Here is a 72089-nt window from a genome sequence, read left to right as displayed (position 1 = left end):
TGGCATCATGTTCAATTTTTTAGAGCACCAAGGAATCAAATTATGTATGCTGAAAATATATGCCTCTTTGGGTATAGTAGGCACAGAAGTGTTGTACACATCTTACTTTCCTGAAACTGAAAGTCCTAGGAATTTTGGGTGCCATCTTATGTACTGCAGTAAGTTATTATTATTATGTTTTTTTTTTAAAAAACTTAAAACATAGGCAAACATACATTAAGAGAAAAGAAAACAAACCATGTTAACATTTTTTTTTAATTTAAGATACAGATAACACCTGTTCCTCTTTACCAAGACACTAATTACAAAGCAGTGCATTCCTGGATGAGAAATGGCAAAAATGTTAGGACAAAATATTTTTTTAACTTTGCTTAAATAGTTGCATGAAACAATTATTTTAATCTGAAGCATCTCAATATGATACGAAATAAAAGAAACAACTCAAATTCTGAGAGAGTAAGCTATTATTTTGGCAAACAAGTGAAGTTCTATCCTTTATACTAGTTGTGGGTATGGTGTGTCCTGTAATATCTCACTTTTATGTATGAAAAATCACCCAACTTTGGACATTTGAAAAAGTGGTAACCTTACTTAGAAAATATTAAAACATGACAGGTGGCATATTAACATAGTATATGTTTTACAGTGTGACGATTATTATCGTGTTTTACCTCAGTTGCAATTGGAGACGTTTTTTTGTATTTTTTTTATAGACATTTTTACTGAAATTTGTTGAAAATGTCCACAATGGAGACTTATTTTGTCACATGCTAGTTTTACTGTCAGAGTTTTTCAGTGTAGAATTTAATCTATAAGACTTAACACATAACTCTGATAACAGCTAAAGCATAGCTGCAAATACTAGTTTACTTTGTGTTAATTTTATAGGGGGTACAGCAGCACTGGATGAGTTTGACATAATTTGAGCATTCTCTTTGTAACAGTGTAGTTATCAAGAATTTTTTTTCTCTGCCCTTTTGCAGAGAAAATGTTTAAAAACATATGGCCCAATTCCAAAAGACTTGCATTTAGTGTATATAAACATTTATATGGAGAGCATGCTGAGAGCAAGTATTTTAGAATCTGGTCCCCGTAGTAAGCCTGTTTATAGATAGGCCTTCCACCAGTGTAAGTCATTCATACTGAGTGAAGTTCTTTCAGAATAGGGGTAGACACACCAAAAGCAACTCTTTTGGAATCTGGCCCATTCTCTACGTTTATCAGTGAATGTGATTTAAAACACTCACACAACATTCTTGTCAAGCCTTTTATTAATTAGTATTAGGCTTATATAAAATAAAGTGAGGCGATGCATTTGTATCACACATTAATAGGTAGAAACATACACACACAAGCACACACACACACACACACACACACACACACACACACACACACACACACACACACACCTCACTATCTCTCTCTCACTATATATATATATATATATATATATATATATATATATATATATATATATGGATTCACTTTATAACCTCGAAATGCTGAAATATCGAATTTCAGTATCTCGACACTATAAAACCGAATCCACAAAACACCGACAAACTAAAACCGTGAAACCACATAACCAAAAACACCGCACACACTACACTAAACATACAACACAACACCCACATCACAACACAAACAAAAAAACAACACACATACACAACTCACACACACTTAAGCAGGGGGGCAAGCCCCCCTGCACCCCCTATGTGGGGGGCTGCACCCCACACACCTCCCACACCCCCCCTACTTATATATACTAACTCCGAGATCGCACAAACACAACACAAAAGCTCACTCACACACGCACATTCTCCAGTCCCTCACACACACTCTAACTTCCACACAAAACCCTTAAAAAACACTCACTTACCTGACATAACACCTACATCCAAACACGGCACCGCGCACCAACAAAACACAAACCCGGACATTACATAGCGCAACTTCATAACCGCGAATTCGACATATTTTCAACATACGTCAAATTCGCGATTATGAACGTTCGCTATTTTTAACATTCGACTTTATAGCTTTGAGATACTGAAATTCGACATTTCAGTATTTCGATGTTATAAAGTGAACCCATATATATATATATATATATATATATATATATATATATATATATATATATATATATATATATATATATATATATATATATATATATATATATATATTACATGGAATACCTTTTAATCAATGCTTGTTTTAATCAACTGGCAAAAAAGCCAGTACAGCTGCACTGCATTGGGGTTTCAAACACTTTTCAATTTTTGATGAGGCATATCGAGCGCGTGTCACAAACTGACAGAGTATACATACACAAACACACACATATATATATATATATATATATATATATATATATATATATATATATATATATATATATATATATATATATATATATATATATTTATACAGCCAAGGTAGAATATTATACTTAAATTAAAAAGTGTAGTGATCAAGTAATGGTACACTACTAGTTATCCTGTTTTCTATTGATGATTCATGATGGAATCAAGTGCTGTTGTTTGCTTAGAACAAAAAAACAAAGCTATGGTATCTCCAGGTATAAGATAGTCAGGTCTAGACTAAAGAAAGTGGAAACTGTGCTAGCAAGAACCAAGTGGTAGGGGAAGCAAGTCATCTGCATCCAGATATGACACAAGTGGTTGAAATAGGTGCATTTGATGTAGAAGTGATAGAACTCGTATAACTAGGAAATACTGCATAACATCATGATGATTAAAAAATATAGATGCTGCTGCTGTTTTGCTATGGTTCATGATCACATCTAGAGGTATATGTGATGCATATCTTTTTGCAATGAGACATAAAGTCAAGTTGCTTGGACAGATAGATTTTATATATTAAGTCCAAACATTTAGAAGATGGAGGACTTGTTTGGTTCATGTTACATGAATTATTCCTGACAGACCTACATTGATCTGTGTTTTTTTCTTTCTCCCCTACCTAGCCCTGCATAGTTCTCTGGTTATTTTTTGTGTTACTGTTTTCATGCAGTCTATTCATCACCAAACTATTCCTGACTGTTTTGCATTCAATGATATGTGATCCACAGAACGGGATTCTCTGATAGTTCCATCTCCTATTCATCATGAAGTCATTTCTCTTTCTATTTGTCTATATATATATATATATATATATATATATATATATATATATATAGATAGATATACATATATGTGTGTGTGTGTGTGTGTGTGTGTGTATATATATATATATATATATATATATATATATATATATATATATATATATATATATATATATATATATATATATATATATATATATATATATATATATATATATATATATATATATATATATATATATATATACATATATATATATTTATATATATATATGCGTGTATGTGATTTATTGCTGCATGCATTTCATCTCATGCAAGAGTTTTTCATCAGTGGTACAGCTGGTCAAACTGCATAATGGTCAAAGTTCATTAGATCAACAGTTACATAACACAATATTTTTTTCCTGTTATTCAAGTTTGTGCATCCCTGGAGTTAGAATATTTAATTTCTGGGGGTGTGGAGAAAAAATGATTTATTTATTTATTATTGTTTGTTAACCAGGTTAGTTCAGCTGAGCTTTTGGCCTATTTTCAGTGGAGACCCGAGGAGAAAAGCTCCGGTACATAGTATAAAATGCAGAAATTTGCAACATTACATATAAAGTACAGAAATCTGCAAGCTTACAAACATACAAAAAGCTCTGGTACTTAGTATAAAATGCAGACATTTTTAACATTACAAAATATAAAAAAGTACAGAAATTTTCAAAAACTAACAAACATGTAAAAGACTGGATTATAGAAGTTGACATATTACTGGTAGATGATGTGAGTTATATATGTCATAATTAGTCTGTACAGGAATAACAGTTTTACAATAGTATATACACTGTTTTGCAATGGAGATGATGTTAGTTGGGAATATGAGTAAGATAGGCCAGAGGCTCGCATGCAAAAAGTGTGAAGAGATGTACAGAGAAAGACTTATGATATTGTGTTAAGTTTGGTAAAGAAACGAAGATTTAGGTGTGCAGTTAGTGGTGTGGGTGGTTTTTTAGGTGGGAGCATGTGAAGGACATTCCCATTTGGAGGCGAGATGGGAGAGAAGTATGGATTTGAAGTTGGTGTTGTTTGGTGTTTTACGTAGTGGTAGAGGGACAGTGTTCCACTGTTTTGCTATGGTGTGGGACAGTAATAGTTAAGCAGGTGGATGTTGGGGTTTGTGTACATGTAGGAGGTTTTGGCCTTTCGATCTCAGGGTGCGGCTAGGTGTGTAGGGTGTTAGAGATTTGGCAAGAGAGGGGCATTCTGTTGGTTTGAAGATGAGTTTGTGAGCTGTTGTAAGTTGTATGTATTTTAGGTGGTTGTGAAGTTATAGCCAGTTAAGGGTGTGTAGGGAGTGGCAGTGATGGGAAGAGTTCATGGAGTTGGTAGCAAATTTGCAAATTTTGTTGTAACAAGATTCGAGTTTGGAACGGAGGACAAGTTGTAGGTTGGAAAATAGGGGAGCACCATACAAGAGAGAGGGGAGAAGGAAGGTAGATGCGAGGGTTTGACGAGAGGAGGGAGTAAGGCAGCAGGTATGTCTCTAGAGGAGACCGATTTTCTGGTGGGTTTTTTGATTGCTGAGAGGATGTGGGAGTCGAATTTTAGATTATCATCAATGGTAATGCCAAGTAGCTTGGTACTGGGAACGATTTCTAGAGGAGTGTTATTGTGGCTTTTGATGGAAAATTGGTCTCTCTTGAATTGCAAGGTTTTGGGGGAAGTGAAAATCATTAGTTTGGTTTTGATTGAATTTAGGGCTAGGTGATGGGATTGCATTCATGATTCGGTTTTGGAGAAGGTGATTTGGGTGTTGAGAAGAAGTTTGGAGGGGCAGGAGGCAGAACAGATAATGGTGGAGTCATCAGCATATTGATGAATATGTTAAAGAAGAGTGGGCCCAGTACTGATCCTTGAGGGACTTCTCTGGGTGTAGGTAAGAAAGGGGAGGTTGATTCTTTCCATTGCATAGCCTGCTTTTGCATAGAAAGGTAGTTGGAGAACCAGGCTAAGTTTGAGGGAGACAGGTGCAAATGAGAGACCTGGGATAGGAGTAGAGGATGGGAGATTGTGTCGAATGCTTTTGAGAGGTCAAGAAATAGGGAAGATACATATTTGCCACTATCACGTGCTAGGTTGATTGTTTCAAGGAAGGAGAGGAGGGCTGTCATGGTGTTGTGGCCAGGGCAGAAGCCATGCTGGGTGGGAGAGAGGAGTTTGTGCTGGGTTAGGTAGGGCATGAGCTGGGAGTGGATTTTTTTAGAATTTTAGAGAGGGTGAGAGTATAGCTATGGGTCTGAAGTTGGTAGTGTCAGTGTTTTTACCGCCTTTGTGCAGAGGGATTATGAATGCATGTCGCCAGATGGTTGGTACATCGGATTCCTGAAAGGATCTATTTATGAGAATGGATATGGGATAGGCTATTGATTCAGCTGATAGTTGAAGGAAATTTGCAGGAAGGTTGTCAGGGGAAGTGTGGCATGGTTTTAGCTTTTGGAGTAGACTTTTTATAGTGTTGGTGGAGACAGGTTGAAGGGAGAATAGGGGGAGCGGAGGAGGGTGAGAGGGGGATTTGGGGGGTGGGGTGAGGGGGTTGCATTGGTGGGTGGGTTGGGGAAGGTGGAGGATAATTTAGCTATGCAATCAATGGAAAATGTGTTGAATTTAGTGGCTGTTTCAAGGCTTGAAAAGTTAGTATTGAGGCAGGGGTTGGTATTATTACCGGGGTTGAGTATTGAGGAGATGGAGTTCCAGAATTTCTTTGGGTTGTTTGAGTGTTTGGATTACAGATTGCAGTAGTAGTTTTTGCGATCTTTTGTTATTGATTTTTTGGCTAGGTTACGTAGATGTTTATATTCTTGGTGGGTGCTGGGTTTTTTTTGTTTTTGGTAGATTTTCCATTTTTTGTTTTGTTGAATCATTATCAATTTAGTTTGTTGGGATAGCCAGGGGAAGTTGTTAGTTTTGATGCGTTTGGTTTGGAAAGGGGCTAGTTTATCAAGTAATGTAAGGAAGGTATGGTTAAAATATGAGACAGCATTATCAAGTGGAAGGATTTTTACTGGAGATCAGTCAGTAATCTTAAGGCATTCAGAAAAGATTTTGGGGTTGAAGGAATTTAAGTTACGGGATTGCTTGTATAGGTGTTGTTTTTCTATGTGAGAGGGTAGGCGGTCTATAAAAGCTGGTAACTGGTCGCTTAGGGGGTCTGGTATTATACCGGCACTAGAGATATGGTTGGGGTGGGTTGTTAATATCCAATCTATGATGGTACCAGATGTACTGTCTTTATGCGGCCTGATTGGGAGGTTTATTAGTTGGGTGAAATTATAGAGGTTGATTGAGTGAGTTGGGGTATCTAAGAGGAAGGAGGCCCAGTTAATATTTATGTCACCTAGAATGTAGGTTTCATTTGTGATATTTGAGCTAAACCAGGAGAGGATGCCTTCTAGAGTATTGGTATTGTCTCCAGGTGGGATGTAGATGGAACAGATGCAGATGGATTTGTAGTTGTTTAGTTTTAAAAAGCCTACAGCCATTTCTGCATTGGCAAAGGTTGGGATGGGGTTGGTCAGTGGAGTAAAAATGAGAATGGAGGGGTAGATAATAGCTACACCACCTCCTTTTCTATGAGGCCTATCATTACATATGATGTGGTAGCCCAGGGGAAGGATTTCGTCATCTCTGATGGAGGGTTTGAGCCAGGTCTCAGAGACTGCAGTTATATCTGGCTGGTTATGAGAGAGCCAGGCATGTAGGTTGGGGATTTTATTACAGAGGCTTTGTGCATTTAGGGTTGTGAGGTGGATAGCCTTGAGTTTGTGTGGATTGGAATTTGTGTTAGGGTGGTTAATGCTGGGGTTTGGACCTGGGTTAGGGTGGATGTCACCTGAGAGTGAGAGTGAGATATGGGGGAGGAGTTGCCTCAGGAGGAGTAGAGCAGATAGAGAAATGTGATTTTGGTGGGGGAGGGTTTTTTTGAGAAAGCAGTAAGAATAGGGTGAGGTGATGGTAAGGTGGGGAGTATGGTGAGTTTGAAAAGGTGGGATGGGTTGGAGGAGCAGAGTTCTGGGGAGATTTGTGAATATGGGTTTGATGTATTTGGGAGGCCTGAGGTGTGGTATGTGTGGTTAGACGAGGGTGTGTGTTGGTGGGGAGGTTAATTTGGGTAATATAGGTTAGGGATAATAGAAGGGTAGCTAGTAGTAGAGTTTGTGGGGGGTAGGTAGGCATTGTTGTATGAGTGTGTGAGGAGTGATGTGTGTATGGGAGAGGGTGGGTGTGTGTGGATTGGTGTGTGTATGGGAGTGGTGGGGTTTGGTATAAGGTGTATGTGATTGGTGTACGTGCTGAGGGGGCATGGTGTGAGGAAATATAAGAGTAGGTGCACTGCGAGTGGGTGGGATTTGGGGGTAGGGTAGGGGTGTGGAGTGAGCCCGCAGGGCGAACGGAGTGGGTAGAGCCAGAGGAGTGAGAGAGCTCAGAGAAAAACAATCATTAGACTGAGATTCAGAGCTAGAAATGTGGGGCTACAGTTGAGTTAGAAAATATTATGTAGTTTTCTAAAGTTATAACTTTATTAAGTTATAACATATGTTATTATATAACTTAAGTTTGAGTTTAGATGCCCAGGTTAAGCAATTGAGGAAGTGTAGAGTTTAATGTAGTGAGGGAGGAGATGCTATAAATACAGAGACTATGCTAGTGAAAAAAATAGGGAAAAGTTTTAGTGCAAGGCCACACTTTGTGGGTGGGAGACATAGTCCCCCATGTAACATTTGCTTTATGTTAGTAGGTGACTATAACAAAGCTGGAACTATTAGAATTCCTAAGCTATTTCTAAATGGGAAGATCAGATTAATGTATGATAATCGAGGTTTTATCATGGTCCTAAATCCTAACACTAGCAGGTTAGCCAGAGCACCATTGCTGGAAACAGGTCTAGTCTCAATATACCTGAAACATTACATTAAGTGTCAGAGTAACTGCTTGGTGTTGATATTTGAATAGCTGATGGAATGTCTCATTTACAGTTTCAGGCATTTAAATGGTGTGTACCAGATGTGAGACAAGCGGGATGCTCATTCCAAAGTGTGTTTAGATAGGCTACAGTAAAAGCAGTCTAAACGAAGAAACTAAATACTAAAAAACTAAAAAATAGGTAGCTGCCAACATGTAACTCACTTCATTGACAAGTACTTGTAAGCACTTTCTTTCGGTATTACCAGCCTTCTTCAGGCATTTTAAAAGGGGTTACATGATTTTATATTTAAAAGATCATATGACCCCGTTTTAACACATGGTGATTCTATATTTAAATGGTCATGTGACCCATTTTAACTCATGGCAATTCTATATTTCTATAGTTAAAGGGTCATATGACCCCTTTTTAACATGTATACAACACATATAGGGCAGCTGTAATGATATGTCACAACACTGCAGGTTTTTAACATATTTTGCAAAGTTAAAGCTGGAGAAAGTCATTAATGCAGTAGGTTGTAAAAAACTCTCCTTCACTAGAAATTGGTGAGAAGTATTCAGGTGGCACATTAGTTCAAAGATGTCAAGATGATGATGTTGTCTGTTATGACCCAGTTATTTTGTGACTTTCAACCTAAAAATCTTTTAGACTTTGCATTAAGGAAAGGTAATGAGAATTTTCCTAGGATAAGGTGATAAGAATTTAAAGGCTGATATTGCAAGATATCACTAATTCCAAACCACATAAAGTGTAGACACATACAGCTCGTGGTGCCATGAAAAATATTTTTTCATTCTCTTGTAATGATTTTTTTTAGTGGATATTGTTCACAGTTTCACTTAGTGTTACTAGATTTCATATGGATTGTGGTTGTTGGGTAAATGGCTTGTGTTCTTTTTATGTACTTTTTCCATTTTGGGTAATACAAAAAGCAGTTTTCAGCTATCTCGTTATGCTATGTCATTGAATACAGGGGCAAGATGATTGCAAGACACCTGTGAGCTTGGTATTAGATATGTAGGCTTTTAACGGGGAAATTGCAAGGGATATTGCTGCAATAAGGCAGTCCCTGGCTACACTGGCAACACTGATGCAGGGCTTAGCCGTAGGTGTGGCATGCATGAAGCAGGACTTGGCATAGCAGAACAGAAATTTACAGCAGTTGAATGATTCTACTGTAGAGCAACAGCTGGAGCTGAAGAAGCAAACAGAAAATGTGGCTGCTTACTCTAAAGACAATGCTGAGAAATGAGCACAGGTCTTGCAGTTGGAGGACAAAATTGATGCAATGGAGACTACAGGAACAAGGTACAGGGCTTGATTCTCAACTATGAAGAAACATTGTCTATTCTTAAAATGGCCTGCAATGATAATTAGCCTATCACATACCTATGAACACTATAACTGAATGGGCACATAGGTTGGTGCATAAACATCAAGACTCTAGATTTCCCAGGCACTTACTCTTTAAATGATTGGACTACAATGATAGGGAAAGAATTTTGAAAGTAGCTAGGGAGCACACTGCTAATTTATATCTGGCAGGTCATCAGGTGTGTATTGTGCCAGGTTATTGCACTGTCTCTTTTTCTAAAAGAAAAGCAATGGCTATGCACCTTAGATGGGGAAAAGTTTGAGTTTGAGGTCTCATTAAGGTACCCTGCAATAGTTATACTGGTAAAGGGGATAAAGCAGTTTTCATTCCATGCTCCATCTGATGTTGAGCTCTTCTTGTGTAACTGGCAATCTAATCAATGAAAATCCCATGCTGAAGTGACTGGATAGTAAGGATGCGGGCAGGTGGAATACAAGAAGCAGAAAAGATCTTCACAGAGCATCCCATTTAAGTTTCCACAGAAAGAAAAGACAAAATGAATTCCTCAGCATATGCTGAAGACAGTAAATCAAGGGAGAGCTAGGAAGAAGTTGTTTGAGATGAGTTTTAACCAAGTTGTGGGCTGAGGGAGTGACCTTTTTGGCAGAAGTTGGATTATTTTTAGACAAGCATTGCAGGGATTTTGCAAAAGACTTCAAAGGGCACAGGTGAGTTGTGGGACAAAAATTAAAGGTCAAAGTTTGGAGAAAATAAAGTATGTTGAGGAGCAGTATACAAAGTCACATTGTCAAGACATAGAGATTTACACACAAATCATAAATCTAAAGCCTAGATATAAAGGAATCAAACTTATAAAATACAGGATAAATGGGAAACATATAGGACGTTCTTCTGAGCACAATGTATAACTTATTCTTAGATGCTAGTGAGATGTTGTCAAGAGCAGATTGTGGACTTACCCATAGCAAGCACTGTGGGGCTATTCATTGTTTTTGTCAGAGAATATGGGGAGAAGCCATCTTCAGTCTAATAAACCCTCTGTGGATTGTTGTAGGGAGTTTCTTGAGGAATTTCTTACTATGAGGTTGCCTAGGGAACCTGCTGTAAAATTAAATGCAGATATTTCTGTGATGGAGATTCAAGGTGCAATTCAAAATTTATTGACATGAAAGGCACCGAATTTGGACAGTCTGGGCTAAGATTTCTCTAAGTTTTTTTTTTTTTGGGGGGGGCTCTTAGTAAATCCACTTAAACGTTACTATGACTTACACATGACTATGTTTCCCAATGCAATCCCCACAGCCACTTTACCACTATAATAACCGGTCATTTCAAAGAACAGCTGAGCAATCACCTTAAATTAAAAATATTGAAAATATTAAACACCTGACAGTAAATGTATCATGTAAACCAAAAGTACAATATGCCATAAAAAATACATCCTACAACTCTGTCTTCAATAAAATATCTTTAAGGGGGGGGCATGCACCCTAACCCTGGTCAAGCAAACAGCACAGTCATACACCCTTACTCTTGCCCAGTGATCAGCCAACCATTGCTAATATCCAACACCACCAGCTCCATTCCACAAAACTACTAACAATTGTCTCTATGGATATATGCAGTATATGTAGCTTAATATCTGAACTTCCTGCCTGTATATCCTATTACTCCACCCCCATATAGTTGCTGTGTCGGAAACATGGCTCAAGCCATACATAACAGACTCTGAAATAATTTCCCCTGGCTATAATATGATTAGATTTAACCACCCCACAAAAAAATTAAGTGGTAGAGCACTCTTCTTTTCTAATGCATTTGAAATGTCACCCTATCCCAACTAGTTCCCAAATTGCCTACTGTTGAACTTCTCATCTCTTTCCTTAATTTAAATAACCACAAAAAAATCTGCATCATAGCGCTGTATATTTCTGAAGGAAATAATAGGTTCATAGGTGCATAGGTAGGTACCAGGCTATCGGCCCTGGGGCCTATACAAGCCCAGCCAAAATGGTACCCTAGCTTTTGCCACGCAAGAAAATTATTTTCCTGTGCCACTGTCGAGCAGAGCCACAGAGGTGACCCCAGGGTGAATTTCCTATTTCCCATCCAATCATCAAGATTTTCTTGAAGAGTGTTAATGAGGAGCTTTGTTTGATATAGATAGGTAGTTTATTCCAGAGTGTGGGAAGTCTCTAGGTCAGGAATCTATCCATCCGGCATGTTCTGTTTATTGTGGCAACAAGGTTTAGGTCCCCAGAGCGTGTAGCTCAGAGGGATTGGGATTTCTTTAAGTGGAGCATGTCCAACAGCTCTGGATTTGACATAGCTTTGTAAGTTAGGCAGAGATCACCTCTGAGTAGGCGATATGCGACGGAGTAAAGCTGGAGTTTTTTGAGATGGTCTGCGTAGGGCATCTGTTTGAGGCTGGTAATCCTCTTTGTGAGGTATTTCTGCGGCCTTTCCAGTTGTTGTAGATGTCTTGTGAGGTACATACCAAAAGGGGCATTGTACTCTATAATGGGTCTAATGAGTGATGAGTAGAGGGGAACAATTACCTCTTTTTTTTTGGATGAGAAACCTTTTGTGATGAGGTGTGCCATGTAGAAGGATTTCCTGACTACTGTGGCGATGTGATTATCAAAGGAGAGACTACTGTCCACCTGTGTCCCAAGGTCTCTTATCACACTTTTGGTGTTAAGTATACTACCACCTATGTTGTAGTTCATGGGTACAGAATTTTTACCAAAGGGGATGACGATGCACTTTTTGGCACTGAGCATGAGGCTTTGTCACCAGGCATCTGTCTCAGTGAGGCCCTTTTGTAGGATGTCCACATCGTTAGAAGATTCGATTATGGCTCCTAGTTTGCAGTCATCTGTGAACTTCATTAGCCAAAGACCTTCTGTGTTAGCCTGTACTTCAGAGAAGTAGATACCAAACAGGAGAGGACCCAGGACTGAACCCTGTGGTACTCCACTTGTCACTGGTCTGAAGTCGGATTTGGAGTCTGCTACTTTCACAGTGTGGGTTCTGTCAGTGAGCCAGTTGGCAACCCATCTTGTGACATAGGGATTTATACCTAGTTTAGTGAGTTTATCTATAATTCCAGAGTGAGGGATGGTGTTGAAAGCCTTGGCAAGATCTAGACAGGCTGTGTAAACCACCTTACCCTTGTCTGCGGCTTTGGTGACTGCTTCAAAGAAGTCTGTCAGGTTTAGGAGACATGATCTGCCTTTTACAAACCCGAACTGGATGGGATCCAGAGTTTGGAGATTACCAATGTCTTTGTTTATAAGTTCCATGATGATACGTTCCATGGCCTTGCAGACCAGGCTCATCAGACTAATGGGGCGGTAGTTCCCGGGGTCTGTGGTGGCTTCCCCCTTGTGGAGTGGGATAACCGTTGCTGTGCGCCATTCAGCAGGCACAAAGCCTGAGGTGAGGCTATGATTGAACATTGTACTTAGGTGGGGTGCCAGTTCATTCTGTAGTTCATGTAGAACACAGCCTGGGATGTTGTCTGGTCCCATGGATGCTGTGTTCTTGGCTTTGGAGAGCGTGTTTTTTACCTGTGCAGCCGTGATTACAGGAACTTTGCATTCTTCTGGTATAGAGACTGTCTCTATAGGGGGTGAGAAGGGTGTAAAGTTAGCACTGAGCCTATCTGCCAGGATGTTGGCAATATCAGTTGGGTCTGTATATTTAGTGCCATTGTGCTGTAACTCAGAGCAGATCTGAGTGTTGCCATTGAGATTCTTGACATAGCTATAGGATGCTTTGTGGTTGTCTTTAGAATCAGTGGCGATTTTGTTTTCGTAACTAGCTTTGGAGGATTTAATCAGGGATTGCAGCTTCTTACTGAGGCTGACCAGGGATTTTACTCTTTTTTGCAAGAGTTTCTTCCTTCTGTTGTACAGTTTGTTTATGGCAGGGGGCCACCAGATTGGCTTCCTTTTTTTGGAGGATAGCATCTTGGTTCTGTTTGGGATAGCACGATCCATGCACTCATGTAAGTGCTTATAAAGTGCAATTGTGTAGGATTCAGTAGTTGTAACTGTATTGTCCATCTGCATGGGTGTCATGAAGTTCACCACTTCTGTCTCAAGAAGCATGAAGTTGGCTTTGGAGAAATTTTTTACCATGGTTTCCTTAATGGGGGTGGAGGCAGGATGTGGATATCTAGGGTAATTAGCTTATGGTCGGATCGGAGCAATGAGGCATTGACTTCAGGTGTGGAACAATGGTCACTCATATTGGTAATGACTAGATCTAGGATATTGTTGCCCCTGGTGGGGGTGTGGATAAGTTGATCCAGGGCATTGGAGTTTATGAATTCCAGAAAGCGTTGAGCGAAGGAGTTGGTACATGAGTAGTTTTCCCAGTTAATGGTGGGGTAGTTGAAATCGCCCATTATTAGGGTGTTTGGTTGAACCCTAATATTTTCCAGTACATCAAGAAAAGAGGAGTGGGAATCCTGGGGCATGGTGGGTGATCTGTAGCAAGCTACAATTTGGATTGCAGTTTTGCCCAGAGTTAGCTGCACTTGGATAACCTCGGTTGCATTATGCTGAGCAACTAGCCTGGAGGTGTGGATATCTTTAATGAATATGGACACACCTCCGCCTTTGGTGTTTCAGTCCAGGTTACATGGCCGAAAAGTGTGGTATGAGTTATAGCCTGGTAGTGCAGGGGTGCTCTCTGGAGCCTTGAACCAGGTCTCAGTCACTGCACAGATATCGAAGTTCTCCATTTTAAGGAGTAATATAGTAATAGAGTTAATAATGTAGAAACTCTTGAAAATATACCACATTGACTATCCCTTACTTTTCCAAATGATAAAATTATACTAGGAGATGTCAACATAGACTGGTAGATGTTCTCACCAAAATTTCCAGGTTCTACGATTCATCTGTTTGGACTAACCCAGCTAATTAATATCCCTACCCTTCATAACAAAACCTACTAACAATGGCATCACTCTTGATTGGATCCTAGTCTTTTATGCAAGTAAATACAGCTCCTCTGGTACCTTCCCAAACTCCCTCAGCAATCATCTTCCCACCTATACCAGTTGAATCTGTACACACCTACCTAAACTTTATACATATAAATTCACTTGCAATTTACCCAATAGCAATATCTTATATCAGCCCTGCAATCTATCAATTGTTCTCTGCTAAAACACCTCCCATTAGATGATGGTGTCTCTACATTCAACAAGATTTTATTTGTCACTTTAAACACTCTTGTACCCATTCTATGTAAAATAATAAAACCCATCCATTACCCATGGCTGTCCAAAAACTCTAGAACTCTCATGCAAGCAAGATGTAAAGCCTGGAAAAAATGTCTCGCCAACAAAATACCCCAACTTCACCAAAAATAAAGGAAGCTAAGAAAATTAACTGAAAAACAAATTAACCTAAAAAAATAAATAGCCTCCAAAATGAGCTCAAAAGAAACCCCCAAAATTCTGGACCTCAGTTAACAACATGCTTTAAACTGGCCATAAACCCAAACTAAATCCCATACTAAATTGTTTTAACACAGAAACTGCTACTCAGTATAACAAATATTTCATTGACAGTATATCCACCATCAACATAATCACCCTTCCTAATGCAACCCCTTCATCACCAACCTCTCTCCTCACCATAGCCTCTATACACCCCAATCTCATACTTCTCCCCCTCTAAATCCCCTTCCTGATTTTCTTTTCCAACTGTACACACATTTTACCACTAGGAAATTACTTCAAAAACTCCTGCCTTGCCCACCCATCAGTAGACAATCTACCTTTAGAATACCTAAAAATAACTGCCAATGTAATAACATATCCAAAGTCAATTTTGGTCAACAGATCTATCAGAGAATCCTATTTAACCTCCATATGGAAACACTTTTATGCCACCCTTCTTCATAAGGTTGGTAACTATTCTGACATATCTAACTTCCATACTATAGTAATTCTTTCTCCCCATTCAAAGATACTGGAAAATAATCATTCATAAACAACTCCTACAATACCTCCTTCAACATCAACTCCTGTCTCCCACTCAGCGTGGTTTTCACCCCAACAATAGCACAACCACTGCTCTCCTTTCTTTCATGGACACAACAAACAAGGCTAAAGATAAAGGGCAACTTATCTCACCTTTATTTCTTGACTTATCCAAAGCCTTTGATACAGTATCACATAACAAACTCCTTCAGCAACTAGCATCACTAGAACACTCTGAACCCACACTGCCATGCTTCAATAGCTACCTGACATGCAGACAGCAATCTGTAAAATGCCTCAGTACACACATCCCTGTTCCAAACATCCTTACAGATGTATTTCAAGGTTCCATTCAAGGCCCTAATCTCTTTAATGTATTCATAAATAACCTACATACTTCATGCAAGCAGACAATAGTTGTACAATATGGCAATGACTTCTCACTAATCAGCACCTCAAACAATATCGACCACTTACTGCAAATAACCCAAAGAGCCTTTAATTCTATTCAAATCTGGCTGCAAAATGCCCAACCCAAAGAAAACCAAGCTACTATTATTCATCCCTAAAAATCATACTAAGTCCAAACTCAAAGTCACGTCTTTGGATAATACAATAACTGAAATTGTCACAAATGCAAAACTTCTTGGTTTAATCATGGGTGATCACCTAGTTCTACCTTCAAAACCAAAATTCTATCCAAAAACAAAAAAAAAACATCAAAAGCTGTGTATGTTGTACAGAAGCAAACATTTCCTGACAAATTCAACCAAACTATGCCTGGCAAACACTTAGTTACTACTTTCACTTCTTCATGGTGCTCCTATTTGTTCATGCTTGCCAATCTACTAGAAAATCAGACATGAGCAATGCTACAATAAAATCACTCGCTTTGCTGCCAATAAACCCCTTTCTGCCCATCACTACCTCGGCCTAACAGATATTATTTGGTATCCACTATCTTAGCTATACCCAGTTATGTATAACCTGCAAACTTATAAACAAGCCCTCTGATTTCCCCCCTCCTTAGAAGTCTTAAACAAAACTATCATCCTATCTTCTATCTATGCTTTAATGACAAAAAACATGCTTTCCACCCACAAATCACAAAACACAGCTGACTGAAGCCTATACTCATACTATGTAAGCTAATGCTTGGAACTAAATGCAACTAGTTTTCAGGAACTCCAGTAATATTGCAACATTTAAGACCTCTCAAAAAATTTTCCTAAACAACTCAGGGCTTTGTTCTTGTGATACTCCTAGTTAACACCTTTTTCCTCCCCCTTCCTCCATCATCAGGTTATGTGTAAGGAACTATTGACCAATCTCCTAATTACAATTGGAGATAAAAGTATATGCAAAAATACTGACCAATAGGTTGGATCTTATTTTACCCAGGATAACTCCTGAGAATCATCAGAGGCTTATTAGAGCATGTCTCAGGAAAGTCGACTTAATCCGGCTTTAGCTGAATATTCAACAGCAGGAACAAAGGTTAGTTTCTAACTCAGGTGCATTGCTGGCATATTTCCAAAAAGCCTTTGAAAACATAAAATGGAATTTAATGAGGACACTGTCCAGGGAGTTTTATGAGATAATATTAACTTTTATAACAGAGAGCATCTGCCTGCATAAGTACAAATGTTTTTTTTTTTTCCTTCCCCACCCAAAAATATTTAAAATGGGCACAAGACAGGACTGTCCACTCTTTACTTTCCCATTTTTTTGGCAGTCTTTGGTTTTGATTAATATTTGATGGGTAGGCATGAGACCAATGCCATTTTAATAGGACAATCCAGCCTAGTACTATTGTCATGGTTTGCGGATGATTGTGTACTTTGGTTGTCTAATCTGAGTTTACCAGGGGTGATGACCCACTTTGAGCTATTTGCTGCGGTGGCAGAATTGAGAATAAATCTCTTTAAAACCCAATTGTTTCCTCTCACACTTAGGCTGCTGGAGTATTTAAGTGGATGGGAAGGACCGTGCTGTCATCTCAATACTTAGGTATTTGGATGGCTATAAAAATGGCCCAGATCAATATCTTAAACACCATTTCTTTGACCCAATTTTTGAGGGAGAAACAAGGGGTATGATCTAAAATGAATCTACCCACTTTGAGCAGGATCCAGGTGGTCAAGACTTTATTGCTCACTAAGATCTTGTTTCTTCTTAGGCATCTGCAACGTTGGCTTTTTCACATTTTCTTAAAAAAAAAGTGGCAGAATTTACTGAAGAGGTTTGTATGGCAGCGGGTAGGTCTAGAATCGTCAGGTTTAATCTTTTTGCTCGTGTCAAAAAATGGGGTTTGGGTTTGTTCAACTTGCATGTTTATGTGAAGGCTTTAGTAGGTATTCTAGCTTGTTATGGGGTCAAATAGAACGTAATAATATTATTCCATCCACTATGCTTAAGTTTAATTGTTCTAATAAGGTTTGGGACCCAGGGTGGTAGAGAAGTAGTTAGAGAAGGAAGTGATCTATACAGATAGGGTCTATAGGCAGGACAGCAGGCAAACCTCACACCTTTTTAGTGCAAGAAATATGGACAAAGCCTAAAATAGTGGGAGGACAAAGGCCCACGAATAAGGACAGATTCTCAGCTATAAACATAGAAAGTAGCTGGAAGCACAGGGTTTGTATTAGCATGTATTTTCTGAAGGATATGAAATTTAAATTCCAAATGTATGCAGTTAATTACTGACTACAATACTCAGTGATTAGCTAGAAAACCACAAATGTTATGACTAACAGACCCAGAATATGTGGCAAAAATCTGGACATTTTGTGAAAATCTGGACATTTGAGATGTCTGTTAGTTGGATGCTTCCTTTTTCTAGGATATAGGGAAATGCCAGGATTTAGATGAACAAAGCCCTTGTAGTATGCAGAGACTGAATTACTAAAGGTGTGTTGTATAATAGAGATGTGGTTAGTGACAATGGTTTTCTTACACATTATATGTAGGCCTAACAGGATGCAGGAAGATTCTAGGAGGGGATGCCAACCATGGTGGCAAATATGTCAGCTACAGCCCTTCCTAACCAAGCTACACATTTGTAAGCCCTTTGTGGCTCTTATGCTTCAGAGGGTAAGTAAACAACAAGAGGAGAGGACCACTGTTATGGACCACATGTAATGTCAACCTTTTTATATTAGTATTTTAATTCGGCTTCTAAGTCTCCTCTTACTTTACTTACTTGATCCAGATGGATAGAATTGTTATACTGTGTTATCTAGAAGGAGAATTAGCATCTGGCTGCTCAACTCCTCAATGGTCTCAGCAGCATTCTTAGTGCATACTTCTGTGCAAGGTTCCATTGTTTTCTGAAACATTATTACTAGTGCTGCAAGCCAACACTTCTCTTATCTGTTTACTCATCTCAAAGTATAATTGTTAAGCTTGCTGATCCTGAGCAGTGATAGCCATACAATCAATCTTGTATTATTTTATGCTATCACCCAAACCATTGCTCACTAACCTGGAATACGTATAAAAACACTGTATGTCACGGATCTATACTGTCCACATTAACACTCTTTAAGGTATTACATAAGACACAGTAGCAACAAATTACAACAGAAAGCTGCACCAAACACAGTTGCTACACAGAAGACCTAGTCAATATTTGTATACGGCTTTAGACTATTCTTGTTTTATTTCACAGTTACTGCAAATTTCTGGACAAGTCAGCCTAAAGGAATCTAAACACTAGAATTACCTTAATCAATAGTGATTCTTTCTTGAATTTTCAGATGACAAATCCTGTTTTAAATCTTGCAATAATTTCTTGAGTGCATTGATCTCCCAAATCCACTCAAAACCATAGCATATAGCAGTAGAATGTATTCTTACTGAGGGGCAATGGGTTTTCAGTACTGTGCTACTTTTACATTTGTCCTTTATTTATAGAATACAACATGAATATTCTCCTCACCTTTTACCTTTTGATTTTTCTGCCTACAGGGTGGTCCTTTTTTTCTCTCTCACAAAACTAGTATTTACTTGTTATCATTTATGTCGTATAAAATTAATGCAAATTTAATAAACATTTTTTAAATCAATGGTAGTTTTAGATGCATTTAATACATGGCATAACCCTATTCTATTTTGAAATTTGAATATTCTATAACAGTAGAACATTTCAAATCATGTGCCTCAAAAGGAGCATTATCATCATTCAACTCCAGTAAGTCTTTAAATTATGCAGGACATATATTCAGAAACTGCATACCATTATTTTGTATTTCACTTTGTAAGAATTTAAAAGCTTAAAGGCTTATATTGGCTGTACCATCACTTTTGTGGCCATCACTTTGAACGGTAACCACAACGACTTTTACACTGTCTATAAAATATGGTTAAGGTGAATGATCAGTTCAAACAACCATAAAAATCATTGCTATTCCATTGAGGCACTTCACACAAACCGCCCCACTGTACATCCAACATTCCCCAAATTATATGAAACATGAAGTTCCATATCCCATAACAATGCAATGTGCAAAATGCAAGATTTGACAGATCTGATCTGACAAAATAGGATATGATTAAAGGGCATTCAGAAAAGGTGGTAATCCAGGTGTAGATATATCTAATTAGCTATCTGTCTATCTACCTGCCTATCTATTTGTGTATGTAGGTGTGTGTTTATGCTGTTCTTAAAATCCTCATCATGGTGTTACAGAACATCTACTCACTCCAGATCACAAATATATATATATATATATATATATATATATATATATATATATATATATATCCTAAAGTCTTTAACCTGATGACTAATGGTGGACTATTGTATGAGATCTTAAGTCAAGACTGCTAAACAATGAAAATATTTTATCCGTTAGAATCAGCTGGATTAACAAAGGGATATACATTATAACTAAGAGTTATTACTATGAAATATTGACTTGAGGTGAAAGGAAAATAAAAATAAATAACTAAATACATGGTATGGGGAAACAGGCAAACAAAGAAACTAACAAAATAGTTCTAAGTTCTATCAATATTCTGAGATGTTTAGGACTAAAATCTTACTTTGCTTAGTACCTGGTCAGATTTGACACATCACCAGCATAGGTTTTCTGTATTTTCTAATGTCTGGAAACCAATAGTTCCTCTTTTTTTATTACCCTTCACTTTACTATGTAATTGTAAGATTTATCTGCAAGAGACAGACATGAAACATCTACTGACATAGGTATTACCATTCTAGTTGCTCCCGTGATAAAGTTAATATCAGTAGAAAATAAATATTGCTAACATAGTATTTAATTATTTCTCTTTTTTTCTGGGAAAGTCCGAGTGGGATAAAACCTTCCAGTACGGGTCTAGGGAAATAAGTACCATATTCATCAATAATTTTTACATATACATAAAATGCAGTTATATGATATCAGAAGGCATAGAAAAATTAGGTTCATGTACATACGTGAGAAAAAGCTTTACAATAACTTACATAAACATCATTTAAAAACAGAACACATATATATAGCTTGCATGGGTATGTACAGTGTTGAACATTCATTAGAAAAAGACAGAAGCTTATTGAAAGTAAAGAGAAATATAGCACTGCAAAAGATTCTTTAATATTACCTGTGATTTATACTAATTAAAATAATAAAAAAGAAGAGACAGCTCAGCTATGGAAATAGTAGAAAAGAAGGAGTGTGATTCACAGTGTAATATAGCATGGTATATTAGTAGCACAACCATGAAAGCATCACTACATTTAAGATTGAGAAGTAGTTTGGAAAGTGAGAATGGCTGGGCATACTTAACTTTTATAAAAAGAAAAGTTTTAGTTTTGGATAGATGAAAAGAGAGAGTGTTGAAAGTGATCTAATTAGAAAGAAGAATCGATTGAGTCTTGTCACCTTAGAGCCTGTAAATGATATAGGATGGGATTCAGTAATCCTCTGTGTAGGATGAATGAAGCCCTACTCAGAGATGGCCGTCTAAGAGTATGATGTCAGCGCGTCATGCATATGCATGAGGGCGAGCTGGCTCAACTCCCTGGCTAACACAGAGCATGTAGGAGTGCAGGGGGTGTGTCAGACTGCCGAGCAGTCCAAATATCCACGCCCCTGCAAGTGCCTAACTCTGCAAACGTCAGCAGATATGAGTGAGTCTGCTCAAATGTGCATACCCCCAACACCACACTCCTTCACATTAAAAAGTCCTGTATAAATGAAATAAAATGTAAAACACATTTTTTTATTATTCACCATATAGCTGCCCGTATTTGACTGTGTGTGCGTGGGTGTACCCATTGCTTAGCTACAGTAAGCAGTTTAGACATCGAAGAGGATAATAAACCACTAATATGCAAATTAAGCTAAATCGCAATAGCATAGTGGTAGAGCCTTCGCACAAAGAGGAGGCATTCCCGGTTCGAGTCCCACCACTCCCCTATCCATTTTCATTACGAAATCTGTGCATAAAAATAATTCCTGACATTTACCTTTTAAATTCTATTAAAATGCATTAAATTGGCTTATGTAGCAGTGAACGATATTTTAAATATATATAAGAAGGCGAAACGGTCATGCATACTAATGAATGCATAAGTAACCTATCTTAAGCAATGTGACGCACCTCTAAGCAACATTCACCAATATTAAGCACATTTAAGAATAATTGCCCATAGCTAAGCACTGCTTTAACTAGCGCAATATAATTGTCCATAGCTAAGCACTGCTTTAACTAGCGCAATATAATTGCCCATAGCTAAGCACTGCTTTAACTAGCGCAATAGCTTTGCACGGAGCTGAGCATCGCACCAACTAGCACATACAAAACATGTTTGCATGGAGCTGCACACCACGCTTACTAGCGCAATGCTGGGCAACGTAGAGCAACGTTGGGCAAAGTAGAGCAAAGTCGGCTAAACATAGCCACACCTTCTAGCCGGTCAGGCCAGTATAAAACAAAAAGCAATGACAGGCTTTGGACCCGGGATACTGTGCATTATAATCAAAGTACAGAACCAGTAAGCCATGACAGCTTTTGCTGTTCATGCACTGTCAACATACATATACATATTAATGAAAGTTTACACAGTGCTAAGCAGGTTTGCACTCAGCTGAGAATTTTCAAAACCAGCCAATCACAAATAAGTGTGGGAAATGAGCCATATTTAAGCCCCAATAGGCAGGAATAATTGCCATAACTGATTGTTGCTCCCATCTGCAGACAGAATGGCCAGGGCTGGAGAGGGCTCTTGTTTTCGAGCGCAACGGTGGGTCATTGAGGAGTCAAAACTGATGGTTTGGCTCCTTGTCCATCATCATGATGCAAGACTCCTGCAGGGCCAGTTCCAAGGTACAGAGTACAAAGCGGAGGCTTGGAACTGTCTAGCACATGATCTCACCAGTGCCACAAGCATCCCCCGGACTGCTGAGCAGGTCAGACACCACCATGCAGACCTGAAGAGACAGAAGCAGGACCAACTGAACCAGTGGATACAGGAGGCCCGTGGGAATGACAATGCCCCACTACTGAGTAGGTATCCATGGAATGGAGTATGTAATAATAGCTATTGTAGTCTATATAATGGACAGGTATGTCTCAATATGCCTTCATTTACTTCACAGCTGCAGGTGTCCGTGCTGTGAATCAGCAAGCCTATGCAGATAGGCTGCTAAGGATGCGCCACCAGGCAGGTTAGTAATTATTCTGCATGTATTGTTATATAAAATAAGTAAGAGAGCCTGAAAGAAAGTGTTGTAGCCCAATAATAAAGGCATAAAATGCCTTGAATAATTTCTCTGCATGTACTGTCATATAAAATAAGTGAAAGATCCTGAAAAAGAGTGTTGTAACCCATTAATAAAGGTATAATACATCTTGAATAAGTCTTCTGCATGCACTGTAATATCAAATAAATGAGAGAGCCTCTAGAAAAGTGTGTAATGTAATTAATAAAGGTATAATACCTGGAGTGTGTCAGTGTCACTTACTTTGAAATGTTGTTGTACTCTTGCATTATATAAATAGTACTGTTGTATTAAGCGCTGTCAACCCACAGGTGGGCAGGCCCATATAAAGTGGATGAAGGGAGTGCCAGTAGCTGTGAAGCATATATACAGTCCTCAACAGTTGGTTAATGGCTGGCATGCATAGGTAAATATGGCACAAGAGTAGCTTGTTAATGTGTTCCCCAGAAATGTGAGTGTGCTGCTAGAAATGTAGGGGGCTGTAGAAATATAACTGATAATGTCACATGAACACATCCAGATATGTAGATATATAAATATAAATAAAATATATAAATATGTAGCAGTAACATCTACATCCTGGACAGTTAGTATGTCAGATATAGGTCAGGTATATAATGAACTAGCCAAACCCATTGCACAACTTAATGCACATTGGCTAGTGTAATAATACACGTAGGGGATATACACATGCAGTCAATAGGAATGTAGTGTAAACTATAAGTACATATAAGATCTTAATGGAGGTATCTTTTTACACCCTACTGTATGTGCAGAAACAATGCAATTCCACACCATAATGGGTATGTCTAATCTCAAAACATTTGTTGGGACATATGTCCTATTGTTCTATAAATATCTGCATTTACTTTGATGCATGTGCCCTGTTCAAACACCCCAATCTTGGTGGCCTGTTGCCACCAATCAATCCTGCATGCTGTTGGAATGTCCACTGTTGTTCTATATATGCATGTGTTATGCTTGCTGTTCAACTGTTGGACCTCTGGTGTGTTGGGTTACTGGGAATATTACTGCATGCTGTTACAACTAATTTGGAATGCTGTTGGCTATATTGTTATTAAATATACCTAAACATAGAACGTATGGGAAGGCCGGTCCCAGCAGACCCACCTGTCTCACCTCAGCTGGCGATTGCACCTGGCACCAGCAGGTCTGGTGCCCAGCCTGGGCCCCCCTCCTCCATTGGTCCTGTGCCACCTTTGGGTGGAAGTGCTGCAGGGGATGGGGCTCATATCCCCATGCAAGCATGGCTGGAGGAGGGCCACCTGTCACCCTCCAAAGGGTCCGGGCTGTGGGGCATAGGGAGATCCAGCGTTCAGTCGTTGATCTCCTACACCAGATCAAGGCAAGAGTAGCGGGACTCACGGATGAGCCTGCCCCTCCTACGCAGCCCCCAGCACAGCCACCCACTGGGCTGTGAAGGTGCAGTGGTGACTGCCCATGGGTGGGGATCTCAGTTCCACTGTTACCATCTGTGAGCTCATGGGCTTGCGATTTTCAAACATCCTTCCCCGTAAATTGTGTTCGGCCACCCCATGTGTCATATTCCGCCTCTGTATGCGTCTTGTTTGTCTTGTCTGTTTACCTCCCCAACCTACCTCCCATAACATACCTACTTCCCCTACCTCACATTCTACTCTCACCTGAAAAAAAAAAATGGGCAATCTGCTCCCACAAAAAATTACGCCGCATACATAGCTGCCCATTTTACGCAAATGTCCGTTGGACACAGACACTGAAATTCAATTGACACTACAACATACTTCGTTGTCCTCACCCCTCTCTCAGGGGTGGAAGGTTTCAAAATTCCCTCCAAATTACTAGTATATGCACAGCTGTTGCTGTTAAAGAAATGGACAGCTATGAACCTTCCCTACACCCGTCCTGCACATCCCAAGCTGTTTTCCCTACTGTCTTTCCCTCTTTGTGCCCCTTTTTCATCACTTTCCAATCACCCCATTTTCTTTTCTTTCAAAGAAATTAGCGCGGGGTTAGCGGGAGTAAACACTTTTAAGCAGTAGTTAGCGGGCTTGTGTGAGTGTGCGCATGTGTGCGCTTAGCTAATTATTGCTAAGCGTCATGCAAACCCACTTACAACTGCTTAAAAGTGCCTTAATCACCCTGCATATGAGGGGCCTTGTTCTGCTCAGCAGCAAAATAAAACACCACTGCCAGTCTCAACCCCCGGACCTTGGACACACTAGACTGCATGAAGTACCACTAGGCCACAGTAGATATACAGCAAGACGTTGCTGAAATATATATATCATGCATCAGAATGTGTGAATATAAAGGAAAGGTAGGAATGCCATAACACAAACCCTGTTCTGTGGAACTATACCAGCAGTTGTTGTGGAATTGCATTACATGACTGTGATAACAGAACCAGACATTCTAGCAGTAAATTCTGTTACAGCAGCACTTCACAACCACCACACAGTATCATATCCCCACGGAAATGTACAAAATACTAGTGTGTTCAAGGTACAGCAAAGATGTAAGTAGGCATACTCAGTACTGGAATTGTCCAGTTTCATGAGCATCCTTTGATAATGTCAACAAAATAAAAAGCACAAACACTGCAGAAGTGAGTACATTAATATCCACAGTATAGATGTACCCAAACAGTTCATGTGCCAAATGGAAACATCTCAATAACTACATATGTATGGCAGCTATTTGTAGATGTTGTAAAGAAACTCCATACTCCCATGTATCTTGTGTTAGCATTTCTAGGGGTGAGTACAATTCTACACTGTCAACTGTGTACTGGAAGAGGCAACATTCAGGTCTGATTACAACATAAAAATAACTGGCTATACCCTTAGCAACATTTAGAAGAAGTATACCAGCTTCTGACTTACACTACGGTATCCACAGCAAACAACCATGGGCCCCACTTTGGAAAGCTGAAAGGCCTATGCCTACCTGACCTAGCAATTTATAGCATTGGGTTGCTATGACAGTGAGTACTGCAATTACCACCCAGCAGGCTGCATGCAATTACCAAATGGTGGCCACCAATTGGTGCAGAGGCCATCACATGCACATGTGCAGATACCTATAAAAGCAGGCTGTACTTGCTGTCCACACATGCAGTCATTTCATTGCAGCCACAGAGAGAGAGAGAGAGAGAGAGAGAGAGAGAAAGCAAGGAAGCATGCAAGAGAGCAGGAAAGAGAGACACAGAGACACACACAGAGAGACAGACACCGGCAACAACAACAGCAACAGCCACAGCAACAGCAAAAAAAAAAAAATCAACATAAAAATAAAATATATATATATATATATATATATATATATATATATATATATATATATATATCAAATATTTGTATTACTACACACATGGAATGTAATAATGCAAACCCATACAAAGTAAAGCTATGTAACTGATATGTATTTACTGGCATGTAGTAGATGTTTTTGAAGAGTACTCTATATACTTTGAATCATCCATATGTGGCAGCAGTACAGATCTATGCACAGATGCCCTGCATAACTACTGACATGGAGAAATCAGTGTGTAGCTGTGTGCAGGGGGATATGACTGTGATATATATAGTTCAGCATTAAATGTCAAACATCTGATCCATGTTATCTCTGTTCTGTACAGTAGTGTGTACAATGGCTCTTTGGGGGAGTAGCGCATACAGTTATATAAATAAGGATGTGACAGAGTAACAAATGCATGATTGTCATATTAACGTGTAGCTTAGCATTGGCAACATCTGTACCAGGCTAGTATGCTAATCTAGCATTTGCAGCTATATATACACCCTCTAATATTACTGTGTGCTCACATGTGACACCTGTTTATGTTGCAGCAAGGCCCAGCAGGTCAGCTGTGAGGTCCATGGACTTACAACATTGTGGACCTTGTGTTTGTATGGCAAACACATACGGAGAGATCTGTCTGTGTCAGATATATTAGCATCTCTACATGTGCGTAGAGCAGGGGACATACTGCAACTGTTTGTGAAGGGTGGACATATATATGTTGTTGAAGGTTGTTATGTGCATACTTCTATGTAGGTTGTAGTGTGTGGCAAACAAGACAGCATACAGTGCTGGTATATGACATATGGTGGTTAAACACTGTGGGTATGAATTGATAGGTTTGCAGTGTTGCAGCCAGTGAGGCCTACTAAAGCTACATGTGCTAAGAACACCTTCAATGCATTCCGCATAACACTGTGCAATATTAGTACATAAAAGTATGCCTTGCAACCTTCGCATAATTGATTTTCCCACCATGAAAGGTGGACCGTATATGTGCCTATATGGATATCTATATGTACACCAATGTATGTTTATATTTATGTGTGTATATGTATATGTATATATATATATATATATATATATATATATATATATATATATATATATATATATATATATATATATACACACACACACAGAGACAGGGTCATATTTACTGCAACAGATGGCTGGTGACAAAGCCATGGACTCAAGTTCAATGTTGAAACTGCATTGGCATCCCTTCTGGCAAAAACACCGTACCCATGAACTACCACATAGGTGGTAGTCTACTTAACACCGAAAGTGTGATAAGAGACCATGGGACACAGGTGGACTGTAGTCTCCCCTTCGATAATCACAGTGACACACTAGTCATGTAATCTGTCTACCTGCCACACCTCATCACAAAAGTGTGTCATCCAGGGAAATATAGGTCTGTGTTTCTCTCTACTCATCACTCATAAAGCCCATTATAGAGGATAATGCCCCATGTGGTATGTACCTCACAAGACATCCACAGCAACTGAAAATGACAAAGACATACCTCACAAAGAGTAATACCAGCCTCAAACTGATGCCCTATGCAGAACATGTCAGAAACCTACAACTACACTGTGTCGCATATCGCCTACCCAGAGGTGACCTCTGCCTAACATATTAAGCTATGTAAAAAACAGAGCTGTTGGACATGCTGCACATAAACAGATCACAATCTGTACATTCTACACACTCTAGAGACCCAAACCTTCTGACCACAATAAACAGCACATGCTGGAGGGATAGATTCCCATCTCAGAGACATCCCATACTCTGTAACAAACCAACTATCCATAGCAAACAAAGCTTCTAATTAGCAGTCATCATAAATAATCATGAAGATTGTATGGGAGATAGTGAATATACCCAGGCAATCACCTCTGTGTCTCTGCTTGACAGGGCCACATGAATGTGTGTCAAAGGCCAGGGTAGCGTATGGTTGGCTTCTATAGGCCCTAGGGCCAATAGCCTCTTACCTACCTATGAAGTGATACACACCCACATGTACTTGTTGCAATAATTGCTATGTGAGTTTGACTGAGTGTGATGTGAACGTGTTTTTGAATGTGTCAGAGTTTGGTTTATGTGTGATACCTTAGTGGGAAACTGTTTCTGTCATGGTATTATGTGTCCTAGCTGTGATCCCAGCAAAAGATGTGTATACAATTGCTAGGCTGAAAAAGCAGTATGCCATATGTTCTGACATAGTGCCTTGTTGTCAACTGGGGTGCCCATTGTAGGCCAAAGCAGTAAATGCATGCTTATTGAGTGTTACTTTACTGTTGGCGAACCCAACCCCTGTATGAACTGGAGTACTACCTGAGGCTGTATGCCTAAACAGCACATTATGGTGTATGTCCACATTGATTGGAACCACTGTTCCCTGTAGTCCTCACAGATTACATACCTCAGGCATACGGTCTCGTAACTACTGATGCACAGTACTGTAAGGTACACAGGTAAAGGTCACCTGTGTTGCCATAACTATATGTCTGGTATGTATGTTTGATTTGTGTGTGTGTGTGTATGCCTGTACCATGGCCTCAGTCATATGTGTGTTACAGGATATAGGTGCGTATCTAGCAACATGTATAGTGTAGTACAGCAGTATGCCACCTATATTCATGAATGTGCACATATTTTAGGCAGGGGTCTGCCATCAACGGCTTGTGTAGTATACCAGTGATACTGTCACTGGACTTCACAATCATTGTGATGGATTACACTTTACATGATGCATTAACATGATATATACCTCCTGTGTCTAGGTTGTGCATTGTGTCACATACAGTGTGCCATGTACTGTTGTATAGTATTACATACTGTTGTAAGTTTGTTTCTGTGCAAAACATGGTTTGATATATAGAGTGTGCCAGGCACTGTCAGGCAGTTGTGGGTTGAGGGCTGACATGTGGTATTGAAAGTGTGTATCATCTGACAGCCAATAGGTTGCTATATATGGCAGTTAATTGATATCTGTACATTAGAAATATACGTGTGCCTCATGACTTCTCACACATATTGTTTCATTGTCTTCCAAGGCTATGTCACACCATCGTAATTCCGCCTATAGCACGGCGGAGGAAGAGGTCATAATATCCAGCATGGTGCAGCAGTATGCCCTGCTGTTCTCTAGAAGCAGCATGAGCGGACTGCGCTGTGGCAAGAACTTGTCAGTCGGGTAAATGACATAGTCATGCATAACCGGACATATGAGGAGGTATGCCATCACTGCAGTGATTTAATTAGACATGTCCGGCAGCGTGCGTCTGATATCCGCAGACAGCAGCTTGCCACAGGTGGGGGGGTAGCCATCCACCCCCCCTCACCAGAGTGGAGGAGCTGCTCCTGAACCAGGTGGCTCCTGGCCAACAACAACCCCAACAACTAATGTGTGTCATCATGGAGGCCGGAGTCATCCAGCAAGCTGACATGGAGCGTGCAGGTAACATGGCATAGCTGTAGACTACTGTTACCTCAATTGTTAGAGCATGCTTATGTGAGATGTGTACTGTGTAGTTAGACTATGTGGTGCCTAGTGTTGTGCAATGGTAATAATAAGGAATACAGTCTGTAGGTCTGTGACTGTCAACCGTTGTACTACTGTACGATTGCAAACACACAGTTGCAATGCCACAGTTGTTGCCACTGACAAAGTGTCTCAAATCCTTGTAGGTCCCTCTGGTGTGACAGCAAGGCAGCCGACCCATGCTGGTGAGTGTGTTCTACCTTTAATAATGCTAATTAAATGTGCATGTCATAGGTGAGGTGTAGGCCATGTACATGTAACACACATACAGATAATGCATGCTGTGCATGTTTGCTGTGAGATTATGCACATCCCAGTAATGTGGGTAGCTGCCTAAAACACATACAATACACAGAGCATTCCACACAGTTGTGGCAACACTGATGTGGACATTGGATAGGCAGAGTCGATACACATGCACAGAACATACACAACACTGTCATACGCAGTACATGTTAACATGCTACACATGGTGTATTCAGACACCCGCTGTAAGGTCACACTACAGTATCCTACACTTCATCCACACAGCACACATAATATACCTGAGGGGTAGATGCCTCACATGTGGCTGTGTGACACTCTTTGACACATTACACATTCATGGTAGGCAATGCCCCCATTGTGCACCTTACAAACCCATGTAACAACTGGCTGTGAAATGGTGAATGTAGCCATGGTAATGCAGTTCTGGTACAGCATGGTATGTGCCGGTCTGGCACACATTAGTAGCCTTGAGTGACCACATGATGCTCCATGATGATGGCTCATGGTAGTACAACCAATCCAGTTACAGTGACCACAGTACTACACATAGCATTACCTGCTATGCAACTCAGTGTTGTGTGTGTGCAAACACAGGCACCTATACACAATATGCATAACAATCATCATTTGTACAAAGTGACACATATATGTCTTGTAATGCTATTGAGTGTATAGGTCACATGACACACACTGTGTCTGTGTGATGTTTAATGTTGCAGTTGTGTTGTAGCATGCCATGACATGTCTGGCACTGGCATGTCCACAATATGTCCTACACTCACCATAACCACTGTACAATGGCCATGTTGAGCAATGGTATTCCATCAGGTAAACATGCACCACTCATCCTGTGTGTATACATAGCATGCATGTGCTAATCCTGTGTCCACAATTATCTGCTGAAGACACAGACACTCTAATCAGAAATGGATATCTATGTGACACACAGATACACATCCAACCATGGTATGTATACCTGTGAGAGATGGTGCACAGAACATTGCAGAGCTTATAATACTTGCACAGCACTGTTTTGTCCATGTACACAGTGCATTCCAGGGTGAGGCCAATCACTGAACAACAACACACATGCATCAAAGACATGTCTAGCGTTATTGGCAAGGGCTGTCAACACCCGCACTGCATGCTGTTGGGAAACACATGTCCTGCATGCTTACACGTGTGATATAACTGTTTGCCTTGTGATACAGTTCCCCACCATCACCCGCTATTGAGTATGTTCTGGATTGCTGGTGTTGTGTGTGTGTGTGTGTGTGTGTGTGTGTGTGTGTGTGTGTGTGTGTGTGGGTGTGTTTTAGTGATGAGTGCATTTGTGTGCATGTGTGCATGTGCTCATGTGTTCATGTGTGCATGTGTGCATGTGTGTGTGTGTACGTGTGTGCATGTGTTTATGTGTTCATGTGTGCATGTGTGCCGACATCATGTAAAGGTCGTAAAGTGTGTTTCCTGTCTTCCTCTCACAGGTGCTGACCTTGGGCTGGTTCACTGCAGCAGGGAAACTGATGTCACCGAGCAAAACAATGATACTGATGATAGGTGTGCTGAGGCACAGGTATGTTTGCTAGGGTCTGACGTTGGGCCACCAATCGACAGTACACAGCTGTCCACCCCATCCATGCATATAGTTATACTGCCAATACATTCATCACCAATGCCCATAGCTGTGGGACAGCGTAAAGTTGGCATTGGCCAGGACAGTGTGTATCCATGGCACATGTACACCAGACAGGGACTAAGGGCAGAGAGGGCACATAACACCGCCGTCATTGACAGTATCCATGACCTAGTAGGTGCCATCCATCATTACACCGAGGTCACTGATAGACGTTGGGGAGAGACATTAGATATCCTATGCAATGTCATGTCCATGTGTCAGAACACTGCAGGACAGTTGTGTCGTTGACATGGATGTATGCCAGCAACATCAGCAGCTGGCAGTCGCCATGGACGTCCCTCAAGCCACAGCCACTCCGGTAGTACCAGTACCATCCCCAGCAATGTTGGGGTGGGCTGTCCATCGAACATCCTAGAAGACCATGTGCACAAGGCTCTGGACAGTCCCAGCAGGGATCTGTGTCCAGTATACATCCATCCACCTCTGGGGATAGTACCCAGTCTGGCTTAGTACCTGATAGTATATAAAATATACAAATGAAGAACACCAACTGCTGCACGTTGAATTTTTTAAAATTCAACGTGCAGCAGTTGGTGTTCTTCATTTGTATATTTTATATACTTGATTTGAAGGAGTGGAGGAATTGTGTTTTTTAGTACCTGATAGTGTCAGTAGCACCCCTGCCAGGCACAGGTACCGTATCCATGACCTGAGATGGTGATCTGTGAAGCCTTGCAGGTACAGTCTGTGGCTGTCCCACAAATACCCGTATATGGCAGCCACATGGTGGAACTGTGTGCATGCAGACACACACATACTCTAGACACCTAGGGCTAACACATACCCACACACATTACATCAACATTGGCCCATTCCAGTATTCTTGCCCCTCAGACACACACACACACACACACACACACACACACACACACACACACACACACACACACATACATGTCAATTGGTTGGCTCACTGTAGGCCTCTGACAAAGCAACAACACACCCTGTGCATATGATGAAACCTGTGCTGCCTCCTGTCATCTGTAACATTGATGCAGGAACAGGCTACCTTGGTCCTGATGCACAGGGTGTCTTTATAGCAGTATAGCAATCTTAGCATGTTGTCAGCAGTACAGTGTAATGATATGCTTGAAGGTGTAGCTGAGTAGGTATGATGCATTAATGCTATTATTGTCATTGTAGTGTTGTTTACACCAGTGTTGGTTCCAATTGTGTATTGTCTGGCCACATGCCACTTGGCAGATGTGTGCAGTATTGGCAGCATGTGCTAGAGAGTGGACAGCATGTGTGGGACGTGTGTAGCACAGATTTGCAGGTGTACAGTTGTGAACATGGTGGAGGTGTACTGTCTGCATGTACGTGCATAGTTGACACATGGCCAGGGTGCTCTGTATTACACAGTAACACTCCATAGTTTCTATTGTTGGCCAGTATGCATTGTACTACACACATTTCGGAACCTGACTACACATGTGTGTATGACATGGTTTGACACTGTGCTGTGGGTGATACCGTTACTATCTGTCATTGTTTTGCATTCTGATAGTATATGTCACTTCCACAGCCTGACCATAACCAATCGTTAGATAATGTCTTGACAACCGACACACAGATGTAGGACACACAGCAACATTTGGATCCTTCAGGTACCATACTATGCCAGTAACTACTGGTATTCACCTGCAGCTATTACTAACACAACTCCTGTTTGGCATATAGCTCTCTTAGGTACAAGCAATCACAGTAGGGATATGTCTGCCCATGTCTGGTAATGCATACTGTGGCCTATATTGCATTCTCCAGATGACACACACAACCTGCACAAGGGTATCATACAGACAGATGCCTGTTGTCAAACCCATGCTGGAAAGCTATAAGCCAAACTAAGCATAGTCATCCACCTTTACGGAACATATTATCCCCACAGTACCACATAGGTAGTAGCCAACAACATGATGAACAGGTACCGATGTGTACATGCAACCAAGTGTTACGTCATCTGTCCTTTGCTAATCACATTTCCAAAGGTATTTTGAGATCCCTCAGTGGATCACATAAGCAATAAGGGGTCTGCATGCATATCCACAAAGGTTGTTCAACACCTGTTATGAATAGTCATCACTGACAGACATTGCTGCATTTGAACAGGTCTGACATATACCTCGGCCATAGACCCTCACACACACATTCCAGTAGGAAACCGTAATGACTTTGTGTGACACAGATGACCTAGGCCAGGGATCACTGCAGTGGCTGGGCTTGTCACAAGCATACAGATGTGACCTAAGGTCTGGGAAGCAGCAGCACAGTCTGGCAAGGATGACAGCTGTGTTCTTGGAGAAAGCAGGGTTCCCACACATGCAATAATTGAGGTAACATGTATGTATGTGTATCTGCCACACAGCTAGCTCACATGTGCAATGCATACTGATATGTCATACAGTAGTAAAAGCAAAACCCACAGCACATTGACCAACAGTATCACACACATACAGTACACACACTCACCAAGTGCAGGATTCAACCCCTACCTAACTACTTCATGATACTAGAGGAGTACACATTAACATGACGCATTATACATATCACTGGGAGTTCTTTTTTCCACAGGTATATTTGTAGGATGGTGACATCATCAGACTTGTCAAAGGTTAGTTTCCCACTGTTGAGGTGTTTCATTATTCTCCTAAAAGGTTGCTCCTTTCCAGGGAGGCCGCACACACACACACAGTTGTCCAGTGCAGGATTCAAACCCATACCTTACTACTTCATGATACTACAGGAGTATGCATTAACACAACACACTATACACATTACTGGGAGTTATCCTTTCCACAGGTATATTTGTAGGATGGTGACATCATCAGACTTGACAAAGGTTAGTTTACCACTTTTGAGGTGTTTCACTACTCACCTAAGAGGTTGCTCTTTCCCAAGGGGACCACACACAAACACAGTTGTCCAGTGCAGGATTCAAACCCCTACCTTTTTACTTCATGATACTACAGGAGTACGCATTAACACAATGCACTATACACATTACTGGGAGCTATCTGTTCCACAGGTATAGGTGTAGGATGGTAACATCATCAGACTATACAAAGTAGGTTACATTAGGTGACATTAGATGGCCTACATTGAAGGAATGTCCAAACACTTTGGCCACATGATCATCAAAGGTGAGTTTACTATCTACCTGTGTCTCCAGGGCCATTATGACTTTCTCCGTACATGCTGGATTACCACCTATGTGGTAATTTGTGTGCACTTTGCATTACCCAAATGGGATGACTATGCATTCTTTGCCATTCAGGTTGAGGGCATTGTTTTGACACCAGGTATCTGTCTCTGTAAGACACATCTGGAGGATGTCTGTGTCAGCTGTACAGTCAATTATGGACCACAGTTTCCATTCATCTGCAAACCTGTTCAGCCATACACCTGCCATGCGTGTGTGTACCTCAGAGCAGTATCTACTGAAGAGGTGGGGTCCCAGGACAAAGACCTGAGTGATGCCATTTGTGACTGGCTTAGAGATGGACATGGCACCCGCAACTATGAACATGTGTGTTTGATCTGTGAGCCACTTGGCCACCCATCCTGTGACATAGCTGTTAAATGTTCAAGCTGGTGCACTTGTCCATGAATACAGAGTGGGGAATGGTGTGGTAAGCCCTTAGTGAGGTCCAGGTGGGCTGTGTGGACTACTTTCACCCCCATCTATGTTCATGGTAACTGTTTTAAATAAGTCAACTAAGTATGTGAGCCAGGCTCTGCCTTTAACAAGGCAAAGTTGTGTAGAGTCCAGTGTCTGGAGATCTCCAATGTCTCAGTGTATGCGTTCCATGACAATTTGCTCAATAGCTCTGTAGACCCGGCTGAGTAGACATATTGGGCAATGGTTTCCAGGTTCTGTTTTGGCACACCCTTTGTGGAGCTGGATGACTGTTACTGTATGCCATTCTTTGGATACATAGCCTGTGGTACGCTTGAGTCTGGACAATGACTGTAGGTGAGGGTGTAGTTCCTTATAGGCCTAGTGTAAGACGCAGCCTGGGACAACATACAGTCACATTGATGCTATGTTCTTAGCTTTGGTGAGGGCTGTCTTTACCTGCATGTCCATGACGTCTGGGTCTCTGCATCCTTCTGTGATGGACACAGGCCCTTTTGGGGGTGATGGGGGGGAGTTTACACTGAACATGTCCCACTGGGTTTGGGCAATGAAAGTTGGATTGGTGTATGTCATTCCTTTTTGCAGTAGCTGACAGCATATTTGGAAGTTGACACCTACCTGTCTGGTATAGCTACCGAAGGCTTTGTGGTTGTTATTCTTACATTCCTTGGCTATTTGTCTTTAACAACCATCCTTGGATTATTTTATGAGTGATCAGTGTTTCTTCCTGATAATAATCAGTGATGTCTTTCCTTTAGTGAAGTTGGATCTAGCATGTGTTCGTTTCCTCCTTCTCTTGTCTAGCTTATTTATGGACTACAACCACCTGCTTGTTGTCCTATTTTTGGAGGAGTGCATCTTGGTTTTATTTGTGATATCTCATTCCATGCATCCCTGTAGATGCTCATAGGATGCACTTGTAAATGATTCTGCTGATTGCATACCATTATCCTATAGCAAGGGGTCTTTGGAATGTTCCACTTTGGTCTTTAGAAGTGTGCAGTTTGCTTTTGCAAATGTCTCCACAGTGGTTTCATTGACTGGGTGTGGGGGCGGGATGTGGATGTCCAGTGTGATTACTTAATGATCTGATATTACCAGCGGGGGGTTTATCTCTGTTGTGGAACACTGACACCCCATGTTGGTGATGATCATGTCTAGTATGTTGTCACCTCTAGTGGGCGTGCTGACCAGCTGTTCCAGGGTATTAGAGTTTCTTACCTCTAGGACACATTGGACAAAGGACATTGTATACAAGTAATTCACCCACTCAATGTTTGGGTAGTTGTAATCTCCTCATATAATGGTGGTTGACTGGACCTTTATATTTGCCATTGTTCTACAGAATACTGAGTGAGGTTCCTGAGACAAGGTACATGATCTGTAGCAGGCTACAATCTGATGGGCAGCTTTGCCCAATGTTAGTTGCACTTGCATGGTCTCCAGTGCCTCATGCTGTGCCAGTAACCTGAAGGTGTGGATATCCATAAGGTAAATGGCTACACGCCTTCCTTTTGTATTTCACTCATGGTCTTGGGTAAAGGTCAGAGTGATTGTGAGTGTTTTACATGGATCATATCCAACAGCTCTATGTTTGACATAGCTTTGTATGTTAGGCAGTGAGCACCTCTCAGTAGGCGATATGCAAGGGAGTACGGATGGAGCATTTTACGATGGTCTGTGTATGGCATATATTTCAGGCCACTAATGCTCTTTGTGAGGTATTGCTGCTGGCTTTCCAGTTGTTGTAGTTGTCTTGTGAGGTACATAGCAGCAGTGGCATTGTACTCTTTCATAGTTCTAGTGAGTGGTGAGTAGAGGGGAACAATGTCCTCTTCTATTCTGCATGAGACACATTTTGTGATGAGGTGTGCCACATAAGAGGGTTTCCTGACTACTGTGGGACTGTGCTTATCACAATTTTATCCACTGTCCACCTGTGACCCAGGGTCTCTTGCTACACTTACAGTGTGAAGTATACTACCACCTATGTTGTAGTTCTTGGCTACAGTGTTTTCAACAAAGGTGATGATAATGCACCTTTTGGCATTGAGCTACAGCCCATGGCTTGGACAACAAACATCTGTCTCAATGAGGCCCTTTTGTAGGATCTCAACATCTTTAGTGTTTACAATGATGGCTGCTAGTTTGCAGTCCTCTGGAAACTTCAGTAGCCACAGGCCTTCCATGTTAATGTTTACTTCAGGGAAGTAGATACTACACAGCCTGGGAAGTTATCAAGTCCCATGGCTGCTGTGATACTGGCTTTGGAGAGTGTTTTTTACCTGTGCAGCCGTGATGACAGCAACTTTGCAGTCTTCCATTATAGACATGTGCTCTTTCATGGGTGAGAGGAGGGTAAAGTTAACACTGATCCTACCTGCCAGGATGTTGGCAATATCAGTTGGCTCTGTACATTTAGTGCCATTGAGCTGTAACTCAGAGCAGATCTGAGTGTAACCATGACATGGTAGAGATCTCCTGAGTAGACAGTATGCAACAGAGTACAGATTGGGTTACATTTCAGTCTTGTTGCATGGGGCAATTATTTGAGGCCAGTAATCTTCTTGTTAAGGTACTTCATTGGTGTTTCTAGCTGAACATGCCTAGTCATATTCATCGCAAGTGTGTTGTGGTACTCTCTGACAGGTCTGATGACTGCTGAGTAGTGGCAATCTCCTTTGATCTACATGCACTGACCTTGGCAGTTTGTGTGAACACATAGCAGGATTTTCAGACCACTTTGTGAATGTGTTTCTGGAAGTAGAGATGACTATATACATTTGTCCATAGATCCATTATTATCACATCTGTATTTAGCCTGTGTGAGCATGCCCAGTATGACCTTTCAGTATCTTCCTGCCTGACATTTGCTTTGTTTCTTTAAGTGTGTGGGCATGCCCAGTATGACCTTTCAGTGTGATGCTGAATGAAATCCACTGCATTTGTTGGAGTGTGTGAGCACGCACAGTATAGACATTTATACTATATGTGTATCGTAAATCAAGTTGTATTTGTACAGCAGGGCTCACCTTTGTGTCATAGATCAACAGGGATCATGCTGTGCCTGCAGGGCTTCCATGAGACACTTTGCATAGACTTATCAACATTTCTACATACAGGGGGGACAGCTATTCTTTGTACATTTCTACCCGTGGGCACACAGGATTGTTACTGTGGGTGTACATAGGATGTGGGTTTCACCTGACACTTATACACATTTGCTGTGCCTGCACTGCTATGTACAGGACACCATTACAGTCTGCACTGTTGCCTATCGTACTGGCTTGAGGCATACTACTGTACTGCAGATCTTAGCATCCAATGTCACGTATATTAGCTTGTGACTTCATAGCCTACACAACCCACTTCACAACGCCTGGCCTGATGTTCTCTGTCTGCATAGGCGTGTGGGGAAGGTTACCCATTTGACATTTTAGGGGCATGATGCAGCATTGCTTTGTGTTTGCATTAGTGTACAATTGTCCTGCTGTGTCTGTGCCACTGAAATGCTATCATGGCTTAGTGGTTCAGTACTGTGACTATAATGCACAGTATCCTGGGTTCAAGGCCTGTCACTGCTTTTTATTTTCATGCTGGCCAGACCAGACTGCTTAAGGAACAGTAAAGCAGATATTAGCATGTTTAACTGACTTTGCTCAACTTGCCCTGACCTTGCCCAACATTGCACGAGCAATTTTGTTTACATATACTAGATATTGATGAAAGCTGCTTAGCACTGCTTTATATTGCTTAAAACATGGCAATCATGCCTCAGGTGGTGCTGCAGGGCTGCATATGTCAGATGCATATACTGCACTGCCTATACATGTTTGGAAACAGGTAGTGTCAAGTTAGGCATCCCTTTTATTTTATGTGCGAGTCAGAGAGAGGTATTATTTCCATGGTTCCTACTGAGCCAGTGTATGTGCTATGTGTTGCCTCTTTGCCAAGGACAAGGCATACTGGGCATGGCTCCTTCTGCCTACTGGGACAGGCTCAGGTTGTTCCTCCTCCGCGTCACGCTGTGCCTGTGCAGGCCTTGGCAATGGTGGGGGGCTGTTTGGCTCTGCCCCATGCTGTTCCTGCTGCAGCTGTTTTCGCAGGATCATATTGTGTAGCATGGCACATATCATGACAATTTGGATACATGTAGTTGGTGAGTATTGCAAGGCTCCACCAGATGTGTCCAGGCACCGGAACCATGACTTGAGCATCCCAAACACATGCTCGATTACATTTCGTGTTTGTGCGTGTGCCTCATTATGGAGTTCTTGTTCAGGTGTGTGTACATTTCTGATGGGTGTCATCAGCCACGGCTCCAGTGCGTATCCAGCATCCCCCACTGGGTGACCGTCAGGGATGTCCCTATTGGCAAATGTCTGGTACAGCTGCGACAGATGCCATATATGGGAATCGTGGTAGCTTCCAGGGCAGCCAGCACACACATTCAGTATTATGCCCTGAGCATCACACATGACCTGGCAGTTGATAGAGTGGAAGCCCTTGCGGTTGATGTAGGCCCTACCCTGCCCACCAACTGGTGCTTTGATGTGTATGTGAGTGCAGTCAATTGCACCCACTACCTCAGGGTATTCCGCTATTTGCTGGAAGAGACACATATTGCTGGCCAATACCTCACAGGAATTGGGGAAATATACATGATCACTGACATGTGCTGACATAGCATTCAGTTACTGGTTCAGTACCCTTGATGCTGATGCCTGTGAAATCCATATCATGTCACCAGTTGGTCTCTGGAAGGTACCTGTTGCTAATATTCTTAGGCCAACACATACCTTAGTTTCCACTGCGATGGGTTCCCCTCTGTTGGTTCTATGTGTGAGGCATGGTCTGCACAGCTCAACAATTTGCTGCAGGAGGTCTCTGTCCACTCTATAGCGCTCCACTATCTCCAGCTCATGTAGCCCCTGGTAGGTTACCCTGGGTCTGTACACTCTTCTCTGTCTCCTCACTGTGGGTTGCTCAGCAGCATTCGCAATGGCACCACCCTCAGCATCTTGCACATGTTGCCTTATAACAGCAATGGCAGCCCCTAGCATTTTTATGTCTCAGTTTAAGCTTTTTAAGTTTTCACTTCTCTTTGTTGACTGCAGTGTATCTGAGAAAAACATGGGGGAATGTTGTTTGCAGAGTTTTAAGTGCTGGGCTGGGCTGGGCTGGGCTAGTGTACTGCCTGTGTAATTGATTGATTCTGATTGATTTCACCTGGCAGATCTGCTAGTTCTCCTTGGTTTACTTCCTACTACTTCTTTTCCTTCCTTTTCTCTTTCTGTTTCCACAAGGGGCAGCACCATGCAAACAAGCGCAAACACGCGCACATGAGTGCACACGTGCGCACACAGGCTTATACAAGCTTACACGGGCTTAGGCGGGTGCACATTCGTGTATACAAGCTTAGACGGCCTTACACAGGCTAACATGGGTGCACACATGTGCACACAGGCTTAGACGGGTTTACACACGAGCACACACGCGCACACAGTGTAGGCAACTTTGCAAAAAACTTTAGTGATAGCCACGACATACACCTTCGGTTTCTGGATTTCAGTTTGGACAACTGTAGACACACCTCTTTTAGCCCTGAGTAACTCACAGCAAACACATGCCACTCTGCTCCAATAAGCTTACAGTCTTTTTGATACATACCCCCTCATGATGTCACCCATCTTCTACTCTGTTACTCCCCTTATCCTACTTTTACACTCTAAGGACATGGTTCACATAGCAGGAAAAATTGGGATTCACTATCCTTATCCTCATTTGCAGAGGATTGCCTACTAATGCTTGGTTACATCTCTCAGACTGAGCTTCCCCCCCTTAGCAACCTCTACTCAGTAGCCATGTTGTCTTCAGCCTGCCATTCACTTGCATGACAGATGAATATTTTGAATAAAATCCCTATTTGTGGCTTTTATTTTTTGTTTTTCTGGTTTTTAGAGCACCACACGTTTGCATGGTGCTGCACTATGTTTAAACATCGGAGATCGAGGAAAAAAAAATATTTTTTATTATTTTGCAACACATAAAAATGCCAATGGCCATATATTTGGCCATTGGCATGCTTCATCAACTGGATGCATCCTTTATTTGGAGCTGTCATGGCTCCGTTTTGCTATTTGCAGAACGTTACTCAGTTGCCAACCGAGTACATTTCTGCAAATAACACTCCACTTACTCGGACAGGTTAGCGTTTCCTGGATCACAAATTTACCTCATTTGCATAGCTTTCAGAAGCAAATGAGGTTATTTGCATATACTAACTCTGTCCGTGCAAGATTCATTTTAGGAGCTCTCTTGCATGCCCCTGCCGGTTGTTCCTGGATCGCTCGGCAGACATGTTGGCTGCATGGAGTCTTACTCTACTCTTAGACTCCATGCAAGCCTTTGTGAATCCGGCCCATAATTTATGCAAGAAAAGTGTGGCTTGTTGGTTGTCAATATATTTATGGCCCGAGAGAGAAAACAGGGCAAGTGGAAAAGACAAATATTTAGGGAAAATGATGTAGGCATGGTAAAAGAAAATATTTTAGAACTGAGCTGACCAGTAAGAGAAACAATTTTTGTTTGACTTTATGTGTCTTTGCTGTCTGTTTTATTAGCAGTGGGATGGAATTAATGTATAACAACATTAACTGTTCACTGTATTTTTAATTTAATCTACTATTACTTATTTCATCTCTTTTTTCTTCATTAAATAACACTTTACAAAGCAGATTTTGTGTATAAAAATTAGTATTCTACCATTTGCCAGATTCAATTCTCTACTGTTTACCTCAGACAGATTGCAGAGTATCTTGAAATGAAGTTAGATGTATTTCTTGTCACATTTCTATACAAAGCAATGAAAGAAAGGGAGTGTAATGGACCCACTATATTTACTCAAGTCATTATAGTTCACATTCCATCTGCTTGCTGACAAATACTCACGAGTCACAGCTCAAGTACTTGCTTCGGATAATGCATGTATTAAAGCTTTACTATCTTTACAAGCTCAGAGGTGCAATAAAATGTTCTCTGAGAAGGATTTGCACAATTTCCTTTTACTTTATTATTGTCAGTACATGGTTACTGCACCTTGCAGATAGTGGAAGTACCCCACATTATCTCCCCAGTAGCCTACTAATATTTAACCATGTGTGTCAGTTGATCTTCCATATGCCACGCATAACTTCAGCCTCTATACTCCTACCTTCTGTAAGGTTTCTCTTGCCTTACAGTCCAACAGTCCTTTGGCAATTTTTCTTCAAATAAATGCGTAGGTCTACTGAAACATACCTTGCTATTATTACTTTTCCCCATATATTAAAGTGCAAAGCTGTATATTATATATGTACTCTTTTACTCTGCCTACCTTTAAAGCATATGCATTGTAAACATTACTCATTCCATCACTTTGTGTTTTTATACCTAGGCTGGGACTGAAGTAGGTCATTTTAGATCACTGCTATACCCCAGTTAGCATCAATCAATCACTCAAGAAAACAACTTCTTATGTCAGATGTGTACATTTGTGTGCTATTTTTATTTCTAGCAATTTAGCTGTAAGACAATATATAGCTGGAGAATTACAGATTGTCTTTAAATTCCTCTCTGCCTACTCTTAGTTCATTTTCTTTTAAACTATGTAATATTGCTGACGTGCTTAAGTCATGTTCAGCTTGTGACATGCCAAACACAAGTCCCTACAATTTTTATGAAACAAATCACCACTAATACTTGATGTTTTATGTTTTGTAATAGTTCTGTAGTACAATCAAGAAGTAGAAAAATATAGGATGCTTGTAGAAAGTTGAAATGGAGTGGTACCATTGTGAGATATACAGTTAAGAAACTTCACAGGAGGGATAACACCACAGTTAAGCACACAAAAAAAGATTAAAGGAAATAGATAGCTGTTGGATATGCAGCCAAAAGTGGGCTGAAAAAATACACACACACACACACACACACACACACATATATATATATATATATATATATATATATATATATATATATATATATATATCCATGGTAGATCCATGAAAATCCACATCCCTGATGACTGAATCACCGAGACAAGATCGCCGACACCACACATCCCTAACAAAGGTAAGTATATGTATTACTGAATGGAATTTATTCCCATGTCTGTCCGTGCACCCCCACACCCCCCTACTTAAATATCCCAACTCCGAGATCGCACTACATTGCAGGAATGGGAATACATCCCATTCTGCATTGTCAGGGATGTGTGGTATTGGCGATCTCGTCTCAGTGATCTGGTCATCAGGGATGTGGATTTTCATGGATCTAACATGAACCCATATATATATATATATATATATATAGAGAGAGAGAGAGAGAGAGAGAGATAACAAAAGTAAAGTAGTGAAGGGCCTAGGGTAGGGCAGAAAGATGTGTGTAGAAAGATTCATGAACATTGTGTAAATATGGAGTAGGCAGTAACCGAAGGCTCTTAAGCCTTGACATAATATTCGGACTTCAGTAGTTGGATATGTAGTGTAATCTATGTTTGATGTGGATAAGGTTGATAATCCAAAGACAAGTCTGGGAAAAGATACCAAGTTAGTGGGGGGTAGGTATTATATTAGCAGATGATAGGGTTGCTGTGAAAGTCTATTTACTCAATGAGTGAATGATCTTTGTGGTGTGTATTACATACTGAGCATATAACCTTTGTGTGCTACTACTTTTGACTATAGTTGATATCAGGTGAGAGAGCAATAACATAAATTTATGTAGAATGGAATGGAGCTGAACAAATTCATATGGAAAATTAATTGTTTGCATACTGTTATAGATAGCAATGAAAAATTAGTAATATATACTCTCAGGGTAAATAGTAAACCATTTCCCCAGTTTTTATCTAAGAATATAAAATCTATTGTGGATGACACCTGTTCATCTCTGAAGGTGGTATCATTCAACATATTCACTTATATATAAATAAATATATATATATATATATATATATATATATATATATATATATATATATATATAGGTCCCCTTCAAAACCTCTAAAACCCATAACATCTAATTTCATAACATTAAGGCCAGATCACCTAAAACCCAAAGCATCTAAAACCTATAACATCAAATTTCATAACATCTAACAGTACAAATCACATGAAAATAACATCCCCTCCACATATAACAACATATAATGACACCAAACTACCAAACACACTTTTTACTACGTTTCTGCAGGGGGACTTGATACGGTGAGGTTAGGAAATTAACTTTTTCCCACTGTAGTGTGATCTTGGATTTGGTATATTTAATTTACAGGGGGGTGTGGGGGGTACAGGTAGGCTTGTCCCCCTGCACAAACATAGTAAAAAAGTGTGTTTGTTGTTTGGTGCCATTATATGTGGAGGGGATGCTATTTTCTTGTGATTTGTAGTGTTAGATGTTATGAAATTCTATGTTATGGCCTTTAGATGTTTTGGGTTTTAGATGTTCTGATCTCAATGTAATGAAATAGATGTTATGAGTTTTAGATGCTTCAGTGTAGACCCATATATATATATATATATATATTTTTTTTTTTTTTTGAGTGATGTATTAATTTATTCTACATATAGTGTCAGCATCTTAACTTCTTTTTTTTCTTTCTTTCTTTTTCTGAGATCACAGAAGGAGCATTACCCTTGGTAATGTTGTACAATGAAGCATTCATGTGTTTACTAAGATGAGGCTTGAATGCTAATGATGTGTTGGGAAATTATATTCTTTTGTCTACTGCCCATAACATTAAATTATTTTACAATATTAGGAATCAGATCAACAGCCCTAGAATATTTTTTTAACAAAGAACATTATCTTAAATGAAATATCAAAAATTCTACAAACTGATTTCCCTCCCTAGAGAGGCCTCGGGTAATACACTCATAAGGAAAATCAAACTATGCTAAAAATAAATAAATAAATAAATAAATAAATAAATAAAAAATAAAAAAACAGTAGCTTGCCACAGTAGTGTTATTAAGGGGATCTTTACAAATTTCTGTTGCATTACTGAAACTATATCAATAGTTATACAGCATAAAGCTATACATTTCAAGATATACAAAAGTATACCTTGACTAATCAACAAGAATTTATAGGTACATAATCAAAACCAAAACAACTTTTCATAAAGAAGGCATTCCACGAATATTATTATGGCTTCCAGCATAGTAGGGGTCTTTGCCCTGGGTGCCAAACTTTTAAGTGTCACAAATTGATATATGTTAAATTTAAAAAAAAACACAGTTTGACAGATTACAAGTTGTCATTAATGAACACTTATGAATAGCTTGTGAACTGGTAAATTATTTTCTTTTTTAAGGTAATTGTTGGCTGTTCGCTCACTTACTGTGTTTTCTATAAGTAATCATACATGTATTCTGTCAAACTGTTCATTTTTAAGGTTGACATATAGGATTAGTTTTGTTATGTTAACAAATATAAGTTTTATAAAATGTTTGTGCTGTTCTTAATTTAATCAATAATCACTTAATGACAGCATAAAGCATTTATTAAAAATGCTTATTAATTTAGCTATGTAATAATTTGATGCTGACTTGTTTGGCATATTTACAAATTCAGTTGCTTTTAGACAGTGTGGGGAAGCAGGATGTGTGCCATGCCCAGGGCTCCAAGGTCCAATGTTTGTGTTGTGACTTATAGTAGAATGTGATATAACTTTTACATCGCTTTTGAATCATCTGAGAAGCAGATTCTAATGACTATAAAACAGACATTTATGAGTTTGGTCATACAGGTATATATAAAATGTTATGCTTCTTTTGAAAGGCATTGTATGCCTGCAGTAATGAAATGTAGATCTAATCCACTGTGTTATTTCTCTTAATCTCATATATTTCTTTGTTACTTGGATTTCAGAAGATGCTGTTGCCAAAGGCAGGGGAGAAAATAATTTGATAGGTTGTTTGATTTTTCAAGAACATGGTCTCCCACAATTTCCTAATGCTACCGCATGATCATATAGCTAGTAATAGCTTTTGCATATGTCCCCCTCATTTTCAACAAAGAGAGGTCATATACATTACAGTGTGCCATTTAAGTAGCTTTCAGGGCTATAATATAAGTGAGGTGTTAATTGAACCTGTCCTGCTGAATCAGCTGTTGTCATGTCAGTGTTATTATCTCAGCAAGAAGCACATTTACATTTGATGCAGGAAGGTAAAAAAAAAACTGTCTTCTGTTCCCCTACTAAACTCAGTGATTTATTTTATAATCCTGGCATTGCAGAGCTGCATGGGTGAATGCTACATTCCTAAAGGTACCATCTTTCTGACTAGACATTAAATTGCCAGAACTATTAGTGGCTCCAGTGGATGTAAAAGATGCCACGGCATTTAATGGAAAGAGTAAGGATGTCAAATTAATATATAATAGTGACATCTGAATAGAAAAACTTCTGAAGTCAGAAGATGTAAAAAAATAACAGACAGAAAATGGCACTAAAAATGACATGCATACCATTTTATCTCTCCCAACATTTTTTCTATAACTCAGACTTATACCCTGCCTTGACGTTGCAAACTGTCCACTTTTTGTTATGCAAGAACTCATCACATCAAGCTTTCCACAATTGTCTCCCTGATAAAAAGGTCAAAGACCAAGTAGAACTAACCTCAACAACATAAATATAAATAAGATATGGCAATGCATATTCTTGTAGCTGGCAGGAGTCTGCAAAGTGCTACTGAATTTACACAGAGCAAAACCATATATTATGTCAAGACTGCAGGAGTCATTATAGCTTCAATTTCGCAATTGTTCACAAGTTTTGGCTAGTTTGCAGTTTTCACTCATCCAGATAACATGATTTTGTTTTATTTCCACATGCTGTGGGTCTGTATTATAAAAGCTACAGCAATTAGATCATTCAAAATAATTCTACTAGATATGTAGGGATAGTGTTGTTATTTTAAGCATCCACTTGACAGTAGAAAATATTATTTCAGGCAGCAACAAGTCAACATGTTCGAAAATGCCATTAAGCAATAAAATGAAATATAAAACAAGTAAGCACATCAAAATGACATTTTAATCAGAAATGTGTTAAGTCTTTCACCTAAAGTATAATAAACTATATTTCCAGGTGAAACAGTCAGCAATTCTGGACATTTTGAAATTTTCACCATTCATTTCCCTCTATAGGTTTTGAAACATTCATTATAGTTTTTATTTTGCAACTCATTCCAGTAGGCATCATTGGCTCTTTAAAGTAATTTAACAGACATTTGGACACAACAGGTACAGAAGTATAATGCTTACAACAATACTCCATACTTCAGTAAAAGAGTAAAGTTCAAGTTACACTTTTTCCTCACGTGTCTAGAGACGGCACAGTTAAGGTAGTTAATACATTTAGGCATGAGCTCCACTGCCATTGTGACCCTAAAACTTGCATGAAAGCCATTTGTTTTTACTTCACAGCAGCACTCAACAGGAGTCTGGTTCTGCCGAACAATGTGAATCAGGTGAGCTGATAACTTACTGGTATGAAATATAATGACAAAGTAATCTGATATGACTATGGAAAAAAGCACTGAATGTGTATAGAACAGCTAAGATAACCAGTATTAAATGAGAGCGTTAGATGTGGGGAAGGTTAAATCTTTTGGTATGGAAAACAGTTTGATAATGTAAAATCAGAGTTTAATGACAAAAATGCCAAAAACCACAGTGTGGCAGCAAAGAAATGTAGAGTTAAGCAAAGAACTGATGACACAATTAGATTTAATAAGCATTAACCCTATTTTGTGACAGAGAAGAATAATGCTCTTACTGCAACATATACAGTCAGAGTTTGATTAATAGCTCAGATGCTGAATGAACACAGGTGGTGGTGGGGGGGAATGAGTGGCTTATACTGGCTGATCTACTGAGTGGGCAAGGGCATATGGTTCTGCTTTTAATCAGTGTCTCTCAGAGAGCAGCTGGTAGGTACACCCTAATTAGAAAGTGATCTACCTTTAATTCAGTAGGCTGGGGTTCGACTATGGTGTAGCACCATACATGGAGATAAGCATGACATCACATGACATCACAGACATGCTACACATAATGTAGGATACCCCTTCAACGAATATCAAAAAAATCCCTTTTTCCTACTCTGCATATATCTGAATCTCATTTGCATTTATGGAAAGTAATCTCACAATGAAGATGCTACAAGGCAATTGTTTTACTGAAAAGAGACAGAGACATGGAAGAATTTCTCGGGTCCACGGGAGGATGTATGAGATATTGGGACATAGGGGTAATGCCAATAACTGAAAGTCATCTTAACAATCATTATTTTATTTATGGTGTATTTGTGTGTGTGTGTGTGCGTGTGTGTGGTGTGTGTGTGTGTGTGTGTGTGTGTGTGTGTGTGTGTGTGTGTGTGTGTGTGTGTGTGTGTGTGTGTGTGTGTGTGGACAGTGTTTGCACAATTTCTTCAATGTGATTGACAAAGCCACAGAGTTGTCAATGAAAAAAATCACTAAACAGAAAAGCTGATTATAAACTGGATGCTACTACAGCTGTACTGTATACCAGGGCTGAATGTTACAGCATTACTAAAAGTGCATTTAAAGAACTATGCTTATGAATTGTAGTCTCATTCAGATGATTCTTTACTACCCTATTCTGGCCATAAACTAAAACTAGCAAATCTGATCAAGCTGTGTTGTGAGTATAAATAATGACTACAATGTACTATATCCATTTGTATCTCTTCAGCAGGTTAACATACTGGATAGATCTGCTTGGGAACAACTGGCAATAATAAAGAAAAACAAACAAAAAAATCACAGCGTGCAGAAGTACAGAGCACAGGTCAGTCTAATTAATAAACTAATTGCACAAGCATAGAAACAAAGGTACGCAGTCACAGAAGAAATAATTAACACTGTTGCAGATTCAGTAATTCAGAGAGTCCTGCAGTATATATTAACACTCATCAACAAAGAACACGCTGAAGAATTTAAAACTACAAGCAGAAAATTAAACTAAATTCAAATACTACATTTGATGTCTTTGAGCAGTTCACAGATTTATGTACTATATTGTATAATTTATTTCATGATATTTTTCCATCATACCATACAGTTATTTACAGTTACAAATACTGAACTCAACTCAAGGAAGAAAAGACAGATAAAAGGGATGGGCAGATGATAATAACAAAATTCCATTACCAGTGCAAGTCTATCACACTTACTGTAATGACATTTATTGAACTTAATTGGCTGATGTTCAAATCCAGTAGTAGTATAAAGTGATAGTGACAAAATAGCTAAATGGCTTCATATTGGAATGAGACCCTTAAATACACATAAGAAGGAAAAAACATTTGTATATGATGACCAGGAATCTCTCAAGAAACAGAACTGGTGGCAAACAATGGTCAAATCTACAATACAATGCAAGCGAACCAAATTTGATTGCACTATTCTGTGAACTTAAAATCTTTGTCAAGAAAATAAAATTGCAGATTGTTTTTGTAAATGATGGCGTCAGTAGTATTAATGTTGGATGACGTCAAGAAAGATCATTATACAGAAGAACTTTTAATCCTCCTTAGCGTATATTTTTAACTATTATGTAAAATGGAATTTTGAGCATTACTCAAGGTTTTAGGAATAAATACTACAACCTAACAAAAATAAATTACTTCTAAGATCTACAGTACCAGTGAGTTTTTTTTTTTTTTTTTTTTTTTGGAGGGGGGGTTAAATATACAGTATGTACAAAATATACAATCCGAAGATCCTACTTTTCTATGAAAGCTCATGAAATACAATACAATCTATGTACTAAAATAAAGTAGCTTCCCAAAGTACCATGAGGTCAACAGAGAGAATGATTGCTCCTCCCAAACTGTCATCAGATTTAAGAAATTTACATTTCATATCTTAATATCTTTGACTTACTCAGCACTAATAACAGTATATAGTTAACAAGTCTCAAATTTTAAGTAGTTTCAGAAGATTAGGATTTCAGACACATTGCATGTTCATAAAGGTATCCTGATTCTAATGGTCAAATTAAGAGAGTTATTTGTGCAGTGATGAATATCATGCAAAAAAATAAGAAACACAGCTGTTATATTTATCTTTTTAAATATAGAAGTGCTTCACTACAACCCATAGGACTTTCACCATTATAGCAACTGACATGGATGAGAATTAGAATAAAGCTGATAGCATCTTTGAGTTTAGGTCAGTCTGAAAAAAAATGTCAGTGTCAAATTTGCAGGGCAGAAGGGTAGGCAGAAACAGAAATATTACTGTTACAGATCAAGTAACATATTTCCAGTTATGATGGTGGCCCTTAGCTGAACACATTGTAGTTATAGCTCGCTACACATCAACTATATTCTATTTCCATCTGAGCAAAAGCTCAACTCGTCTGACTCAAAATCTTCCATTACATGTCACTCTTAAATTTTCATCAAACTAAACCAGCTTTCCTTGTGACCTCAGCTAGTAAGCAGTATGTGCCTTTAACGTTTCTGTCGATCTTCGTGTTGTGCTGCATCATGCTCTGATATATTGGTTCAGGAGTTGTAATTCTCCCACTTATCTGTAGAAAATAAATATCTAATAGAAGAAGCGGGGCTTCCTATAAATTCAGCAGTGCTAAACTGCATATATAAGTATTCTAAATATGTTGTCTGCTGAGGCAGAAGCTATGGACACATCAACTATCAAACCAAATTTCTGCAATCAACACAACAGAAAAGGACACAAGAAAACAATGAGCAAGTGAACTGCATCAAGAATAAATACACTCCAACACAATAACTGAGCAATGTACGTCTCTTTTAAAAATACAACTTCTTTGGAAATATGTCTGGATTAAAAAATGGACATTTAAATAATAAAAAACAACAAATCACATAAAAGTAGTCATGACATTATATCCTTATCTGATCCACTTAAGAGCACATATTCATTAAGTCCTGGAAATACATCAGCCTAGAGTAAAATCTGCCACGGCAATTAATTATACTCCAAGAGTGTATTGACATCTTCAATAAAAACATTTTTCATATCTTTACTTTTGATTGCAACCATATGTTATCTATAATGCGATCACTTAACTTCCTTGTAGTTCTACCTATGTAAAAACACGTATATGAACTACAAATACCCAAGTAAACCATGCTCCTGGATGTAGAATTGAAAAATCTGAACACATTGATTTTAAAAGACCTTGCAACTAACAAAAGCCTTTTAGCTGTAAGAATGAATTTATACATATTGCACTTCCCACGCTTATCATACCATTACAAGAATGTGTACCTCTTGGTGCTCCTCCTACTGTTTCGAAAAAATTCTTGAAAGTTTTCATCTTCTTATAAAAAATGATGGTTGGTTCCTTAAAACTTCCAATAAATCATCATTACCTACTAAAATTTGGCAATTGTTTTCAATTGCGTTTCTGATATTACCCGTTTTCTTACTGATCAGTAGTAGAAATCTGAGCTCTTGTTTAATCTGACGTGGGTTTAGTAAAGGGAAATCTTTATGCAAAATAGGAGGGTATTTGGTACCCCTGGAATTAAAAACTTCTCCCATGATAGTATCTATTAAAGCTATTGGGTACCAAACAGATGAAACAATGAACTAACAAACACCAAAACCTGCAGCAGTTCACAACAAGAAACAGTCCAGCAACCAACAATAATAAACTGAAATATTGTTTATTAAATAAATAAAATAGAGTTGAGCACTTTCTTTCTATCATATCAGAACTTCTTCAGAACTAATAAACTCACGTTAACAACAGCTAAATAAAATGCAGCCATTCACATCACATGTTTTAATCTACCAACCAAATTGTGGTTGTGTCTTTCGGCTTTTCCTGGTTAGGGGTCGCCACAGCAGAACTCCAGTCCGCTAATGATTGGCAGTGGATTTTTATGGGCCGAGTTGCCAGCCCTGACACACAACCTTCAACGAAGGTACGCCCATTCACGCATGTCTCCACACAGAAGACGCTCTAGCTGAGAATCGAACAGGACAACGACTTACTGTGAGGTGACAACACTACTGCAGCACCACCACCAATCTATCAACCAAATAACATCCTTAATTAACATGCTTAATTACCATAATAAAATGTAAATTTTAAAATAGAGTTAATGGAACAAGCATCATTTAGGCCTGGGTCCTGGATAGTATTTAGCCTCAGTTGCCATTTAAGTTGACAGGAGTCATGATGTTCAGAAATAATCCTGTCATGAGATTCAAATTTTACGTGTTCAATAATTAAAGGCTTACCACTTTTGTATATGATTTACATATATATTTCACAAGTCTTTATTTTGAAATCTCCAAATCCTAAACTCTTTAAATGCTTTTGGAAGGTTTGCTAACTATAAACTAAATGTATAGAAATCATTTCTATTTCCTATCAGTCAACTTTAAAAAATCCCCAAATCATAACTATTCAACAACGGGTTCCTATTACATGATTGAATGCTAGAAATAGCGAATGCACATTTGTCTAACCCAAATGCACAAAACCACAGAATATCGAAGGAACGGATCAGTGAATTTTATCCCAGGGAAAAAAAATTTGCTGGGCCATTCTCCAGAGTTTTCTGTTTTCTTCACTGTGGTGCGATCTCGGATTTGGTATATTTAAGGTGGGGGGTGTGGGGGGTGACGCCCCTGATTTTATGTTGCCTGTACATTTTTTTTTTTTGATCAGCAAATTTTTCCCTGGTAAAAAATTCACTGATCCGTTCCTTCCACATTTTGTGGTTTTGTGCATTTGGGTTCAATACTAGATTGTTCACTATTTCTAGCATTCGATCATATAATATGAACCCTTCAACAACTACATATTAACTTTTCCCTAGAATACTTAGGAGCTATATTCAGTCAACATTCCTCATTAAATTACAAAGCTAATAGTCTCAATTAATGGTCCCACTTTTGTGATAACATTAAGAGATTGCCTAACTTAAACCTTTCTTTTATATCTAATGATGCCATTGCCAAAATTAATATTTTTTCCCAAAATTCCTTTCCAACTAATGGCATCATTTCACTACATCCACAAAAAAATATTTAGGAATTTATTTGCTTCACTTAACAAATTTATATGGCTACCGAAATCAATACTTATTTCCTATGATAAATGAGTTGCCCTAAGTTAAATGGTGGCATGCCATCTCCCAGAGTGTTACCTTTATTATCAAATTATAAATGCAAACAGATTGTTTCAAGTTATAATGTTTATCCTTCAGGAAGGCAAATGGAGCCCAACTTGGGTCAAGAGCTGGGCTGTGTGAAATGATAATCATATAACCTCCTGTTCTATTCCCTTTTTACAATTAAAACAATTGAAAAACAAGTATGTAGTGTTTTTTAATAAACATGATTGTTTCTTTTGGAAATGTGCTTAACTTAGTAAATACTGAAACAGTCTTGGATCTCTGTCAGCCTATCAATCTCAACTCTAACATATAATCCATAGGTATAACTAATTTTCCCTTAATAAAGACAAAACAATTAAGGACTTTTTGTCCCCTCTCAGTCCTCCATTGAACAAGTTAGAATAAATTTAACCCCCCCCCAAGGCCTAATTTCCTCTCATTAACCAAAATGTAACCATCTTTTTATCCAAACTTTCCCCAAACATTAAACTAGATGATAAACTTAAACGTTTTAATAATCTTTGTTTTCTTTTTTTTGTACAGATAATCATATTTCTTCCATGTATAAATTCATTATAAATCAACTATTTCATACAATATATTAAATATCTTCTTATCGGTCTCCCACACTGGTCCCAAAATTAAGTAATGAAGCACTAATTAACATATCTGAAATAAAAATTGCTTTGCCATTAAAATAAAACTTGCTTTTACAAGCTTGATGATCTTCAACAATGCATACTTAGTGCCACAAATTAACTTATTTCATATTGTATGGAATAGACTTTTTTCTAAAAAAAATATGGACATCTCTAGGCTCAAAACCAGTTTCTATGTGTTACAGCAACATAAACATTTATTGGGAATTCCCAATGCTTCACTTACTGCCTACAGGCATTAAGCTTAGGGATATCATTTTTGTTTTCTTAATATTTATCTTCATAATACTAAATCTTCATATTACTAAAAGATGACTATCGCTAAACACACAGGAAATCTTTTGAGGACCTGGTCTTTCAATAGTACAAATGTCCAAAATTTTTACACAATTTTCTTCAAAGCAAGAAATCATGGCATCATACACCTCAACAATTTTTAAATTTATTTTAAAACAGTCCTATAAGTTGCTTTAAAGTCACCTCCTAACTTATAAAATATCAGTGGGAAACATACCAATATCCCATCTCTCTCATTTAAATTACTTTTCCTTTAGTTCCACAACCCAAAACATTTGCTTTTGTATTATCATGTAAATGGAATAATCTACTTCAAGTTTGTATATAGTGCATATATTTATGCAATTCTTATGCTGAAGTTATTGTGAATTGAATGCTGTGCATATTTTATATAATATTAAAAAGTGTTTGAAAAATAAGTGACATATTACCAATATTAAAATTCAAATAGGTTGTTAGAACTCAAAAGAATAGATGATACACACTGAACTTGGAAACTAGTCACAGTAACACAACAAATTCCTATACGGTTAAGACAAATGAATGTTTGACTTTGGGATGTAATACAAGACATGAGCATAGCATTGGGTTTCTGTCATCTCAAAGTGGATGAGGAACAAATAAAAAGTTGCTTTTAAACTGGCTTTTTTTTGTTCTTTCATACTTCATGTTACTGGCTTGGCCCTAACTGCCCCATGTCCATGCTCGGTCTACCAGTTTCTGTCATCTCAAAGTGGATGAGGAACAAATAAAAAGTTGCTTTTAAACTGGCTTTTTTTTGTTCTTTCATACTTCATGTTACTGGCTTGGCCCTAACTGCCCCATGTCCATGCTCGGTCTACCAGCCATCCTCCTACCCTCAAACTACTCCAATATTGCTGGTCATGGATCCAAAGGGCATCCTAGGGCTCTGCCATCTGTACTTCTGTGTTTTTTTTTACCCCTTTCCTTTCCTTACTCACCATGCTCATCTACTACATCCAAGGGTGGTTACCCTCTTTAGATCATCCCTCCATTTAAGATGATTAATTAACAAACACTTTTCTATCCAAGAAGGGCATGTCCATCCCTCTCTGCTTCCTTGTCACTTGCTTGAGATGCTAATCAAACTTGGGGTGCCTGGGATTTAGTCAGGGCTTTACCTCGCTATGCAAATGAAGCAACTGGCTATTAAGCTGCCTTTAATCAGTATTAACCTACTTGAATAGGGGATCTGACATACATTTGTCTAGATAAATGAGAGATACTTCTTGAAAGAAATATCTCTGCATCCTAATAATTTATAAGTGTTAGTGTTTTTAGAAATTATAATTCTTGAGGAATACGATACTCATCTTTCAATGTAGCCATACTCTTATACTTTCATAGCATATTTTTGTATTGCAACTTGTAGAAAATGTACCTTTAGCTGTATCATCTTCCATTATGCAGTACCTAAGCTAAAAATGTACAATGCAGCAAATTAAAGTAACTATCAATGTTCTTTTTGACTTCTATATTGTAACCAAAATTATACATTTCTTACAATATAGACAGATTGACTGAAATACATTACAGCTACCAACTAAAAAAGAGTGAGCAAAAACAGAAGCTGTCAAAAACTTTGCAAAATAGTTGGTATTCCAGAGGACTGATTTTCGTATTCAAATAACATAGCTTTGTCAGATGTTGTCAGGAATTGGACATGAGGTAACAGATTTAAATATGTACAAAGTGGGAATCAGGTGACGGCCATTATTTTCACCATTTATCACTCTTGCTTTGTCTGGAAATGAACTTCCATTATCATTTTTATTTTTCCCCAACTACCTCAAATTTATTCACTAATTCATTGCAATTGACTCCCACTGTTACTGTGAACAATGAGTTCATTTATTTACTTTCTTAAGTAGATTTCTGCCACAGATTTTCTATTGATGCTCTTTTCAAAGATGTACTGGTTCCATTTTTTTCTGTTCCATGTTTATGTTATATGTAATGCTTTCTTCATCAAACTGACTTTAATGTGCAATGTGAAATTGATCTTTAGTATGGGCTTATGCCTTCTCAATAGTCAATAGTCAATACCTGAATGTATAGACTGTCCTTTCTGTTCACAGTGGAATGGTAGGCAAGGTCTTGATCAGCTGAGCGTTAACTACGCATATCAAGCTGAACTAGCTACAGTCTGTCCATTCTGACAAACTGCATGCAGGGGCATAACCCTATTAAACATTACTAGCATTAGTGACAACTTTACACTAATTAAAAAGTAAGCTGTTTTGTTCATTAACAAATCAGAAAATACCTATTTAGAGTGTATGATGTCACTTGGGTAACAATTCTCTACATGCAGGGGCTGATTAACTCTGAAAACACCTGCTTACCATGAACTCCCATGGGGATCTCAAACTACCAAACAGATATATAACTGGCAATCCAAGAACAGACATATGTTTCATCCTAATAGCAGCTTAACTAAAGTATGCATTTTAAATAGCCTGTAACATTTGTTTCACCATTTTTTCAATCATGCACCTGAGAATACCCCGTGTATTTTATAATACAGGCATGGGCAAGATCAAACATTACAAGGCATGGACAATCATCAGAAGATGATCTGTGCTCATCATTAGTTTTGGCCATACTTTTCTTATTTTTAAATTCACAACATGAAGTTTGAAAAAAAAAAAACAGCTCCCTCTTATTAATGTCATCAAGACGAATCTGCATTAATAAGTGGATGGACATTACAGAGGGAATAACATTGACCAATTTCAGATAACACTTGTAAGCTAGTGTATATTATCAGCATCAGGATATCATCAAACAGGACTTTTTAGGCATGCAATAAATTGCATGCAAATTTATTCAGACCATGGTGATGCAATGCATTCCACTGCGACTATTTTACAGTAGATACTGCTGAAGAAATGAAAATATGGGAAATATAAATATTGTGTGCAGAGAAGCAAATAGTAAAAATGAGATGCAGATAAGACCATTAAAGAACTAGGATGTACATAACAGTATCTACAAGGCTTTTATCTCGAACTTAGCATGAAATAAGACAATATGTTATATTTCCATTATAATAATAATAATAGTAATTACAATAATAATTATAATAACAATAATATTTGTCAATATTATTGCTAATATATGCATTCAAATGCACATGCCACTAACTCTGACAAACTGTACAACTACAAAACTAAAGAAGGCGCCAAGCAAACTTTTATTGTAAATAAGAAACACTGCTGTGATGATAACAAGCATATATCTCTAGTGCATTTGTCAATTTGAATACTCCTTGTTAAGTCCAAGTACAGAAACTGTTATGTAAAGTGCACAAAACGTACATTCCTGGCAAGTTGCATCAAGTAAATAAAAAAAAATAGTGTTTATCAACATGCATGCCAATGAAGAGCGAAGAGAGGAGAAGAGATTCACCATTGCATCACAGAAATTAATAACTGACATTGTAGATACAGAAGTAGGAAATAAAGAAATTTAAACACGATTGCTGGAGCTGATAAATATATGGAAAATATATTTAAAATTAAAGAATTCTAGATACTACAATCAAGAAAGACAGAAAGGGAGAGAGAGAAGGAGAGAGAGAGAGAAAGAGAAGGAGAACGCTTTGAGGCCATTTCGTGACTTACAGACAGCATAAGCAGGTGAAAACCATAATGATCAGATGAATCTTGTGGTCTGTTTCAATTAATGCAATGCACATCACTGTAGTATCGAAGCTCCTCTTTCATGTGGTTTTGCATAAATAAAATTAAACTAATGACAAAAGCAATGACATGTCTTTTCAGTTATCAGAGTTTGCATTCATCATTTTAAATTTGCATTTATCATTTAAGTTTGTTGACAAACTATTCTATAATATGTCATACTAATGAAATTGGTTTTCGATACTAATTTACTTGTTATGTTTTGTTTACTACAATATTGATTAAATTAATGTTAAGATTAATGTGTTTTCTGGACAGCAGCACACGACTTGCTAATACATTAAGACAACTGCTACATCAGCTTATTTTCCTATAAATGTATGTAATTGTGCTGAATTGCTAATAACAAGTTGACAATAAGTATGACATAGCAGAAACAAAACCACACTTTTAATAAATTTAAGAGGTGCATCATTCTTGCTTAAACAGATTTGCTAACTTCTGCACCACTTGATACAGTTTATAGAAAATAATTCCCTGCTTCAAAAGTGCTTAGTAAAGTAATTTTTATGATACAAGCATCAAAATGAGTTGGTCTGGATTTTTTCAGTATCATGGTATTATATGACAAATCCTAATGTAAGCACAATTTCTGTTTGCTGTTTAGAACATATTGCACTGAAACACTTCAAATCATAGTCTTTCAAATGTAGTATCTTTCTGAATTTATTTATTCTATATTCCCTATATTGTATTACTTTAAATGCATCTGACACACACATTCAGAAATCAGATAAATCTGTAAAGAGTTTAATGGATATTTATGAACTGCATACTTTCATTATAATCTGTCATATAAATAAGTATTCCAACATACTTTACTTATATTTTGCATATATTATTATTTGAAATGATTGCCATACTCTACTTTTTTATTTACATTTCTTTTGTACTTGATACAATCAAGTCATCTTTAAAGATCGGAGATTTCTTCTACCATTTTATTTTTGCATATATCTCTTAAATAACCTAACCATTTATTCTGGTGTAATGTTACTTAGTTGTTACTTTGCCTTCCAGAATGTAATCCCATTAATGATGCTTCCGGGCATATATTTGATTGCAGATGAATTTTGTTTCTATACTTTTTTCTCAGATATTATTTACTGTTAACATCCACACTAACATTATGAATTCCATTACTCTGCTTATACATAACTGTATGTCTTGAATGCTGTAGCCACAAATGCAAGTGTCAGGGAACAGCATTTCTCTTATGTCGAGTGGTTGTGAAATATGCATGTCAACCCTCATTAATTCACATCCTCCTTCAGTGGTATTATGTTTACTTTAAACCTCAAATGAACAGAATAAGCAAAGTGGACTTAAAATCTTAGGCTTGTGCAGGCTGAGAGCAAACACTTGACTAGGTCCATGATGACTAGGGTTCATATTGTGGCCCAAGCAGTAAACAAAAGTTCAGTTATGTAAGTAAACTTACCCTAACAGTAGATGTTCAAATGATCATTCATGTGATAGACTAAGCTATACAGGTTGTATCCTGCATGGAATACAACAGCCGGTAAGCTTCCAAAGCAGCAGGACACCTTCCGCACACACAAACCATTAAATGGCCCAAGTTAAGTTAACTAAGACGACAGGTTTGTGGGCCAAGCTCAACAGAGCTTTCATGGCAACTGAGAGATGGAAGCTAAGCCCTGAGTGGGCATTGCTAAGAAAGACAAAAAATAAATGTCCACAACCTGGAATAAAAACACATCAAAAGGCAATGGGGATGGTGGGAGGGAGCTGTGACTGCAGCAGTGATCTTAAAAACATATACTTTTATGGTAGGTTTGCTTATACAACTGTGCTATGTTCTTCATATAGATTATGGTTACAGTAGCATAAGCTATATGAGTAGATTGCCACAGCTTAGAACAACTGGGATGTAAAAGGAGAAGGGTCCAGGAGCCCTTGGACAATGGTCCTTGCAAAGTCTAACCTAGACCTGGAGAAGGAATCTTGCTTGTAGTACTTTGTAAAAGTATGCAAAGAGGGTCATGTTGCTGCTTCTACAATATTTCTTTTATTCCGTCTCTTTCCAAAATGCAAAGATGAAGCAAAGGCCATGGCAGAATGTGCCTTGACCTTGCATTGACTTTTTTTTTTTTTGTAGTGGGAATAACAAAAGGCAATAGCCCAAAAAATCCACATGCAAATAGTTGGCATTGAGAAAGGTTGTCTCTTCTGTCTTTACTTTAAAAACAATGAACAACTAACTGGAAGTTCTGAAACACTTTGTTGTGTTAAGATTGTACCTGAGTTTTCTGTGGACATGCAAGATTTGAAGTATCCTTTCTTCATCATTTTTGGATTCAGCAAAGAAAGTGCCATTCTGTTGGAACTTACCATAGCAATAGATGTCCTGCTGATCACCTCTGCAGTATTTCTAACACACTCTATCATTCAGCTGGGGTAATAAAGCTATACTTTCCCAGTATCATACATCCAACATGTGACCTCAGCTCACAAGAGTAGGGGTATATCTGAATGTTACTGCTTAATTACGTAGACTGTCTCCTACCCAGTGGCCTGGACCCCTGAGACAGAAAACTGGTCAGCTAGGCGGGGAATACTATGAAGTGGTAAGAAAGCCCCTTTTGATCTGTGGTGTTTCCCATGGGATAGGAACAGAGAGACAGAGAAAGAGAGAGTATGGAGAAAATTAAGTGTAAACAGAGGAAGGATGGTAAGGAATACTACAACAGTGATCAGTAAAGCATTTACTGTTATGGTAAGTTCTTATACAACTGTACTATCTCCTCACTGAAATCACTGTTGCAGTATTCCTAACACATTGATGATTCCCATACCTAAATGGCAAGTAAAATGTGGTTGGTTAAAAGGCAGTAGAACTGTCCAAAAGGCCAGACAGGACTGATAGCAAAGGCAGTGCTGGTCTTTGAAAAGGCATCAGTCTTGTAGTGTTTAGTGAAAGTATGTACAGCTGATCAGCAGGCGTCTTCCAGTATGGTCTTTGCATCTAGTCCTTTGCAGAAAACTCCACAGGCTACTACAGCTCTGTAGAGTGAGCTTGAGGGCATGAGGGCAAGGACTTGCCTTGTAGAGAGTAACAAAAGGAGGTGGCCTTAGAGAACCACATTGCAATTGTTTGTTTGGATACTGGTTGACCTAGTTTATGGTCCATGAAAAAAAAAACAGAGTTGATGAGATTTTTGACTGGATTTTGTTTTGATCAAATGGAATCTTAGGTATCAGTGAATGTCCAGAGAATGTATTATGTGTTATCCTTTCCCCCTGATTCTGTGGGTTGAGAAAGAAGGTAAGTAGGTTTATGGCCTAACTGAGAGACAGCTCATTCACTTCTTTAGGTATGAATGTGGTACTTAAACAAGTAAGGAGGACCGTGTCATTGTGAAAAATAAAAAAGGGTGGAATAGCCATGGCCTGAAGTTCTGAAACTCTCTTAGCTGAAGTAAGGGCCAGAAGTATGCTAGTTTTCAAGATGCAGAATTTTATGTCTGCTTATGTTGCTGGATCAAGATGAGGGAAAGTAAGCTTTTCCAGAATGAAGTTGAGGTCCCAAGTAAGGGTAGTGGGTTTTCTAGGTGGTCTAAGATGCAGGACCCATTTAAGGAATAACTTAACCTCAGAAATGAGCATAAGTTGTGGAGTGAGAGGGAAACAAGCGGAAATGGCTAACAGGTAGGCTTTGATGAAAGAATAGGCCAGACCTGTATGTAATAGCTCACACAGATATTTCAGAATGGAAGGCATCTCTGACTCGCTGGGGTCCTGCCCATTCCTTTGCCACTAGTAGGATGCCATCTTTCCTTTGGCTATGTAAATTTTTTGAGTAGTTCATCTCCTGGCTTCTTGGAGAGCCTTAATAGCATCCTCAGAAAAATTGTGCCTGTTATGAATTAAAACCCTATTGTTCACAGACATAGGTTTAGGGATGACAGACTGGGGTGAATCAGTAATCCTTTCTGTTGTATGAGGAGATCCACTTGGTTGGAAGTTTGAAGAACTTGCCCCTGGCTAGAAGAAAAAGAAGAGGGAACCAATGTTGCCTTGGCCAAAAGGGAACCACTAGCAAGAGTTTTGTTTTTATTTTTGATCTGTATAAGAACTCTTGGAATGAGAATAAGAGGAGGGAAGGTGCAGAGAACTGCCACATCTACTGAAAAGTGAAAGTGTCAACCTCCAAGCTGAGAAACAAGAGTCTCTTGTGCAAAATAGTGATGGCTGTTTGTTGTTCTTTGAATCAAAGAGAGCTATCTAAGAAGTCCTCTAATGATGAAAGATGTTCTGGAAAACCTGTCTCTTCGAGGTCCATTTATGATGGTCCTCCAAAAACCAATCTGCCAACACATTGTCCTGTGACAGGATGTATGTGGTTGTGAGTGACATGTTTTTCTGGGTGGCAAGGCCCCAGGTTTTCTGTGCCAATCTGCACAATTGATAGTATCTGGTTTCTCCTTGCTTGTTAATGTATCACATTACTCTTGTGTTGTCTGTGAACACTCATATGGTTTATAGTTTGCAGAGATTTCAAAAGATTTGAAGAGCCTGAATGAGGGCCCTCAATTACATCATATTGATATGCTCCATTAGTATCATTGCCTGCAATCCGCTCTCTAGTACTTGGGTGCCTGTCCAGGCCCTCCATGCTTTGTCCAAGTCATCTGCATGTATTTTCTGAACTGGGGCTGAAGAAGTAAAGTGAAGCCCTGAGTTTAGTTTCACCTTAAGAGTTCCCATCTGAGACAAGGTAAAATGAGAGTCACAGTGTCCACAGGGTGCAAGAGCTAAGACCAAACTGTTGTCAGGTACCACTGGATTTTTCTCATATGCAATCTGGCTAGAGGGAGCATTGGGATAGTAGCTGCCATGAACCCCAGAGCCCTTTAGGTTCTCCCTGGCTGAGCATTGGCTGTGGAAGTAAGGTTACAGAATTAGTTTGCAAGGCTCTGTACATTCTCTTGAGGTATGAAGGCCTGCATTCTTTTTGTGTCCAGCCTGCACCTCAGAAAATCTAGTTCATGAGATGGATACAGGGAAGATTTTTTTTGTAGCTGAACGCAAACCCTAATTGAGATAGGAAGAGGGAGTAAATGGACTGGAGATGCTGTAGGAGAATGTGTGGTGAAGAGGCTTGGATGAACAGGTCATCTAAGTAGGGAAAAATCTGAATTATCTGGGTTTGGCAGAAGGCAGTCACTGGTGGCAGACACATTCTGAAAACTATGTGGAAAGCCTAAAAAGAAAAGCAGTAAACTGATTGTAAGATGACCCAGTATAAAACCTGACTCTCCTGCAAGGGGCCCAAATTTGTATATGGAGATAAGCATCCTTTAAATCTAGGAATACTAGAAAAACCTGGGGCAGAATGAAAGGTATCAGAGTGTGCAATGAGAACATTTAGAAAGTCGGCACTTTTAAGAAGGTGTTTGTAAGGAGAAATGCAGTATAGGTCTCCATTTCCGTGTTTCCTTCGGATTAGCAAAAGACACGAGTAAAACCCCTTTGCCACAAATTCATCTGGCACTGGCTCTATTGAGCCTTGTGCACATTCTTCCTATAAAATGGTGGGAGCAGATAAATCTGATTGTGTGGAGGTGGGGGCATGCCAATTAAAGGGGAAATCTGTACTAAAACATGAGATAAGCATTTTTATGATAGATAACACCCTTTTATGAGAGGGGTAGGGTAGGAACAGGAGCTAGTGGGGAAAGCAGATTGTAGATAGTCATAGAGATTTGACCCCAAAGAGAGGCCTACTAGATAAGGCATCCTTCTGTGCTTTGTCCAGGAATCTCTTTCTGGGAGCCTTACTATGATTCTGGTTAGGTCTAAGGTCCCTTCTGACAAAACAGATAGGTTTGGTTGGGTAATTCCTCTGCTACGTAGGTGCAAGGGGTAACAGAAGCTGTCTACAGTTCTCTGTGTTTTTACCCTGGACTTGAAGGGTTTTTAAAAGTTAACAGCTTGGGGGCCAAACAAGAGATTCTTCTCTAAATGGGAATCTGCTGTTTTTGCTTTTACATCCTCAGGAATAGGCTTGCAATGTAACCACATACACCTGTGGATTACAAGGTCTCTAGCAGCTGCTCTGGATAAGGACTCTACAGCATCATAACTACATTTCATGCTATGTATGGCCACTTGTGTAGCCTGATTAAGTAAGGACAATATTGTTTGTTTAGAATCAGTATCCTGCAAATCCACCATTATCATATTTAATGAACTGAGAATGGATATCAAGCATTTGGTCAACTGAGTTTGGAAATTAATAGCCCTGAATGCAAAAGAAAAGGAAGTACAAAACTTTTTATCCCACATGTCCACAGCCCTGCTATCCTTGTCTAAAGGGAGGGCATTGGCAGTGAGCAGAGTTTAGTAAGCTTATCAGATGAGAAGGAAACTGCAGAAGTGTTGACCACAAAATCTTTAAACAAAAATTTAAGATCATCATGGACTTAATAAAATCTGTCTGATGTTTTGAGTGTCAATGGAAGTTAGCCAGGGTTTGCAGAAGTAGATTGGAAAGCATCAAAAACAAGTCTCAAGAACAGGAGGTACAGGGGAAGGGGCTGGGTGTGCCCATTACCAAAAGGTTGTATTATCTTGAGAGCTACATAGACTCCCACTCAAAATGCTTCCATATAGTTAATATTGTCTCACCAAAAAAAGCTTCTTCTACTGGAGAATCAGGTAAAGTGGAGTCTTCAACATCCAAAGGGACTTGGCCCAGAGATAGCATTTAAGAGCAGTAAGTCAGACACTGATCAGTATCTGAAACCTCCTCGCCTTCAGAGAAAGATGAATCCACAGAATTTTTTGAGGGGTGGGGGAGTGGATTGAGATGAGAAAGATGGAGATGTCTGAGGCAAAATGGCCTTAAACAAGTCTTGAGAGAAATCCATCCATTTCTTCTCCCTAGAAGAGAAAGGAGGTGGTTAAAGGAAGGCAATATGTTAGCTTTCTTACACTTTTATTTTGGTTTGACAAACATCTGTAATAAATGTTGTGTCTCAGTTCCCTGACATACCTCAATAAGTTTACCTGGGATTTCTTCCCTAACTAGGGTTTGAGGGATGCCATCTGAGTCCTCTGATATGATGATTTTCAGTTCATCTCTGTCTGCATAATGCTCAGTTGACAAGGCCTCCAACCCCATACCGGCCTCCAGCAGGGTCTCGGTAGAGGGTGTCTTTAGAGGAATCAGACATAACGTGGGCTCTGAAACCTTAGCACATATGTCAGAGTTAGAAAGGGCTGACTGAGTCTCTGGCTTAGGACTTTTAAGCTTTTTCCTTTAAAGTGGTCAAATTATGTCTGGGGAGGCAAACTCTACCATCTTGGAGTGGAGAAAATGTTTGATGTTGGGTCTCCAAGAAAGTGTTAAGTGAGGACAAACAGGATTGTAAAGTCTTAGATACAAAGTATTGACAGATTGAACAAGTTTGTAGTAGTATATTGCACATAAGAAAACAAAGACATGTCTTTGTATGGAATTTGCATATTTAAATCACTCTTACCCCTCCCATATGAAATCTAATACCAGTAAGAAAAACACATAAGCGAACTAAAGGAAGGTTCTTCAATGGGGCACTCATCTGTGTATTTGAAGCAATGGTACCACCATCTAAATGACAATCAGTCTGACAGATAAGCAACCTGTGACAGAGCTGGCAGTAAGATAGGTTAAGGAATCATGTTTGTACAGCTGCCTATATTCCCCTACACTTGTTAACTGAGGTCATATGTTGAATGTAAAATATTGGCAAGGTACATCTTGGGTTCCTGGCCAGATGATAGCAGTGATAACTTATGTGTTAAGAATACTACAAGAGTGATTTTAAAAAGGACATTGCAGGGAGAGGGCTAGTTTGAATTAAAGCAAATTTTGATACCAACTGACAAAAATAAAAAAAAACTGGAATAGACACTCCACAATGAACTTTAATACGCTTCAACAAATTTTAATGTAATAAAACCACAGACTGAGTGCTTTCATCCTACACACATGAAGGCTTCATCAGAGTTACAGTCTGCCATAAAAAAAAAAACATTTAAATACAAACAATTCATCCAGTTCATCAGTCTGTGGTTTTATTACATTAAAATTTACATTCAAATGTGTTGAAGTGCTTTAAAGTTCATTGTGGAGTGTCCATTCCACTTTTTGTTTTTTTATTTTTATTACTTGTTAGTTTATCAAAGTTTGTTTTTGGAAACTCTGATACACTTTAGGCATAAAAGAAGGGATTAGTTCTCAAGGAAACCCTGCCTCTGTAGAAAATAAGATAAGGTTGACCAACTCTAAGTGCCTGTAACTCAGATACTTTTCTTGCACAGGTCAGATCAACAAGTAAAACTGTTTTCCATGTTAAGAACCTGAAGTCAGCCAAATGAGCTGGTTCAAATGGAGCAAATATTACCATCTGTAACACAAAATTAAGATCCCAAGGAGGATTCAGTTTTTCTCAAAGGTCTGTTATACAATCCATTTTCAAATGCATTTTGAGATGGGAATGTCTTGAAAGAGGGGAATCCATGGGCAGATATGCTGAAATGGTCAACGAGTGAACCTTAATAGAGGAGTAATGCAGACCATAGGAAAGTAACACACACAAATATTGTAAAAATAGAGAAAAACTAGCTCTGAATTGGTGCTGGCTATGTTGTTGGCACCAACTTAAAAACCTTTTCCATTTGCTAATATATGATTTTCTATCAGCAGGCTTTCTTGCCTCCATTAATACCTGCTGCTCATCCTGAGTGAATAGGTACATAATAGGTACTAAGACCCTATCATCCAGGCTGTCAACTGAAGTTGCTTGGGGGTTGGATGTATAAAACACTCCTGTTCTTCTGTAAGCAGATCCAGTCTGTATGGAAGATTGGAGTAATTGCTACTGGCTAGTTCCAGAAGAAGAAGAATCATTGTTGCCTAGGTCAGAAGTAAGTCACAACAATGATCTTCTGGATTCCTTCTGAATTTTCAAAAGTACTCAGGATATAAGTAGAAATAGTAAAAAAAATGTACAGGAATAATCCTGTCTGAGAAAAAGAAAATGGATCTGTCTTCCAGACCTTCTTGCATGGAGTCATGAGCAGAATGTTGCCAGCTAGAGATTAGGCAAAAAGATCAGCTTGAGGTACTCCTCACACAGTACTTGGAAGATCCAGTGATTTAGTTACCATTCATAAAGGTCTGCCAGCTCAGCTTTTCTGGCACATGAATGTAGGAAACCTATAAAGTGAGATTGTGCTGTAAAGCTATATGCTGTGCAAGGCAGGGATGTTCTGCATGGAGGTTAAAACCTGGTTCTCCTTACTGTGGTATTGTCTGTAACAACTTAAAGTGGTCCTTTAGAATTTAGATGCTTGAGTCTTTGTTGTCCCAGATATCTTACACTTTATTCCCCACTTAAAGATGTTCCCCAGTCAAAGTTCAGGACATCTGTGGTGACTGACTGCTTTGGAGAAGGAGCGGAGAAAGGAAGACCTAGTTTCAGGAATATCTGATGTCTGAACTATGTGATTTCTCTTCTGACAAGTCACAGAACTGGAATCTGAAGAGATAATGGGTGATGGCGCTGAGACCAAAGAGACTTCAGACACCATTTTATCTTTCTCATGCAGTCTTTCCAAAGGTATCGTGAGAATCACATATGTCACAAGACACATAATCCTGAGGTATTTACTTACATTGTCCTGAGTCTAAGAGGAAAGCTCCTTGAATAGATCTAAACAGAATTATTTATTTCTTGTATGGAAGAAAAACTATTTGTACTAAGGTGTTTAACAGATGCCCCATGAACACAATCCTGTGCAATGGAGTCAAATTAGACTTGTGGGTGTCTTCTTATCATCTCAGCCTGCATGCAAGATCTCTGACCTATGCAATAGATTCCTGATACTTTAAAATAAAAAGAACTCCACAAAGATAAGCAAGGTATCTAAATATTGAAAATTGTGGATACACTGTAGCCTGCAATGTGTTATAAGTGAAGTTAGATGCAGTCAACAATCTTGGAGCAGTGGATAGCCCAAAGCATAAGGCAGCGAACTGATAATGTAATCCAAATGCATCAAACCTTAAGAAATGTCTGATATTTGGATGGATAAGAATGTGATGATAAGCATCTTTTAAATCTAAGGTTACAAAAAAATCAAATAAGAAACAAGGGGTAAGAGGTTGTGAATTGAAAGCATTCTGAACTTGGACACTATCATGAACTGGTGTAGGAAGAAAGGTCCATAAGAGGTGTTCAGGCATGTTCTTTCTTTGGCACCTAAAACATTCTTGAATAAAATACACAGTCCAAATGAGGAAGATGCTCTGTTTCTTTTACATCCTGAGAAAGCATATGTTGTAGGACAGGAAGAAATGAAGGGGTTTGGTTTGTTGGAATTGGAGTAATTCCCATGAAAGGAGGGATTGCTTCCTACTGCCATCTGTAACCCTAGTGAATCAGTTTCAGAACACATTTGTTTGAAACAAACTGTTGCCAAAGAGAGAGAAATTCAGACTTTCTGGATGGAATAAGGCGTTGCCATGGGGGGGGGGGGGGGGGCACAAGGTGACTTACATAGTCTTTCTGACTTATTTGACTGTCCTTTGTTCTGACAGGTACATGCTTTCTTTTTGGTACCTCCCTGTCATTTTTTTTAAATGCCTGCTTACCAGCCTTTTACTGAGCTGGCTTTGTTTCTTGCTAAAATTGGATGAGGGAGCAGAAAAACCCTTGGAAATTTACATAAGGAGGGCTAAAAAATCTGAGAGATTCCAACTATCTGCTTACATATCTCGTCACATTTTGATAACCTCTTCCACAGAGGGCACAACATCTAAATCTCTATCCAATGGTGGATTTAAAATCTCATTTTTTACATCTTCTGGGAGGTTCCAAGAATGCAGCAGGACAAACCTCCTCACCACAGTAGCAGTACCAGTAGCAACAGCCCAAGATGTAGTAGCCTCTGAGTCATAAACACACTTTAAACAATGAATAGTGACTTCAGAAATTGAACAAACTAAACTACACAAAGCAGACCTTTCTCTCACAGGAAGGGATTGCTTATAAAACATTCCTCATACTTACACAATTAGTCAGAATAAACCTTAACACAAAATACTAAAATAAAAACTAAAGTTGCTGAAGCATACACTGCTTTCTCAAATTCATCAGTAAACCAAATTAGGCACAACAAATGGATTCAGCAAGTTAGTACACTTTAGTGCTTTTGTTTTTTATTAATACCAAAACTTTGTCAGATCAAAATCAGTGTGTCCACAATCCAATAAAATAACATGAAAAAAATCATATGACTAACTAGCTGATAATCCTTAACAACAATGAATAATGAATATTAAATAGATAATTAGTTAATAATAAATATAGCAAAAAGAAAACTTTATATCTAAAAAAATATACAAAAATACTCCATTAAAACTATTATAATATTAAATCCTTCTCATCTTAAGTATTTTAAACACAGTTCATCCTCAGAAAAGAAGTGTTTTGTAATGTTAAATCAACTTTCAAACACAAAATTGCCCTCCTGTTTAAAAGTACAGCAAGATCACGGGAGAGTGAAAAAAAAATATTCCTAGCTTAAAATGTACTTTCCCACACAGGAAAATAAATTAAATTATTACAATTAATATGTGGAATTTTTTTCCCCCAAAAGGAACTTATCTCCCCAGCAACTGAACAGCTCAAGCCATCCATCAATCTTCTGAAGCCAAGAGCGGAGCACTCATTTCATTGGCAGGAAATCTCCGAAAAGCATGGGACCCAAACATGTCTTTTTAGCCAATTCAGCTTGAGCTGACTAATATCATTTTTGTAAGGCACTTGGCTGAGTCCCATCCCTAGTACAGCCTTTGGTGAAGAGGAGGCTGCATTTGTATTTCATATATGAAGTAACTCAGGTCCATGAACACAAACAGGACATTCTTGAACTCTAAGCATCTTGGGTGTGAAGCACACACCAGGCTTTGATTCAGTTTAATTTCCCAAGACTTTTTGGGTTCCAATAATATGACAGAAATTAGTCCTATTCCTATATCAGAGTATGATTGTAGTTCATGAAATTAGTACTGTTTCAGTCTTTGCTCTTTTCAGCACTTGCAATATGCACGTAACTGACTTCTGTAATTTATACGAAGTTACAAGTGTTGGTAGCATATTTAAATGCAACTATATTTTTTTAATTAGACTTCTTGTTCGCACTACTTTTGAAACTGTCTGGGCATCTTTTTTCCACATTGTTCTCATTTCTGCCTGCAAATCCTGGTATTTTAGGAATTTGTGTCTCTGTGTATGTAAGACACTGTAGTCACTAGGTGTACCGATTCCAATAATCAATGCTACTTTTGTCTCTTTTTTTCATGCGCTACTATATCCAGTTTTCTTGCATCTATTTTTTGAACTCTTGGTAATGGGTCATCACATGTGATATAAACTTCCTCATTTTCTGTAATGCTTTATGGTTCATGTTTCCAATGCTTCTCAACTACTTCTGCATTGTAGCGCTTGCACAATCCCCACTGAAACAGTCTTGCCTATTGAATTATTGCACCTTTAAGTATACAGACCCTCTGCCATGAGTGTATCGCAACCAGAAACAAGATGTCCAGCTGTTTTCCATTCTTTTTTACAGAACCTACATTTGTCCATTTACCCCACATGTTCAATGGCCTTTGTAAACCATCATTTATTTAGACCACTATCATCGGCTGTCACTATTAGTCTTTCATCTTTTGTTTGCATTTCACTCTTCCTTAACCATTCCTACATCAAATGTTGGTCAACATGAGGCTGTTCCAGGTGATATCGGTACTTGCCATTATATTTGTGGATTTTCCAGTTTTCTTTCCTTCTTATAAGATCCTTTTCCTTATATTCTTCCTTATGTTTCAAATGCATGTATCTGGAGTGTTTCTCCCTGGGCTGCCAATGAAAATTGGCTTTGTTCCAAGTCGGACTTTCCCGGTAAACAAATGTTAAATAAATAAAATAAATTAAAAAAAAAAAATGTTTTTGGCACATTCAATTGCTCCCTGATTTTTGTCATCTTCTGGTTTGATAATCTCCCACTTTACACAGAAAAGCTTCTGCCAAACTAAGCAGAAATGTTATCTTAGACTTGTTTTCCTCATGATTTAACACATTCCCTATGTTTGAATCTGGTGAGGCCAGCAGATATGTAGGCAATCCCATGACTGCAGATCTATACATATAATACATTTTGAGAAGGGTCATACCACTTTCAGACCAAGGAATATACAATCTTGGTATACACAGATTTTTTATATAATTTTATATGCATACTGTATTTTTCTTGTTTTCCTGTCTAACTGATCCAAGTCATTTTGAAGACAGACAGTCATTCCAATATGGTAAGTTAGAACAGGAATAGCAAACTAGTTTTGATCCTGGACTTTATTTTTAGATGTAAAGGCAGTTTTCAATCTTAGTTTTAGGTTTTAATTTTCTTTACTGAATTTTGTTTTTATTTGTTTGTGTTTTGTTGCTGAGCTTTCATCTACCACCAAATATGTATGCACTCCCTTCAGCTCAAGTTCCTTTATATTAT

Source organism: Protopterus annectens, chromosome 8.part1, assembly GCF_019279795.1.
Source record: "Protopterus annectens isolate FY-2018-M chromosome 8.part1, PAN1.0, whole genome shotgun sequence".
Taxonomy (NCBI): Eukaryota; Metazoa; Chordata; order Ceratodontiformes; family Protopteridae; genus Protopterus; species Protopterus annectens.
This window is presented reverse-complemented; position numbering follows the sequence as displayed.